Source organism: Ascaphus truei, chromosome 2, assembly GCF_040206685.1.
Source record: "Ascaphus truei isolate aAscTru1 chromosome 2, aAscTru1.hap1, whole genome shotgun sequence".
Classification (NCBI taxonomy): domain Eukaryota; kingdom Metazoa; phylum Chordata; class Amphibia; order Anura; family Ascaphidae; genus Ascaphus; species Ascaphus truei.
In genome coordinates this window covers 323697841-323769269 of record NC_134484.1, presented here as the reverse complement: position 1 = coordinate 323769269, position 71429 = coordinate 323697841, and the positions used below count along the sequence as shown (strand labels likewise).

General features: G+C 43.9%; 3 protein-coding genes and 2 long non-coding RNA genes across 6 annotated transcripts in view; 3 read left to right on the top strand and 2 right to left on the bottom strand.

Annotated features, from left to right (window-relative positions):
• Positions 1-340, bottom strand: part of C2H7orf25 (chromosome 2 C7orf25 homolog) — a 6016-nt gene extending 5676 nt beyond the window's left edge. The window contains exon 1 of the mRNA XM_075586589.1: positions 144-340. The gene's annotated coding sequence lies outside the window, so the exon portion shown is untranslated. The remainder of the gene's footprint in view (positions 1-143) is intronic.
• LOC142487373 (uncharacterized) overlaps positions 1-5172 on the top strand; it is a 5787-nt gene extending 615 nt beyond the window's left edge. Inside the window, exons 2-3 of the long non-coding RNA XR_012799207.1 lie at positions 1820-2477; positions 4149-5172. This is a non-coding gene — a long non-coding RNA (uncharacterized LOC142487373). The remainder of the gene's footprint in view (positions 1-1819; positions 2478-4148) is intronic.
• An 11329-nt stretch (positions 5173-16501) lies between these two features.
• Positions 16502-33010, bottom strand: PSMA2 (proteasome 20S subunit alpha 2). The gene is made up of 8 exons (XM_075586584.1): positions 32858-33010; positions 27945-28021; positions 26999-27131; positions 26646-26768; positions 24368-24449; positions 22799-22872; positions 16866-16923; positions 16502-16778 (listed from the first exon to the last, which is right to left on the bottom strand). The coding sequence occupies exons 1-8, from the start codon at positions 32896-32898 to the stop codon at positions 16662-16664; spliced, it is 705 nt and encodes a 234-aa protein (XP_075442699.1). The 5' UTR covers positions 32899-33010; the 3' UTR covers positions 16502-16661.
• A 427-nt stretch (positions 33011-33437) lies between these two features.
• Positions 33438-44318, top strand: MRPL32 (mitochondrial ribosomal protein L32). 2 transcript variants are annotated; one of them, XM_075586585.1, is made up of 4 exons: positions 33438-33665; positions 36700-36777; positions 36971-37152; positions 43506-44318. In XM_075586585.1, exons 1-4 carry the CDS (start codon positions 33566-33568, stop codon positions 43755-43757), a joined length of 612 nt encoding a protein of 203 aa, XP_075442700.1. In that variant the 5' UTR covers positions 33438-33565; the 3' UTR covers positions 43758-44318. The 2 variants fall into 2 exon arrangements, with proteins under 2 accessions (XP_075442700.1, XP_075442701.1); XM_075586586.1 differs by lacking the exon at positions 36700-36777 and having other exon boundaries at positions 33447-33665.
• An 11747-nt stretch (positions 44319-56065) lies between these two features.
• LOC142488692 (uncharacterized) lies at positions 56066-59884 on the top strand. The gene is made up of 3 exons (XR_012799585.1): positions 56066-56186; positions 57385-57524; positions 58244-59884. It is a non-coding gene; the product is annotated as an uncharacterized LOC142488692 (long non-coding RNA).
• Positions 59885-71429: the final 11545 nt, after the last annotated feature.

Below are 71429 nucleotides of genomic sequence, written 5' to 3'. Positions count from 1 at the left end.
ATCCCTCCAGTAGTCAGTAGCAGAGAGGCCTGCAAAGCATTGCTGAGTGTTGCAGGCCACTACGGCAATCGCAGGGGTTACAATATCAAGCGCACACAGGACTTGGGAGCTGGTGCCTCATAGATATGGAGCCAGGAAGTTACCTCGTATGAAAGAGGCGCTCCCCCAATGTAATTGCTTCTCACCGCGACCCAAGCGCGGCTGCCGGTTTCTGTGACTGAGCAGCGGATCCACCAGGCCAGCAGCAAACCTTGTTCCACCTCCGCAATCCAAGCCGTGCAGACTCCGGCTCCCGCCGCTGGCCACACGGGAATTGTAGTCCATCAGCTGCTCACGCAAGAGGTTCCACACACCGTTACTCAGAAGGTCGAAGACTACGTTTCCCAGGATGCTTTGAGAATGGAGGTTCCGTTATCGCAAGTGACGGTGGTGTTGTTAGGAGGAAGGCAGCTGAGCTTTGGTGTTGGGAAAGCCTATCCTCCCTTCCCCATGGGGAAAAAACACATGTACTGTGTAGTAATGATAATGTGCTGGGCAGACTTATAGAGAAGAGAGAAGCAGGCAGTGGTTGAAATTGCTTTTTTTATTTATTTATTTTTTTAAGTCGTTTATATAACATGGTGGAATAGCTATTCTCAAAGATGTATGCAATGTTTAAAAAAAAAAAAAATATATATATATATATATATATATAATATTTCGCTTAGAAAGTATACTATCGTCACACTTCGACCGCTGACACAAATACGTGTTCTTTTTATTCTTGGAGATTTAGAGAAACATCTGTTTCATAATTTGGGGGGGATTGGGTGGGGGGGGGGGGGGGGCAAAATGAAGAAGATTTATATTTCCCTCCCCCTCCCCCTCCCCCCTTATTTTACATCATGGAAACCAGGGGGAAGGGGTGCTAGGTCCTGCGGAAACAAAATGGGGATTCGAATCTCCTGCATCACGGGCCAATAGGAGGCCGTAATATTTATTGTGACTTTTATTATCCTGTGTTATGCTGAGGATTTAAAACCCAGGAAGTACCAGCAGCAGGGCTGGACTTTGACCTTCTGAGGCCCTAAGCTATGTCAAGTTTAAAGCTGCAGACCAAGCAATATCCTACATGTCTGTTTTTATTTTAATAAATCAGTTCTATACTATGAGAAAATACTGGTAGCATTTAAAAAACAAAACTGAATTACATGTTTAATATATTATAATGTAACAAGCATTCTTTGTTTGTATAGCAACCTTTTACAAAGTCGCATCCCCTTCCTTTTTTGAAACAGGCTCTGGCACACCCATTTTTGAGCCTTACCCTCTCTCTAGCAGAGCACCAGAACTTTGCATCTTTGGTCCTCTTCTGCTGCACTGACCCCCATTTAGTGAACCCCGAGTCGCATCTTCGCTGATTGATCACAGGAGGACGGATAGATCGGCAACTTAGCTAATTACTTATTGTGTGGATTTTATTGATGCACATGTAACCCTTGTGCTCCCCCCCTCCCCCCCATCTCATCTAGGGCTCCTTTGGACAAAACTGCTCTGGCTACTACTCGTTGGGTGGTGCTAGCATACTTGCTGGTTCCAGGAGGGCTGAGTGGCCACGGTGGTAAGGGGCATAGGACAAGTTTGAGGACAATGTTTGTGGTTTGATCTTCGGTGTACAGCGCCTCTAGCTGTGACAGGATCCCAGGCTGTGGGATGTCAGCTCCCATAACTGCACCCTTTAATCCTCCTGCCCAGTAACCGACACCCAGGCAGAGGTCTGGTGAATAAGCAGCTTTTATTGTTATTCTCTTTCTCCACTTCTCCTCTTAATCTCCCACAGTGCAGGACATTCTGGATGGTGCAGGCTCCATCTCTTGGGGCACTTCGTCTGGGTATTGTCTAAGCCAGCCGGCTTAGAATGGCATGCTTGCCCTGTGATGGGGAAGGCTCATAGCCCTCTTACTTCCCTTAAGGAGAAGAGCCAGACTTCATCATTTCCTCACCTCACACCCTCTCCCTATGAAGGGTAGAGCAAGACCTCTGCTTCCTCTCACTTCAGAGGTTAGCTCAAGACTCCTTTGCTTCCTCACCCGTTGGAGGGTGGAGTCAGACTGATTTTAGATCCTCCCCAGAAGAATCTAGAAGGGGCTGCACCCACCTTCAAGGGGCTGTACTCAGGCCATGAGACACCACCTTCCTTCCTTCCTCTTCTTGGAAAAAAAAGGGGGGGTTATCACACAAGCCGGAGGCGAGCCTCTGCAAGACGCGAACAAGTCAGTGGTGGGCATCAACTGGGGAGCGGGGATCACAATACCTGAGTGACCGTACCGGACAACAGCAGGAGAAAAGTTGTGTCCATCAACGGAACAGCCACAAAAATCGAAGGATAAAGTAAACACCAGCAGCTAAAGCCAAAGTGAGTGTACAGAAGCAATAGTGCAGCACCGGGTAGACGCAGGGACTGTGGATGTGAGAGGTCCGTGAAACCAACCCCAGGGGTAAGACTACACTTAACAATCTTCCTTGTATACTCACTCAATTAAGCATCAACTAAGAAACTCCATATAAGCAACATCACCTATACTGCAATTGAAAAAGCTATACCACACATACCTTATATTGGACTAACTAATCAGTCCCAAAATATTGGCGTTCCACATTTGCTCAAGTAAACACATATACCGATATAGCAAGGGAAGAGGGGATACTATTCCAACAGAACAAAAAGAGACTTCCTTTGTCTTTTGGGTTTTATCAAATGCAAACAAGCTAGAATCCATACATTGTATTAGGTATCTATCATTGCATGCTTTTAGAATTGTTATTATTATAAGCACATTTAGTCTCAAACAGCGAAGTCTATACTGGGAATATCTCATTCTCATTTATTCCCCTTTTTTATCTTTTTGCATACCAGAAATAGTGTCTGTTTGGGAACTAAGTTAATGCTTAGGCTGCACTTATAGTCCCAGCGACGCAACATCGCGTCAAAACAAATGCATTGCCGCCGTCACGTGCGCTTATAGTAAGCGCGGTGCGATGGCTTGGTCGCGATTGCTGGAAGTCATCTCAATTTGATTTTGCCAGCGACCGCAGCCTGATGTCACCGTCGCGTTGCCGGCACTATAAGCGTAGCCTTAGGCTTTTTTAATTATTGGTACCATTGCTGTTTAGACTGTGTTCAAGCTTCAACAAGGCTTAGGTACACCAAATTATGCATTTTGTGCATGTCACATTTATAGGAATATTTTATTAAATACATGTTTATATTTTGTATTTGCACAATTTTGTATTTCTGGGACTCATCATTTCATGCGCTAGGGTGTATGTTACCTTTTTTCTACTAATTATACTAGCATTGTTACATACAAAGATGACAGTGTACAGCTAAAATTAAGTGTTTGCACATTAATATTAATATTAAAACATTTTCTTTCATGATTTTTAGAGAGCAAAATCATCGATAAAGTCTTCAAATGATTAACAACAAAGTTTGACAGTTTCGATGCACGATGCTTAGGGTCATATTTGAATGAAAATGTCCATATTTATAGAGTATCTCATTTTTTTCCAGTATCTTCTCTATCATTCAATTTTAAAACTAGTTCACTTATGCGTAAGCCCAGCACTGACCAGCAGTACATTTAACGGTTTGTATCTCAGGAATCGGGGATTCCCTGGAGCTGAAAATCATGGGGTGAAGTAGGGCTGCATGAAATGGCAAGGACGAATCCCCCGAGTGCCCGATATGTAAACCCCAACTAATGCGGCATTCAAGAGGTTATTGGGGATTGGTACAACATTTGGGAAAACACTAGGAAATATTACATTTGTTTGAATGAATGTTTTCAGTGCCACCGTGACTTTCCCCTCTAGCACATAATAGCTATGATCTCCCCTATTCACTAGGTTAATGTACAATGTATGCATAGGAAGCACTGATCATGTGTGCAGTGCTCTATAGACCAGGAGTGTGCAAATGTTTCAGTCTGCGCCCCCCTGCCTGCTCCCCCCCCCCTTTCTCGCACGGTAGAACACAGTCTCTTACGTCTTGTGCCAGTTTGGGCCACCAAAATGAGCGGGGCAACAGTTCTTGTGTCTTGAGGACACCAGGGTGGCCGGTCGGGAATCATGCATAAGTTGGAGCATTTCTAATCTTACTTCCTTAGGGATGAACAGACAGTCTTTAAAGTTCTATAAGCCATCCCGTAGGAACAGTTCAGCACCATTTGACGCCACGCAGCCATATTGAGAAGCTTTACAGGAAAATAGATGCTAGGAGATGTTGTCAGGTGCCGCATGCCGCCTGCTACCCACCGCTCAAGGTAATTTAAGCAGCGGTTCAGCGGACGGGGGAAATTTTAGCAACAGGTTCGCACAAACTGGAGCGAACAGGCAGAATCTCACCACTGCCCCCCCCTCCGCCCCCTTATTACACTTTTATGGGCTTCCCATAAAATTGCTGGGGATATGTTTCATATATTATTTTCTGTAAAATAACTTCCTCAATTATAAATATTGCTATACTATTTTTCAATTAGGACTCATTCAGTCTCCATGTCCACTCACCTTTCTGTGTGGATCCAAACCCATATCAATTTCTAAAGTTAATGTTGCATAGTCTGACCATGTAATATTGCCAATATAAATTTTCCGTATTTTGTTCACATTAATTTGGTCTATAAATATATAATCTATCTTAGAGTAGCTATCGTGTGGATACGAATAATATGTATAATCTTTTCCTGATGGGCTTAATACTCTCCAGGCATGAACTAGTTCCTGTTGATTCAATATTTTATTTATGTATTTATTCTGTTTTTTTACTAACTTTTGTGTGCCCTTGGAGGTATCCAATACCGGTTCAGTGCCACATTAACGTCACCTCCCAAGTACAGAGCCCCTACTCTAAAATATATTGATTATTGATAATACTTTCTCTAAAAATTCTGCCTGACCTACATTGGGGGCTATATATATTTGCTAATGTGACATTCTTCCCCTTTAGCTTACCTTTGATCATGATATATCTGCCTTCTATATCTTTTTTGGTGGTGATTTCTTGTAACGTGAAATTTTTACTAAGCTGGACTCCACTCCATTTTTCTTATTTCTAGATGAGCTATAATAGTTTTGTACAATATCTTTGTTAATCATTATTGGTTCTTTATCTCTTTTAAAATATGCTTCCTGTCTGAACATTACATCATTTTTCATCTTTTTTTAACTCCTCAAGGGCTCGTCTCCTTTTTACCGGTGAGTTTAGTCCCATTACATTCAAAGTGCTTATCCTACATGTCATATTTGTTTTGATGTTTGGTTTGTAATTGATAAACAGTGATCCACCCCAGTTTATTGTTCTTTAATTAAATTCTTTACCCTCTTTGGTACTACCTTTTTCCCGAACAACTCCAGCACACTGTGACTTTGGATATATTTTCTCAGCAACTTGTGACTCTTTAATAATAATAAAAAACAAAATACACATATACATACATATATAACCAACATTTTGGGATCAGTTTCCTGATCCTCCATTAAATGAGAATATTCTCTTGAAATGGGTGACTCTGCTGCCAAAACCGGTAGCAGAGCCACTTGTTCACACCAGTCATGGTGTGTTGGTGTAAGGGGGGAGGTGAGTGTGTCAACCCGGACGGTCCGGCCATCCGTGTTCCACAGAGGGGGTCACTCCAATCTTCTATCTGACCTTCTTTTTTATTTTTGTTATGTGATTTTCTTAGCCCTTTCTTATACATGTTTTCTTATTTTAACACTCATACTATTAGTGAGGCAACATTTTACCAATTACTATCTGTAGTACACCTATTATAATATTACAACACTACAATAGGATTTTTTATTAACCATCATAGAAGTCGTAACATTCCATTTATCATTTCTAACTTTAACCATAAAGGGTCATTCTTGCCACACCTTCCTGTGCAAATCTGACACCTAGCCTGATGGCTGAACAAGAAAATACATAATCAAGTCTCAGTCATTTTAGATATATATACAATTAAGGACTGCGCTTGGGTAAGATAGGCCAGCAAAAAATAGAAAAATAATAAAAAATTAAATTAAATAAAAACCTGTAGATCAATGCATAAACTCTTACTGAGTAATCAATGAAACCTAATTAATTGTGCATAAATGAATACACATGGTGTGCTGTGGACCCTCCTAGATACACACAATAAAGATAGTCCTATGGAGTCCAAAATGTGTCCAATGTGGGGGAATACAACAAAGCACTATCAGGAAACAGGCAGCTTCTTAAAAAGGGCACAACGACCTCCCTCTCCACCTGCATAGAAAAAAAGAAGAAAAAAGCGCCCAATCCTAGTGCATTACTGTGCAAAAAATAAATTTAATTCCCATAAAAGGCTCATAAAATGAACTCACAAACATAGAATATATAAAAGCATGTTATGAGATAATACTCATGCTCCAAAGGATCAGGAAACACTGCTTGTCTGCTGTACTGCTCCGTGACTCCACTGTGTCCGATATGGCCCTCGTTGTTCGCCACCAGCAGGAACTCACGATAACAGGCTCTCCTCGAACTCTTCTCCCCGGAAATACACCAACAGATGATTTTTGGTTCCCAACGGGGACGATGGATGCGGCGGAACAGCGGATGACGTCACACGGTAAGTATGGATACCGAACATCCCCTGATGAAATCAGTTTAGCTGATGAAACGCGTAGGGCAAGGTGTGCAGTGGATCTTCAAATGCTTCTTTCATACCTGCTCGGTATTCTAAACCTGTTCGGTATCCATACTTACCGTGTGATGTCATCCGCTGTTCCGCCGCATCCATTGTCCCCGGTGGGAACCAAAAATCATCTGTTGGTGTATTCTCGGGGAGAGGAGTTCGTTGAGAGCCTGATATCGTGAGTTCCTGCGGTGAACAACGAGGGCCATATCGGACACAGTGGAGTCACGGAGCAGTACAGCAGACAAGCGGCGTTTCCTGATCCTTTGGAGCATGAGTATTATCTCATAACATGCTTTTATATATTCTATGTTTGTGAGTTCATTTTATGAGTTTTTTATGGGAATTAAATTTATTTTTTGCACAGTAATGCACTAGGATTGGGCGCTTTTTTCTTCTTTTTTCCATTTTAGATATATGTTTATAATTACGGTTCTTCATTCGATAACCTAACTTTCTTGGGGTTTTCTCTTGTCTTGTCCGGTCTGTTGTTCGCTGTTGTCATTGATCTTTTTTTTTTTCTTGTCCACGTTACCACATTGTTGCGTTTTCTGCATCGGTGGTGCTAGTTAGTTCTGGGGACCGTGGAGTCCTGCGGTTCTTTACTTGTCTTATGTCCTGGAATATTAAGTCTTTCAAAATAATTAGTGGGCGTTTCTCCGTATCTAAGAACGGAATCTTTCCTTGTTGTATAACAATTCGTTTTGTAGGGAACCCCCATTTATATCTCACATTAGCTTTTTGCAGGTATGTGGTGATTTCTCTAATTTCTCTGTGGTGCAGCAGGGTTAGTGGGAGAAGTCATTATGCAGCTGAATCTTGACTCCCTCATGCTCTGTATTGTTAATGCTTCTGACTTTTTGCACGATTATCTCCTTGTCAGTAATGTTTGCATTTTTATGACTGTGTCTCTTGGGGTGGTCTAATGGTCTGGGTCTAAGAGCTCGGTGTGCCCTGTTCATCCTCCAAATCCATTCCCTTGATTTGCCTGCCACATGGGAGAATAGTTTTTGTAGGTATGGCTCCAGCTCTAGGGGTTCTACTGTTTCTGGTATACCCTGAATTCTTATGTTGGAACGTCTCCCTCTATTATCCCACAACGTCTTGGTAGACCACAGGTGGATCATCAATCTAAAGAAAAGCAAGCTTGTGCAAGTTCAGATACTTCAATTTTTACATACAAGAGAAAATCTAGCGTCACTCCCGACCTCCATGATTCACAAGATTATGAAGGAGGACCGATTTGTTCAGAAGCTTCACAATTCATAGGACTTCTAAATTCGGTCACAGCCCATAGTGCCTTGGTCTACTTTTCACCTTAGATCACTTCAAATAAATTCTTAGTTGTGGGGGACACCTAAATCAAACTCCAGAATTCAGGCAGTGGTTGTTACCAAGCACAAAGCTCAGACTGCACAAGTTGCTGACTGAGGTCCACTATTGTAAAGGCAATTATTTGATACCTCCAGTCTAGACAGTATTGAGCACAGACGCAAGCCTCTCAGGTTGGGGCGCAGTTTGTCAAGATCAGGTGATCAAAGGACTCAGTTCACATCAGGAAAGATATCTGCCAATGTATTGGCCGTTTGAGCGGTGTTCTACGCAATTCAGGGTCTTCAGGGTACGTTGAGGGGTTCCCTGTTAGGATCCTATCCGACGTCACTGCAATAGCATATATAAACAGACAAGAATCCTACACTGAGTAGAGAAAGATTCCATGCATCTCCACAGCCTTCATTTCAGGAGTCAGAAATTCTAAAGTTGACTTTTTCAGCAGACATTCCATTCACCAAGAAGAATGGGATCTAGACCAGAAAAATGTTGGCAAGTTAGTTTGGCAATAGGGTCAACCTCATGGCATCAGCTGTCAACAAGGAAGTACAGATGTGTATCAAGATGGCATGACCCAAAAGCCATAGTAAAGGATGCTCTCTCTTTTACTTGGTATTTCCATCTGTTACATTTCCCCCCTGGCCCCCCATTCCCTCTGCTTCAGCGTGTAATAAAAAAATGAAGACAGGGTGAGGCTAGGTCCATGCTGCAGCCGACGGCTGCGACACTCACCAGCCCCTTACCCCCTCCTTATGAGTCCCTGGTGACTACTCGCTTCCTGGGTCACTGCGTACTGTGTCGTGTCAGCCAGCAGGGGCTACAACCGGATTGTGTTCCCATGTGGCGACACGTCACATGGTACGCCAGGGAGACAAACAGAAAGACTGATGTCGTGACTGTGGGGGAGAGCGGCACAAGGGGTAGAGAGACTGACAGGAGGGAAAGTGGCACGGGGAGCGGGATGGTGGGGGGGAAAGCAAAGTGGCATGGAGGGAGAGGTAGGGTGGGATACCACTTAAGTGGTTGATCATGCATTTGGGGCCACAGCTAGTCCATAAGGCACCTTACAGCAACAGGGGAGAGGAGAGTGGCACAGGGGAGAGGGACGCACCCCCTGTCATGGCCACACCCCGCACCTAAAACAAGCTCCCTACAGACCACCGATCGCGGTGAAGCGCCGTGCATGCGCCGCCAGGACACAAGGTGGGCGTGCAGGCGCGCGCAGCGGGGTCGTAGCCTTAGAGCGTTCCAGGCTTTATCATGTAAAAACCATTTTTTTAGATACACCAGGATAAGAGTGTTCATGACTACCTCACAGTTTCAAACCCAAGTAGTATCAGACTTTTATACCAATCAAGATTAGTCCCTTCATTTTGTCCAAACCTGATTTCTGACAGAGCGACATTGGCACAATCTGGATGTAGTTAGTGTTAGCCCTGTACTTGGAAGCCCCACACTCTTCCCCACAACATTTAAACTGATTGTTAGGAGAGAGCGCGAGGCCTCTGTCTCTCCTACCGTCTCTTCGACTTCTCCTCCTGCATCACCATGACATTACGTTGCCATGACGCTGTAATGTCAGATGAGCAGGAGATGCTGGAGAGAAGGTAAGAGGCACCGAGCCATGTCGAGTTACAAACAGGCCCTGCTGTGCATCCTGCATAACAAATTTATACATTGTAGAAAACCGCTTAGCCATGCAATCTCTTATTTGGATGTTGCGATTCATTATGAATGGTATCCTTTACGACCTGATGAACTGGGACAAACCTGGCTTTGTGATCCCATAAATACAGCTGACCCCAGTTACAACTCGGTGGTTGGGGTCCACAAAATGCGACAAAAATGGCCACTGCGATCAGGGGTTCTGCGTCCTCCGGAGGGGGAGAGCTGGGATAACTCTCAGGCTAGAAGAATGGTGAAAAACCCGGAGCACAACTTGGCCAAGAACTGGTATAGACAAAGACCAAAATTAAAGATTTATTGAATTAAAACATAACAAAAAACGGTCCTGGCAGATCCTCTGACGCGTTTCACGCACTGGGCTCTTTGACAAAGCGGACGCAGATGGAACCTCCATTGGAGCTGTACCCGTGACTACCGAGGTCTTACGGAAGAGGACTCATTGTTTACCTCATTTCCTCCGCACTGCTACGAATGCAGCATGGGCTGATTAAGCTCCCTCCCTCCTCCTCCCCTCGGTTGATCTTCAAGCGACTAATCGTGAGTAATATACTACCTTGTGCTTATATGGTTTAGCCAGTGGCTCCCAGGCTGTGATACAGAGTTTATGTTGATACTTCACTGGGGATTGAGGAGTGGTACTACTCAAATGAGTTACTGACATTATTTATTTATGCTCACTAAGGAACTCCAGCTACCAAGATTGTTTTACATGTTTTTTCATTGAGCTCCGACTCTATTAAGGGCTACCTTTAGCTCTATGGAGACAAAAGAGAGAGCACAGGTTGAGGTATACTAAATGGTAACAAATTATTCAGCTCGGGAGTGTGGGTTCCCGGGCCAATAAACGTAGGGACAATGTGTGCAATAACATAAACACTTACACGGCTTTGTGTAAATGCCGTCACATCAAGATTTCTTTTTTCTTTCTTTCTTCTGGATTTTCCTGGTGCGAAGCTTCTTTTCTTCGGGTCTTGATGATGAATTCTTCAGATGTCCGGCTAACGTCAAATGTGAAGTTCCCCTTCCAAATAAAATGTAAAATGGACAACACAGAATGTTTAGGGACAATACAGATCAATAGATCAATGGTTAATTTCGAATGGTAAAGGGAGTATATAAAAAGCAGAAAGAATGCTGCAAACACTCACACGGGCAGATGTCAGTGCAATCTTGAGGGCGGTATCTCTATTCTCTCCACATCAGAATAGTGTCAATATAAGGGATACTCCTGTTAAAATGAAGGAGATGAGGGTTAGGTGAATAAAGGGATAAAATTACAATACTCACACGGCCACGTGTGAGCTCACACGTGGAATGGTATCTTTTCTTTCAATCCTCAAGGTGAAGTAAAGTATTTCCTCCGTGTGCTTGCACCAAGTCACAAAGATACTTGAAAACGGAGTTCAGACAACATATTAACTTTATTAAAAAACGGGAAAAAAAGCCCTTAGGTCTAACACCAAAGGGGCTGAAAATAAAATCGCCAACCAGTCCTTAGGATATCGTTTGCAGGGCGCGTGGTGCGCAGCTAGCTCAACCCGCGTCCGGGTATGGTGCTTGGCTCCTTTGCCCTGCTCCTTGACGGTGGCCTCACTAGTCCAAAAGGCTTACAGTTTTGAGCAACGCGTTTCACCCTTTCTTGGGCTTCCTCATGCTCCGTAGATGGGGGTGGTCAGTCTCATGATAATATATGCACAAACTTCAACCAATCCCATGCTACCCTCTAAGCAATCTCTCTGCGATCCATGATTTTAAGTGAAAAATGGCTTAAAAGCATTAAAAAGGTCGTTAAGGGGCTCAAAATGTTAAAAACTCAAATCGGTTATTTTCAAATGATATTAAGCATTTTATACAGAATCGAATAAGTGAATATACATATAAACTGTACAAATAAATAAACAAATAAACTACTTGTGAAAACCTGTGTTCCTCAACAAGTGATTAATAATTAAATTACTCATTGATTGTATAAACAGACAAAGTGATATATGTAATATCCAGTGTTGTAATAACACTGGGTCTCCAAGGTGCTCTTAAAAGCAAATATTAGATATAAAAACCCTATTGGTTATAGATGAATTGATTGACATGCAACTTTACATAAACTGAGCTATAGTACCAATTCTAATGTGAACTATATGTGCTTTAAGTAAAAAAACCCTCAATATAGATATGGATCTAATTAATATTATTTAAAACAACTTTTGTACAACAATTTGTGATTTGAAACAAAATGTGGTACAAGTGGAATAATCAATATATATACAAATTCAATATCATTCGAAACATGATAATTCATGTACAGACAAATAATGACGCAATAGAAATCATAAACCCTTAGTGTAAATGCTTTTGAAAAAAGCGTGTGAAAAATGGCTATAAATAAATGGGTGAATACATAGATACGCATAAATAAATTCAGATTGTATAGTATGTCAATTGAATTATAAAAATATCCATAAGATGACATGCTAATGGAATGTTATGGATATTTTTTTATAATTCAATTGACATACTACACAATCTGAATTTATTTATGCGTATCTATGTATTCACCCATTTATTTATAGCCATTTTTCACACGCTTTTTTCAAAAGCATTTACACTAAGGGTTTATGATTTCTATTGCGTCATTATTTGTCTGTACATGAATTATCATGTTTCGAATGATATTGAATTTGTATATATATTGATTATTCCACTTGTTACCACATTTTGTTTCAAATCACAATTTTTTGTATAAAAGTTGTTTTAAATAATATTAATTAGATCCATATCTATATTGAGGGTTTTTTTTACTTAAATCACATATGGTTCACATTAGAATTGTTACTATAGCTCAGTTTATGTAAAGTTGCATGTCAATTCATCTATAACCAATAGGGTTTTTTAAGTGAAACTTCTTTAGTGGCACCTCATTCGAACTGGTGTAAAAATCGATTGTGGAGACAGAAATGAAACGGATGTGATGTCAGTGCTGGCAGTTGAGGCCGGGCTGTGTTCTGGCTCAGCCCGACCCCAACACTGACATGATCCCAACCGCTCAAAAAATCAGATGCGCCGCCGCTCCCCCACACGGCCGCGGCGCCGCTCCAAACAGCCGCAATTCCCCCCACGTGCATTACTAGTGTACAGCGGCTCCCCGGGCTCTGTCCCAGCTGCAACATATGCGGCGGCGATAGCCGCCGGCGCCGCTCCTAACGGCCGCAATTTCCCCCAGGTGGAGATAGGCACGGGCGGCATCCGGGGCTCCTGGGACCAAGCTCGCTCTCTGTCCCAGCCGCGCGCTCTGCTGGGCTGGAGACTCTGCCGGGCTGGAGTGGAGACTCAGACAGAGCCCCCTGCGCATGCGCATCTGGGCTCACTCGCGTACAGGCAGCAAGGGGAGCTGTTCAGCTACCGCCAAGCTCTGCGCTGCCCGCGCCGCAGTCATGGCAATGCTGTCAGACGCCACACATGCGCAGACGCCACACATGCGCAGAAGCGACTGGCAGCGGCGCCGTTCCCCCCACACGCTCCTAACGCCCATTAACAGCGGCGCCATTCCGCCCTCCACTGACGCGGGCGTTCGCGGGCCCCCTGTGTATGCGTGTATGTGTCAGTCAGTGTGTGTGTGTGTCAGTCAGTGTGTGTATGTGTGTCAGTGTGTGTGTGTTAGTCAGTGTGTGTGTATGTGTGTCAGTGTGTATGTGTGTCAGTCAGTGTGTGTATGTGTGTCAGTGTGTATGCGTGTCAGTGTGTGTGTGTGTCAGTGTGTGTATACGTGTCAGTCAGTGTGTGTATGCGTGTCAGTCAGTGTCAGTCAGTGTGTGTGTGTGTATGTCAGTCAGTGTGTATGTCAGTCAGTGTGTGTATGTAGGTGTGTCAGTGTGTGTGTCCTGCTGCAGCCAGGGGCGGGATGTAACATTGCGCACCACACCCCCACCCCCTTCAAAATTCTGCGTACCCCTCCCCCCCGGGGGTGGGGGGACATGCGCCCGACACGGGCATGAGTGACCGCAGGCGAGGTTACCCGTCCATTGTAAACTGACTGACACGCATACACACACTGACTGACACACGCACACACATACACTCTGACTGACACACATACACACGAGGAATTCACACTTAGTGCAAATAGCTAATACAGGGGATGTGTGCCGAGCCCGCGCATTCTAAGTCAAATGTATTTGCGTTTTGTCAATGAAATTGTAGTTTGATTTTTAATTAAAACATCACCAATAAGAATACAATTTCTGTGACAAATGTCAAAGAAGTTTCACTTACTATGCGCGTGCACAGCACACACAGCTTTTTTTAATATCTAATGTTTGCTTTTAAGAGCATCTTGGAGACCCAGTGTTATTACAACACTGGATATTACATATATCACTGTCTGTTTAATAATTAAATTACTCATTCATTGTATAATCACTTGTTGAGGAACACAGGTTTTCACAAGTAGTTTATTTGTGTATTTATTTATTTATCTGTACAGTTTATATGTATATTCACTTATTCGATTCTGTATAAAATGCTTAATATCATTTGAAAATAACTGATTTGAGTTAACATTTTGAGCCCCTTAACGACCTTTTTAATGCTTTTAAGCCCTTTTCCACTCAAAATCATGGATCGCAGGGAGATTGCTTAGAGGGTAGCATGGGATTGGTTGAAGTTTGTGTATATATTACCATGAGACTGACCACCCCCATCTACGGAGCATGAAGCCCAAGAAAGGGTGAAACGCATTGCTCAAAACTGTAAGCCTTTTGGACTAGTGAGGCCAGCGTCACAGAGCAGGGCAAAGGAGCCAAGCACCATACCCGGACACGGGTTGAGCTAGCTGCGCACCACGCGCCCTGCAAACGATATCCTAAGGACTGGTTGCCGATTTTATTTTCAGCCCCTTTGGTGTTAGACCTAAGGGCTTTTTTTCCCGTTTTTTAATAAATTTAATATGTTGTTTGAACTCCGTTTTCAAGTATCTTTGTGACTTGGGGCAAGCACACGGAGGAAATACTTTACTTCACCTTGGGGATTGAAGGAAAAGATACCATTCCACGTGTGAGCTCACACGTGGCCGTGTGAGTATTGTAATTTTATCCCTTTATTCACCTAACCCTCATCTCCTTCATTTTAACAGGAGTATCCCTTATATTGACACTATTCTGATGCGGAGAGGATAGAGATACCGCCCTCAAGATTGCACTCACATCTGCCCGTGTGAGTGTTTGCAGCATTCTTTCTGCTTTTTATATACTCCCTTTACCATTCGAAATTAACCATTGATCTTTTGATCTGTATTGTCCCTAAACATTCTGTGTTGTCCATTTTATTTGGAGGGGAACTTCACATTTGACGTCAGCCGGACATCTGAAGAATTCATCATAAAGACGCGAAGAAAAGAAACTTCGCACCAGGAAAATCCAGAAGAAAAGAAATCTTGATGTGACAGCATTTACACAAAGCCGTGTAAGTGTTTATGTTATTACACACTCCATTGTCCCTACGTTTATTGGCCCGGGAACCCACACTCCCGAGCTGAATAATTTGTTACCATTTAGTATACCTCAACCTGTGCTCCCCCCTTTTTCTCTTTTGTCTCCATATTTCTAAAGATCCTGGATAGATCCTTTTGGGGTTTTTGAGTCACAGGAAGATACTACGAAGATGGGAACCTTGTAGGATTTATAAGGTTGTGTTGTTCTGAAAAGAACAAGTGATTTCCCCTATACATCCCAGTTTTGGGTAGCGCCCGGGTATCCCTCTTTGTTACCTTTAGCTCTGACAAACAGTTCACTGGGATAACTCCCAGACCACTCACGCTGCCCCCATTAGGCTCCGCTCTCTCCTGCCCCTATACCACCCCCGGTCTCCCTGCAGGAGCCTGCTGCCCACGACCTCACCTGAGCCGGCCTGTCCTGCGCTTTGCGGCCTTATCTCACATAGCAGCCCAGCCTGGGTTACCCGGGGGAGGGAGGGGAAGTTAGTAGAACGAGGCAGCGGGTCCGGTGGGAGATAGGAAGTGCCGGGTGTGTGTGTCTTAGCAATAAAGCATTGAATATTTGTATTAAAAACTTGTTACATTGTATTATATATGGAGGGGAATAATACCTTTTAGTGTTTCTCCCTCTACTCACACTGTATATTACCGGGCCGTTATTACATTAATTATATGAGCACTTTCATTAAAAGCCCTAGGCTGATTTTTTTTAATGACATCAATAAAGTTGTTTCCTTTGTATTACAACTACCAATAGTAATAATTATTATAGTCATTTCTCAAAATATTCTGCATAGCACTTTCCCTGGGTCAGTCTTGTGGCAACATATTCCACCATCGCCCCATAATCACACCCTCATTATGATAATGAAATCATAGCCTGCAGGTGTGTGCTGCTGCTGCTCCACCTCAGCCATCTGCCAGCTCAGGTTCTCCTGATTTGTTTGTATTTTTGGATGGGAGTATACAGCCTGAAAGTCTCACACAGAGAGTGCTGCATGGAGGGGACGTATAGATAGGTTATACCTATTAGGCTGTGTCCGTGAACAGGGCATGCAGACAGTGCACTGCTTGTAGAATGAATTGAAACAAATCTGACGGTGGCTGGATCAGTAATGGTAAAAATAAATTGCTTTCTAAGGATCAAATCATCACAGAATACACATATAGTACTGTGAGAAGTACTCTGACGAGTTTCTGGCTCCCCGTCCTTTGTCAGAGATCTCTTTGACAAAGGGCGGGGAGCCCAAAACTTTCTCTCAAAGTTGAGGAAAAAAAAACACCTACCACGTCATCAGTTTATCGTTTATTGTGATTACTCATGTCATTTTAAAAAGATCATACAGGTAGAAATAAGTATGCAAAAAAATCTGCAAAGAAAACATTTTAAATCCTTTAGTGGCAGAAAAAAAACAACTACGTTAGAACCAAACTCCCCACAGTTGGAAGGTCACTTATGCTATTGCAGCTAGGTAATCCTTGACTTCAGCAGGAGTGAGCCTCTTAAATCCCGCTTCATTGCAAATACCAACTTCAATGTTATCTTCTGTCATTTGCCCTTCAAAGCTTTCCTATTAGAGGGCAGAAACAAGCAGATTTAACCAACTGTTTGAATGAAGGCAAATCAAATAAAAACAAACTACTGTTATGATACAAACCTTCAACGTTAAAATTGCTGTGTGAATAGCATCTTCAAGTTCCAGATCTTCGTTGTATCTGAAAGGCAAAAAACCCCACAATAAATCATACATTATCACAAGCACACTAGTTTGCTTCTAAACGTAACTGGTCAAGGCATAGAGCTGCATAGGCCATCAATAAAGTGCACGTCTGAATCCAAAATATATCTTTGTGGGTGTGTAATAGCTCAGAATAAAGTATAAGCATGTCCTCAAAATATGAAATGCCGTCTTCCAGATCTTGCTGTCATGACAGCTTTATTGATGGCACAGTCCTGCTGATTTAAGAAACACACTTTTTTTTTATTCTTAAAGTGTAGTTCTTTCAATTGTGTAATATCTTCACTGCCATAGGCAGTCTAACTAACCTAGTCACAATTTTCTTTAACACCAATTTCTTTACGTTCCCTTAATAAGCACATAAATATATTGTAAGATTTTATAATGTAACCAAGTTACTATTTTTAGAAAAATGTTAATGCAAAGCATTTTATTTTACTTTACAATCAACCTGCTAAAATCGAATCACTGATATTTGTTACATAACCAATTCCGAACTATATATAAAAAAATATGTACCAGAATTCCCCAACTACTGTCTCTGTATGTTCTTCCTACCTACCAATTAGATTGTAAGCTCTTCGGAGCAGGTACTCCACTTCAAAAATGTTACTTTTGTCTGAAGCACTTATTCCCATGACCTGTTATTTGTATTATTTGTTATTTATGATTGTCACGTGTATTACCACTGTAAAAGCGCTATGTACATTAATAGCACTATATAAATAAAGACATACATACGATCGGCTGGTCATATTTCTAAACTCTCCCAGTACTCTTGCATACACACTTGGCATAACCTAAACTACATCTCAACCCCGTTATGGCACGATCCGCTATAAAGCGGATCCGCTTGTAACGTGGTTTGAGCGTGGATCCGAATATTAAAAAAAACTACTTTTTTTTGGCCATACACGAAGTGTTCATTACTTCCTGTTTCCGGCAGGTAGCTCTGGCCTGGCAGTGTACCCGGGATGGCGCTTTGGCGAGTGTGAGCTCGGTGTATACCACAGATATATAAATATATACATACAGTGTGTGAGTGAGGCAGTCTCACCCCGCAGCGCATGGTGCAGGCAGGTCGCACTGCGCTGTGACACTCGCACAGTCTCACTCACTGAAAGGATGTCCCTCTGCAAGTGAGAGCACTCACATGGAGTGATTCGTACTCGCACAGGCACACTCGCACTTCCGTGGAGACAGTCACACGTTGGAGTGATGTTACTCATGAAATCACATTGTGTAAGCAGAATCGCACCTTCAGGGTCTCACTCACATGATCTCCCGACGTTGCGCATAGATTGTGATAATACACGCGGTGGGAAGTTTACATTTGACTGTGTGTGCTCCATGAGATCAAAATCATTATCAAGAATCATTTTTGCAATCACTTTCTAGTTCAACTCGTAGTGCTGTGGCTGCTGGGGGATCGTGTGGGGCTGCCGGCGCCTCACCCCTCATCGGGTGCGCGACGGCCATTTTTTTTAAAATTAGTGCGACCCCGGTTATAGCGAGGTCGGATCGGGTGGCCCCCGAGGACCGCGTTATAGCGGGGTTGAGCTGTATTTCAAAGTTCTCCCTACATACCACTTAGATTGCAACTTCTGGGCAGGGATTTATTTTTCTTTTGTGTTTGAGGCACTTATTCCCATTATGTATTACACCCCATGTTCCTTTGTTGCTACTTCGAAGGCATGGCAGGCACATGTGCAGCGCAGACAGTGGGGCTGTAGCCTAATGCACAGCAGGGAGGAGGCGGGAGCTGTGACAAAGCTGTCGCATGTATAATGGTCTCACATGAATCCTGCTGGTAATCTCCCTTTTAACCCCTTCCTCTTCCCCAATGTCTGAGTGACAGAGACATTTTCATAACTACATTTGGTTTTACTGGGCATCCAAATAAATTATAATAGTTCTCGTGGGCATTTGTTATCGCACAACCAAAATCCCACCTCATATGAACCAAGTCTCGTAGGGTTGCCAGGTGTCACATACGGCACCCAGCTAGCACGCAACCTGCATACGGGACAAGGGTTAATACGGACACTTGCAAGTGCTCCCACTCTTCACCTCCGCAAAGGTCCGTCAAACGGACAATCTCTCTTCTATAGGAGCAATACACAACTCACAAGCTGCCCCACCCTTCTCCTCCACAAAGGTTGATGAGTTATATCTCTCCTCAATCTGTCCCAATATACAACCAGCACAAACAGCACACGACTTAGATATTCAACCAGGGTTAATACACACGGCTACTCTAGGCAACCCACCTTTCTCCTTCGCAAGGAACCTGTGAGTTAATATTAACCCCTACTCAATTGCAAATCATATCTATCCACTGCCACCACCTGAGGGTATGCAAATATGATAAGCGATGTCAGATTAATATTTGCCAGGGCTTTAGGTCCCTGTTTATTATAGAAAAAACTATGCACTTTAACACACCATAATCAGTTGTAGCAAAAGGTGTCCGAATACGTAAAATACTCTCCAGAGTGTGCACCAGTTCATTCAGAGCCCAAAACAGTGCTTAGGTTAAAGAAAAGGTGTTAAAGTAAAATGTAGAACAGCTTCTTAAAATAAAAGAAAAAAACAAACAGAAAATCCGATACCGTACCAAATGCCATGGATTTTCCCTAGAGGCCGCAGGATCACAATTATGAGAAATCAAGAATTTAGTCCTAAATTCGCCTCTGAGCAGAGATTATATTAATCAGATTTCAACAGACTAAAATACAATTCGATCCCATTGAACACAACCTAAAACCATCGCAAATCAGCTGTGCGATTGACAGTTTTACGACCGAGTAAAACACCTCCTACCACATGACGTTTAAACTCCTTTTTCCATATCTAAATTTACTCCTAACTTTACTTCTATAAAACTTACACACACGTGTGACACACATCAATACATTCAGGCAGACGACCATCTTAATCCCCAATCTAGGTGAAAAATCAATATCTGTTCCTTATAATCTTTTAAACATACAGGGTGTGGTGTCAAAACGTGCCCCTCAGTGACACAGTTACAGATTTGTTACTTTATTATGCAAAAAAGTGGACATCAAAGGATATTCTCATTTTTAATAAAGTCCTGCTCATGTTGGATACTCTTAGCCACGTCTCGACATCCATACACCCCATGCAGAGTAATGCTTTTGAAGCTTAGCTGAAAAAAACACATGTTTACAGACCGTTATCACAGGGTCCATATTTTACACCCAAGTCTCCAGACACCGCCCTTACCTCGACAATCAGCCATATACAACCTATCTGGCCCTTTAAATTGAGGGAGAGGAACTGGACCAGATTTCATAAAAATCAGTAACAGGGATGGTTCTATTGAGTTATGTTTCCAGCATAGGTTCTCCGAGAGACTTAAAGTATGAGCAATGAAAGGGTTCTTATAAAATTTGTACATGTCTATGGTGGAAGACGCAGTCTTGTCTTAAAGACGCACAAGCCCATATTTTAGAGATCTACCCAGCGTTTATCAGCTTCTCTGGAGTGCCAGGGAACAGCAGTTCACCAATTTCCTTTGAATGCATCATCTTTACTGACCTACTTACCCTTGGTTTCTTATCTTTCCCAAAATACATACTAAAGAGTTTTCTGAAGTCTACTCAAATTTGAGGGCTAGATATGAGCAGATTATGGAATACATTTAAAAGTTTATTAAGCGTGTGCATCTTCTACCCATCAATGAGATCAGCAGTTTCACACCTGTTCAGATCCGTTTTTTTTTTATATAGCAATATGGAAAATAGCTGAAGCGCTCAAATGCAGGTATATCTCAAAATGATAATAAGCCAGACCACTGTACCAGGGTACTAACAATTGATATAGTACCTATTGTGTCATATAATGGGTACTATCCTCCTGAAGACAGGTGGTGTGTGGTGCAACCCACTCACCATATGTCTCATTGGCAGGTTCCCCTGAAAAATATGCAAATACTCACATCCTGGTAGGGCAGGCAGGCAGGCTGTGCAGCTACTCAATGCAATACAGGGAAAAAGGAGACCAAAAAGCGCACCAGCACAAACGGAGCAGGAAGAAACCAGAACAAAAAAATGATTAAAAGGGCACATTAATGTGGCAAAAGACCCATCCAATGCATTTCGAACGTCGCAGCGTTTCCTTGAAAAAGAACGCTGCGACGTTCGAAATGCATTGGATGGGTCTTTTGCCACATTAAAGTGCCCTTTTAATCATTTTTTTGTTCTGGTTTCTTCCTGCTCCGTTTGTGCTGGTGCGCTTTTTGGTCTCCCTTTTCCCTGTTTTTTTTATATAGCTCTAAACAAATTCAGGTAGTTAGCCACATGTGCGTCATAAGAGTTAGTTAGCTAAATCTCTCTAAAATATTTCCTTGAAAGGTATCTATAGCTTAACTGTTTTACCATGTGTAACGATAGATTCAAATTGTTTTCTTCCGATATTTGAAGTGTTTATTTTTACATTTAAGACTGCCAAAGAAATTCAACTCCAGTATTAAATTAGGAAGCAAAATCAGGGGATTAGTGAGTGTTTACAGTCTTGTGTACAAAGATATTTTATATTCGCTATTCCCAATTGTTAATCCAAAGATGTCAGGGCAAGCTTTAATAGATGCTATCAATGGCTCAATTATGAAATCAACAAGTAGGGGAAACAAGGGGCCCTTTCCTGTGAATACAAGAAGGGATGCAGGCACTCAAATGAGGGTACTTAGCTGCCAGTGATCTGTTTCAAAAGGAGTCCAAGGGTCCCAATGGATGCATAGGTGAGCAGAGACACACGTAAGCAAAGAGGATTTAATGTACCAAATATAAACCAACTTCTCGGCAGCGTGACACCACCGAAACGTTTGTTTATATTTGGCGCATTACATCCTCTTTGCTTAAGATTGTGTGCCTGTATCTCTCTGCTCGCCCCCTGGTCTAGTGACAACCCTAAATTTGGATTATATTGGTAGTTTCCACAGGCATCTTTATCACAGCAGTAGGGGAATCTTTTAAACACCCCACTCCACAGAAGATATTTTTGCAATTCTTCAAACGCTTTTCAGCACTGAGCGCAAGAACCTTGGAAGTAGTTTGGAGAGTTAATCTTATATACCATGTCAACAGTCCTAATATTATTGGCAGCCTGGTACAAAGTCCACTAAATTATTGCAGGAAGATATGGGCAATATCACTGGTAGCATTGCAATACGGCAATAAAATAAATGGCTGGTAACGCGATACTTACATTGTTTATTACGGTGGTATTCCTATCTGCTCGGGTCACAAGCGGTCTTGTCTGAAGCATGTTTGCAGACAGAGCTTCCAGACACTACTCCCTCACTTCCATACAGCAGTAGTAACATGGCCGGAAGCTGGCAGAGAGGAGTGGGGGCGGGTCTGGAAGCTCAGACTTTCACATCCTGCTGCCTCTCAACCCTCACCTCCTCCTCCCCCCATGCCTTCACAATGTGTGCAGGAGAGGGGGCTAATGGTGTGCAAGGAGAAGGGTTTAGCGCTTTTATTGTAAAGATACATTTTCATTTAAAAATGTTTTAATATTAAAATTAAAGTATACTAAAACATATGCCTTTTTTTCTCTTCCATTTACTAAATTTGAAATGCATTTTTATAAGAATATTTCACACGAAATTGGATGGAACAATTTGAATAGATATTTTTGTTTTCCATTAGGTAGTTATCGCTATAAATGACTTATTATGGGAAAATTAGTTCTCGCCCAACCCTAGTTGTTAGGTAGTCAGAATTTTGTGCCAAGAAAAAAAGCATTTTGCTTATAAATACCACATTAACTTAAATTGTAAACTGTTACAAGACCGCAAACAAAAACAAAAAAATTCACTGTACCTTTTCTCAAGGAAAGTTTTCCCATTTACATAATTCTTTCCCATTGCCGTTGCCTTCCATGCAAAGTAAGCCCCCTATAAAAAAAACAAAAAAAGAAGATAAAAGATCATACACAGCCAATTTATTCCTTTAAAATTTGGGAAATGATATAACATCTGTATGACCCTTGAGAAGAAACGTGCAATGTTTGACTAGGAGAGGAACCTGCTTCATTGGCAACTAGTATAAGATTAGACAATGCAATTAGAGAAGAGAATTCTTTCAAAAGAAAAAAATGACACAGTGGCTTTGGCCTCTTGGTTCATAGTACTCCATAGGGTGTTTTTAACATATTAACGGCATCATCACTTAATGCATTAGAGCTGCTGTATTTATAATTGCCGTATGGCAAGTTATGTCTATACATAATGTACGGTAAGCTTATCACTAATCTTAGCTGCTTGAAAAGGGCAAAAGGCTTCAACCATTAATCAGTGGATGCTGGGGAAAATAATGATACATTTTTCTTTGTTAGAGCTAAACTTAAGAGGAAAGTGAGCCAAATAAATGCAAGCGTCTCCTTCATACAAATTCAAAGAGCCGTTTTAGAATCCAGTTAAATTACCTATGTTTCTTGAATTTGAGATAACCACCCCCAAAACACACATTGTTAAAGCTGCAGTTTAAAAATAAAAAATTATATATATATATATATATATATCTATATATAGATATATATATATATATATAAATATATATATCTATATATATATATATATATATATATATATATAGATATATATATTTCCCCCATTCTATATGTGCATCAATACAATCTGCACACTGATAAGCCAAGCTGCAGGTCGATCTGTTCTCCATCGCTTGCTCGGCGCTATTTAATTCAGTTCTTGACAGCATTGTGGGCAATGTAGTCCAGCAATATTATGTGACTGGGCAGTTACTAGATACAATTGGTGCACTTCTAGAGATAGGGCGGGGCTCAAGAGCCAGAGCCTATCAGAAGGGGAAGAGGCTGTCACTTTGGAAATGCTTCCTACATTAGAAACATTACAAATGTCTTACAATTTTTTTTTAAATGGTACAAGTATTTTCTCATAGTACAGAACGGATTTATAAAAAAAACCACACGTAAGATATTGCTTGTACTGGTGCTTTAATATGATGGACAACCTATGTATGTATTCCTGTGTGTGCTCAATATTACTCTAAATGCAATAAATTAGCTTGATGGCATGAGGCGGGTTAAAAATGTCTCGAAAGCGCTACGTAAAACTAGCAGCGCTATACATGAACATGCTATTATTAGATCCTTCAAAACACAGCCTTTTAGTGTCACTTCAGTTTTTCACCTCAGATTAATCCTTCAAGCAATAAAATTATTAATATATAGCATCCTCTGAACGGACAATGCTCTCATTTTAACTCTGTGCCTGTATCAATGATCCAGGACCCTGTCACTCTTGCATAATCTTTCCTCATTCTGGCCAATCCCCACCCACCACTTCAGGAGGAACATATTTTGATAAAGGTACACAAATAAGTAATAATAATGGAATTCTTGTTACTTACAGATGGATCAGATTGAAATAAATATGGTCGCCCCTCATCCCATCCTGCAATTAATAATGAGACTCCAAACGGACGGACACCACTGGAGAAAGAAAGCTAAAGTTAGGAGTTGGGCCACTTGTTACGGTAGCACGCTTATTTTTCTAGTAGCAAAATCTGCTTTTGAGGGCAATCACATGAGCAAATTGCCCAAAACAGTCAGATTCTTCCAAATGTGTTAATATTTAAGGAAAGTATTAGCATCAAGAGATGTTTAAGACAATGAAGTAGCTATGAATCTGTATAAACGAAAGCTGGTCAAAAACAGGCATTACACAAAGTTCAGCAAGTTGTCGTTCGTTGAATTAAGAGAATACATTTGGGTTCAAATGATGTTGGCTGCTGGAGCAGCAAAGGTGACAGGAAAATAAACAAGGGGCCAGTGGTGACAGTAGGTCATCTGTGAAGGACACTGGAGAACATACAAGACAAACTAGACAAAACTAGTAAGCACTAATCTATTCGGGTTTCAAAAAGTTATTAAAATATTTTGTTTAGTTGCCAGTTATTTTTGTTATTGTATTAATTGTTGGACCATTTTGCCAACACACAACGATTTTATGCTTTTTAGCGAATCTTTCAACAAAACTTTGTATGCAGGAAAATCGGCACCGCTTAGTTTGTGCTATTCCAGATAGTAATTTTAATACCATTGTTACGGTAGATTCGGCTGCTCTTAAATAATGGTTAAGCCTGCCATTACCCCTACATGTGAATGATATGATGTATTTATTTATGTATGTACAGTTTATTGTACCAGTGTTATGTTATTTTTAAAGTATTTAAATCATTGATGTTAAGTCCTGTTCAAGCGGGTGGACTTGCAGGGGCTAACGCCCTCTTGCAAAAGGAGCTGTAATCACAGTTTGGTATTGTAGGCCTGGATACTGGTGGAATTAGGACCACTGTTGAGGAACCAGGGAGAGGTCGACCACCTGCCGAGTGGACTTTTTCTGCAAGAAAGCTGGAAATCCTGGGGCTCTCTCTGTATTGTATGACTGTGGAGGGGAATTGTGTGGGCATTGGCCTGTATCTGCCTACATCCTGTAACACGTTAAGGATAGGAATGACCATATTTGAGCATGCCATTTTTTGGCTTCCTGGACCACCATCAACCCCGGTAATCTCATCAACTGGGTCTGGAGCTACGTGCAGAGACAAGGACTATTGATCCAACCCAGACTAGCTGGCATCACCCTGATTGGGACAGGGGTATAAATATTCTTCCCCGGCCATAAAAAAGGTCATTCTGAACCTGATAGCCTTTGTGATGGTGGTGTGCTGAAAGAGCTGACAGTCAGCAGAAGGGAATCGAGGAGACCCAGTGCAGGGGTCTGGAGCATCCAGTGAAGCAGCGGTCTGTGCGTGCAGCGTCGGCCACAGCTGTTTGGAGTTAAGCAATGGCAGGGAATTTAAAACTGCTAGCTAGCGGAGAGCAATACTACCAAGGACAGCAGCACAAGTTGGGAATGCGTATCGGGATTAGCTTCCAAACGGAGATCCCTGCACCAAGGACTTTAGGTTGTTCCCCCAGTTGGGGGCAGGGAGTGTGTGTTATGTACTGGAAATTTGTGGAAACGTATTCCAATAAATTCATTTTTGTTCAACTCTGCAGTGCAGTCTAGTGTATTGATCCCTGGTGTAAATTGTCCCGGTTTCCCGTGCCAACCATCATTAGTTAAACTGAAAGCGGGTCAGTATTAGAATTTAAAAATGTATTTCACAGGTTCCACAAAATAACTGGTCATAAACTACAAGTAAGTAACATTTTGAAAAGCTTTTTGAATCTTACCAAGGAAGCCAATTAAAAGAGTATTAAGCCTTAGGCTGCGTTTATAGTGCCTTGCGACGGCGCTCCGAAACAAATACATTGACTCCGTCGCAAGCGCTTATAGTAAGCGCGACATAGCTACCAAAAATGTTGAAGCCGGGTAAATTAAGATTTTTTTTAGAGACAGTTGCCACATGTGACTGTCTCTAAACCAATCAAATTGTGTGGCCCGCCCCCTTAGTGACGTCACTGGTCTTGTCGCCAGCGACGTCACTAAAAACCTAATTACAACTTTTGCTCATGGCGATGGGTGACGTCATTGGTCGCGCCGCCAGCACTATAAGCGCAGCCTTAGTAGAAAGGACCCATTCATATTCAAGTTTTTTTGAAAAAAGTGATTTTTTGTTTAAAAAAAAAAACAGCAACAAAAAAAACCCCACACAGTATTGAGACAAGACGCGAGTTTACCCAGACTGCGTATATTCCTGCATGACAGAAGCGACTCGCTGTACCAGCTGGGCTGTTGGAATGGGTTCCTGATACACAAGGTAGTACTGCTGGGCTAGTTTCCGGGCTCTTCGAACAAGTACTCTGCCAAACACATTGGAAGGAGATCAGAAAATGAACGCAGTCGTTGAAATTTAAAGCAATGTACCCATATAAAATCCACTCAAAACATTTATTACGCATTCCTTTCATGGAAAACTAGTTTTATAATGTCACATTATTTTTATAGGAACTGTTTTATGGAAACGAATACGTCTGAATAGTTTCTTCATGATTTTGTCAGAAGGAGAGTATCTGACCAGTAGACAATTTACCTGTAATCCGGTCCCATGCCACTGTACACCATGCCTATGTGTTTGGTAATTGGTTCCACTTTATGTACACTTTGCTCATCGTACAGGATAGATTTCTGTTTCTTTTCAGTTGCCAGGACCACACCATTTGCAGCTGAAGCACAACAAGCACCATAAAGTTACAAAAATAAATGCACTAAACAAAAAGAAGCTCTTGCTTGACAAAGCACTACTGCATAATTTAGCCAAAATTATCCCATGGATAGTAAAAACAATTATGTGGTACCTCATGTAATATCCAAAGCCTGCAACCAGGGTAAGGTAGACCATTTCAGCAGGTTCCTACACTACCTATTTTATACGGTCTTGTATTTTCTCCACTACATAGAGAAAAGTGGAAAGAAAACAGTGACAAGGGATGCGTGACATGCATCTAGGGCCTAAGTACTTAAAATTTAGAAGCACTATATGTGCTATGTTTGAGCACCAGTGCAGTAAATACATAGTGCTTCTAAGCTTTAACCATTTACACACAGCATATGTGCAACATCCCATGTGGTTTACTAGATCATCACTTTGTTTTCTCTATGTAGTGGAACCTTGATGTGGTTGCAGGTTTGACATGTATTGGCCAAAAGACATTTTATAATACCGTGGATCTAGATTTTGAACTTGGTGAGTAAGTGAATACACACAAATTGTCATACTATTCTATTTACATTCTTCCATTTCATTTGGCTGAAGAATAAATTAACAAAAATCTATTTACAAATAAAGTTGCAAGTGATGTTCTTAATGGTTAAGCATATATATTAATCCAATAAAAATAAGATCTGCCCTGCAACTTTCCTCCTTTTCACACGGTGACCAAAATGTATTCAATTTTACCATCAATTTATTGTAGGCATTGTCAAAAGCTTTGGCAAATATGTCTATGTACTGATAATTCTTTGATAGAACTACATACCTTTGATTCCAACAGAAGGCGCACCTGCAGCTACTGCTGCTAAAGCATACTCAATCTGAACAAGTTTTCCTGATGGACTAGAGAAAAATAAAACATTAGTATTTGCACTGATACCATTCACACATTAACATTAAATGTTTAGTTGTAATTACAACTAATTATTTAAGAAATTAAAACCAGATTATTGATGCTTTTATTAAGTATGATAATTCTTGGAACAGTCGGTAAACACTAGCCAAAGGTTTAGGATAAGTTTCACAGCTATTTGGTGGAACCTATATCGTAGAGATGCAATAGCTGCATTTGTGTGATTGCAGATTGTGACTTCTGGTTACTGATGAATATTTTTCTCTCCGTTTGGTCCGATGTCTTTCTTCACTGCAAAGATCTGAAGGTAGGATAGGCTATGAACCTCTATTTATTACTACCCATACAAATGTTCAGCAACTCCAGAGCAGCACCTGGTCTCAAAGGCATTTAAAACACAGGCTATACAACGGACTTTTGCATCTCAACTCTGTAATTGTTATATATCTTCAAAAAAGCAATCCCCTCTTTTGACAGAGGTGTCTATGCCAGTGGGTATCCTAAGGCTGCGCTTATAGTGCCAGCTACGGATGACGTCTCCCGTCTCCGTAGCCCAAGCGAATGTTGTAATTTGAGTTTGTGAGACGTCTCTAGCTACAAGGGGAGTGACAGAAGGCAGAGGGGTGGGGACAAGAGCCAGGGGGGAGGCTGAAATGGAGAGTTGTAATTTCTGTTTGTATGCTGAATTTACAGTACTTTTACTTTAAATTACGGGAGAATTTACTATTTTAAAGTTGTTCATATAATGTGTTTCACTTGACAGACAAAAAGGAAGATGAATGCTGCACTCCCCAACAAAGAAAATAATGATAAATACTGGTGCTCCTGGTTCAGTAATCTCTGGGTGGTATTCCAAGTGAAATAGGAAGGAAGAGCCTGGGCACTACGGATTTCTGCTTGTGAAAAAAAGAATTTATTAAGCCAGTATGATGACGTTTCGGCTCCTATGCCATTAGCATTTGAGAAAGGCCATAGGGGCCGAAACGTCATCATACTGGCTTAATAAATCTTTTTTTCACAAGCAGAAATCCGTAGTGCCCAGGCTCTTCCTTCCTATTTCACTTGACAGACAGACATACACACAATCAGAGCCGCCAACAGAAATCATAGGGCCCAGGACAAATGACACACACACACAATCCCCCCCCACACACAATCACACCCCCCCCTCTCCCTGCACTCACACACAGACACATTTCCCCTCTCCCTGCATCAGATCAGAAGCTATCTGATTGGTTACAGCCTGTCACATGAGGAGACCGTCTCTGTAAAAATCAAATTCTACTGACTACAGAGATTCATGTCTCTTCGTCGCCCCTACTATAAGCGCATGCTACAGATTCAATGCATTTGTTTTGAAGCGACGTCGCGTCGCTGTTGCCGGCACTATAGGCGCAGCCTAAATCTAACCACACCAGAGATGGGAGGAGATGGGAGGGGGGGAATTAGGGGTACGCATTCTGACAGCGATGGTCTCTTCGACAAACAAAAACAAACAAAAAAAAAAGCTGTGTGTGCTGTGCACGCGCATAGTAAGTGAAACTTCTTTGACTTTTGTCACAGAAATTGTATTTGTGTTGGTGATGTTTAAATTAAAAATCAAAATACAATTTTTGACAAAACGCAAATAAATTTGACTTAGAATGCGCGTGCTCTGCACACATCCCCTGTATTAGCTATTTGCACTAAGTGTGAATTCCTCGTGTGTGCCGGTGACTGAGTGTGCGGTTGACTGAGCGTGACTGCGACTGCGTGTGACTGCGACTGCGTGTGACTGCGGGTGAGTGTGCGGGTGACTGCATGTGCGGGTGAGTGTGCGGGTGACTGCGTGTGCGGGTGAGTGTGCGTGTGACTGTGAGTGTGCGGGTGAGTGTGCGGGTGACTGTGAGTGTGCGGGTGACTGTGTGTGCGGGTGACTGTGAGTATGCGGGTGACTGCGTGTGACTGAGTGTGCGGGTGACTGTGAGTGTGCGGGTGACTGTGAGTGTGACTGCGTGTGAGTGTGCGCGAGTGTGCGGGTGCGTGTGACTGTGCGGGTGACTGTGCGTGTGACTGAGATGTGTTTTACAAATAGTCTCACCCTTTATATTCTGCATGAATACACCATGTTTGTAAAATTAGTACCATTATTATAGTGTCCTTTGCTCAAATAACTGTGCTCTCTCCTGCAGTCAAGCACAGCACCACTGAGGTTGTATTAGTACTGTGACCACTGCATTTTACAATCTGATATATTGCTGACTTTGTATAGATCAGATATTTCCAGTACACAGAAGAATGTTATATTCCATTTGGGTTGACAGTTGAGATTTGTCATACAGATACCTTGCTATTTCCTTATCCCTGAGTATTTACTAGCACTGAGATTTCCAGTGTTTAGTGTGTCCTGTTTGACAGTCTTTCATTGTTCTGCTGAAGGCTCATGCCAGTCTGGATGGTTCCTTCAGTGCATATTAGCAGAGAGCACAGGACACCAGGAGCTGCATGCAGCTATATCTCACCATCAGAAGCAGCATCTGACACTGACTGTACCTTATTTATCTGACACTGACTGTACCTTATTCACACACACACACACACACACACACACACACACACACACACACACACACACACACACACACACACACACACGCTGCAAGGGCAGGGAATGCACATCCACTTCTGCCCTGTCCTGCTACTCGCTGCACACACACAGAATCACTAGGACTGTGATGTTTTCAATGTGATGTCCCTCTCCCCAGCCTATTCTTCCTTTTGATATCTTTTAATGTGGACATCATTGCCAGGTCCGATCTCCCTCCTCCCTCCTCCCTCCTCCCTCCTCCCTCCTCCCTCCTCCCTCCTCCCTCCTCCCTCCTCCCTCCTCCCTCGGCAATTCAGCATGTCAGCGACACACTGCTCTGCTTCCTCTCGGTTACCCTTCATGATCCCTGGGCTCCTCTCCTCTGGCAGCGCTCAGTCAGCGGGACACAGGGAAGGGGAGGGAGGTGAGAGGCTGAGCAGCGGCTCACTGAGTCTGATTTAAAATCCCCGCGCTTGCTACACCTTTCACTCTAGCACCGGAAGCTCTGCGGCAGCCATCTTGCTATACCCATGGCAGCTGACGTGTGGGGGTAACAGCGGCCGTTAGGAGCGGCGCCGGCGGCTATCGCCGCCGCCGCCGCATGTCACAGCGGGTGTGTGTGGGGGGGAGCGGTGGCTGTTAGGAGCGGCGCCGGCGGCGGCCGCAGGTCACAGTAGATGCGGGGGGAGGGGAGGGGGGGGAGCCATGTCGTCACATCCGTTTCACATTTCCCCTCCAACTCTCCCGTTTTACTCCATCAGAATAGGTGCCACTAAAGAAGTTTCACTTCAAAAAACCTGTGGATTGTTCATGTTAACTCCTCCCACTTATTTTAGAGTGTGGTACAATTCCCCTTTTGAATAGAGTAGACAAACCTTCCTCTGGCAATTAAATATTGAAAGTGAAAGCTGGAAAAGCTGTGTCACGCCTTAACCTGTGTGAACACTGAACATGCAGTGCTTTGCTGAATATATATATATATATATATATATATATATATATATATATATATATATATATATAATAAACCGTGAACAATAAGCTTTGGTCACTGACCAATCAGTGAGCAGTGCCAGCACAAGGCCAGAAAAATTAGGTGACCAGAAATTGCCCATCCCTGCGCAGGTAAAAGGGAAAAAATTAAATAAAAATACCAATACAATAAAGTTTAAACATTTCATGTATTGTGGGCCACTTTGAAATCAACAGTGTGACATGGGAGGCGCGGACTTCACATACCTTTCCTCGGCACTGCGTGCGTCATGCGACGTGCACGTCATCATAGCAATGAGCGTCAAATGATGCTGTGGGGGTCACGCGTCATTTGACACTGGATATTGGGTAAGGGGGATGCGAGCATAGGGGCTGGCAGACAGGGGCAGCACAGAAAGTTTGCGCGCCGCTCGTCTAAAAAATGAAAATTAACATTGCCCTCCCCATTTAATCCCTCCCACGCAAGTACTAATTTAGAAGTTCTCCCACTACTGGAGGTAGACTAAAACCTTTCACAACCAGTAACAAACCATCTATTCAAGCTACATCATTTATTTATAGATACAGCAAAGAGGGCGGTTATTGGATTGAAACCTAATTAAATATGCGCAGAAACAGCCCATGATCTCGCCGAAAATTGTGTTTTTCAGAAAACTCCCACTACATAGGTGGTCCCACCGTAGAAACATATAAAAAAAAAAAAAGAAAAACTAAAGAAGTGGTGGGTCTTATTTTCTGAGCGGTTTTCCTTTTTTTTTTTTTGTCTTCCAGACACAGGGGATCATGGGTGGTGGAAGTAGGGGTACATGCCGCCCCCCTGGGTGTATGCATTTTGGCAAAGTATGTTACTGATTTCGTATGTAGAGACGAGGCGGCCCCCCCAATAAATAGTTCCCGCACTCGTGCCTGGGAATCCTAACCCCACAGCATCACAAGGCCTCACGCACCATGACGGAGGCTCCCTAAACGAAAGCAGAGATATAGATGGCCCTCTGCGCAGCCCCGCCTCCCCCCCCCCGGGAGCCAAACGGTTATTATACTGCGCCCCCGTCCCGTTTCCCTGACATCTCCCTCGCACCCGGCTCCCGCCTGCGGAGCGCGCAACGGTGCTGCACGGTGACTGTGCAAAGTGACCGGGCGCGGCGCAGGAAGGAGATGGAAAGCGGGGCGGCGCCGAGAAAGGGGTGCTGCCCTGTGTCGGGTAAAAAGACATCAAAGGAGCCTGTGGTACCGGAGCTGCAGGGCCGCCTCTGGGTATCAGGCTCACCTAAATGTAGTCAGTGAAAAACTGTAGCCGCGTTCCGCCATCTTCCTGCTGCTGCTTCCGCTCCTCCTCTTTGTGCGCACGAGCGCGGTTACGTCACGGGCACGCGCTCCCTGTCCACCGGCAGCCGATTAATGGTGGAAAGGACAGGATGACGGCTAGGGTAAACGCTTTGCGTAATGACGTTGCGGGCGTAATGACGTTGCGGTAGACTGGAGCGTACAGTCCGAAGAACTACAAATCCCATGAACACGGAGTGCTCGCAGGCCGCCCCATTCCATGTGACGACGCAGCAGCGTCTAGCTTTATTCAGAATGACTTTTAAGCTCGTATTAAAATACATGTCTTTGTACACAATTTTCCTTTTACCAAACTAAATTAACCGTGTGTGTAATAAATAATTGTAATAGAACTCGGTGACAACATGTAATTAAGTACAGGAGGCAGAACATCAGTGCTCTACATCGCGCTGCGATATACTTCTTGCCCTTCCACTGTCACCCCCTCGCGCATGTGCTAGAGTGATGTGCAGAGCTGGTCTCGTGATGTCTATTACTGCGCTGATTGGCTTGGGTTGCTACCTTGGTTGGCGGCAACGGCGGCCATGTTGTGACTGGCATGCTATGCGCCTACTGTAGGGCGTGCATGAGCCCGAGACTTTAGTGACCTCGGGCGGCGGAAGGTGACGGACCTGAGGAGGTCGGTGTAAAGATGGCGCTGCCCAGGAGGGTTCTGAGTCTGGTGGTTAGATGCTGCTTGCGCGCTGAACAGAGTGTCCTTAGTGCTCTGGGACTGCAGTCCATGTCTCCGGGTGAGGAACTACACATACATAGTTTTATAAATATATTCATGCACGCAACACAGCCCAAGGGGCTCATTTTATATATATATCAAATAAAAAGATCACTTGTGAGCACATTCACGTGTCTTAGGCCTCGGGCATGGTGAGCGCCCCGTGCTGAGGCGCGCTTACGCTCGGCAGTGAGCCCCTGCAGCCGCAATGAGAGCGGCTTTAGCAGGGGCTCGCGCATGCGTAGGTCTTACCAAATTTTCAGTTTTTCGCGCTCACTGGGGCGCATGTCCGGTCACGTGAGCGGTTCGCCCTCATCCGTGACGTCACTGGCCCGCCCCCGGACGGCACGCGAACTAAGGCCAGGGAAAGCACCCGCTTTCTATCAGCGCGCCTCTGCACGGCTGCAGTCACCATGGACTCAGCCTAAGGCCCCAGTACCTCCGCTGCACGCGCGCCCGCGAGACTGGCGGCGCGTGCAGCCGATTCCCCGGTCTGCAGGGAGGTGCAGACCAAAAGACGGGGGCGCGGCCGTGACGTCACCCGGCAGGTACGCCCTCATTGGCTGAACCACTGGGGGGCGTGGCTTAGCGTTCCGTTGCGACTCCTGATCACAATTCTCTTGCAAGGAGGAGTCACTGTCGGCAGAGCACAGCGCCCCCCCTTCGCAGCGGGCCCGGTCCCATTGTGCAGCGGCTATTGTCCCTGCAGCGTCCCCAACAGCGGGCGCTGCAGTAGCGGGGACCGGGCCTTCGGCAGGTCTGCAACCCTGCCTTACACCATTATCCCCAGCATACAGGGCTTCCACTGCAGCAAGGGATTCTGGGAAATTACATGCAAATGAGCACCCAATGTGCCACCTTTTGTCTGAAAAAACATTGTTACATGGAGCCCATATAAGCGAATGCTCGCTGTTAACACAGCTTTAAAGCACAGCATGGAAATCAGATGCAAATATAATATAGGGATAGGGAGAGAGAATGAAGATATGTCCGCATCAGCTTATGACGAATAGAATAAAAAAAGTACTGACACAGAGGTGCAATATAGGGCTAACATGAGGTAGCAATAAAGAAAAAAGAGAACCCTACAGAATGCACTCACTGTGTGAATGTATATGGTAGTATTAATATAAAACCCTTTTATTAAGTTATTTAAAACAAGAGACATAACATAAAACACAGACAGAGCTCAGTTTTAGCACATCCAGTGAAACTCATACACGGTACAGTGCCTAAATATATATGTATAAATATCTATTAAGTAAAATGGTCTTTTAGTTTTTTAAATTTTTGGCCAAAATTGTTGTAAGCCCCTGAGCCAACTGCACGGCAGACCACAATTCAGGGGTCCCTAATGCTAATATAAATTCTTAATAACTTGTGTAATAACAGGAAGAATGATTTATAGTAAATCTGTCAATATTAGTTGCAAAGTTCTAAGTCTGATTGAAGCCTTTATTAACCTGTACATTACCAGGAAAAGCACTCTGTATTAGAGTTGTCACAACCATCCTGGGAGCATATATATTTAGGCACTGTACCGTGTATGAGTTTCACTGGATGTGCTAAAACTGAGCTCTGTCTGTGTTTTATGATATGTCTCTTGTTTTAAATATATATTGCCATGCTCAGTAGCACTCCTCTGTGACACTCATTTGCTTATATATATGTTGTGGTTATTTTGGGGGTTCAATAGGAGCTTGTTAGGTGTCCAGTACCTTTTATTAAGTGTTTAAAAATATTTTGGAAAGAACGACCAGGCATATAATTCTACAACCTGTCTCTGTACAACCGCTAGCCGCTCAGACTCTTAATAGTTCGAGTGTCACTATAGCAGACACATGAATCACGATATGCCTTAGTATCTCCCTGTCTTAATAAGATCAGAGTAATTGCCCATTGCATTGTTATTCTAAAATATAAAGTTAGGTAACACCCACCAAAAACACAAGAGGCACAAAAGTCGTTCCAAAGCTATAGCTTTGGCATGACTTTTGTGCCTCTTGTGTTATTGGCGGGTGTTATAAATTCACCTAGCTTTATATTTTAGAATAACTGTTATATTCTGGCCTGTATTAGATTTAGCAAGTATGGACTAACTGAATCTTATACTAATCCAATGGGCAATTACTCTGATCTTATTAAGACAGGGAGATACTAAGGCATATTGTGATTCATGTGTCTGCTATAGTGACACTCGAACTATTAAGTTAAGGGAGTCTGAACGGCTAGCGGTTGTGCAGGGACAGGTTGTCAATTTATATGCCTGCTCCTTCTTTCCAAAATATTTTTAAACACTTAATAAAAGGATTTTAAATTAATACTACCATATACATTCACACAGTGAGTGCATTCTGTAGAGTTCTTTTTCTTCTTTATTGGAATCGGATGCAAAGCCAGAGAAAACATTCACAGACATGTTTCAACCTTAATGGGTATCATCAGTGTGAAGTTGGTTGTACTCCTGGCTTTGCATTTTCAAGATTGTAGAGTTTACCGTTACATTTTAACTTATGGTGGGTGAAAAAGGCAACAAGAAACCTCCACCGTGGGCTCCATGTAACAATGGTTTTTCAGACAAAAGGTGACACATTGTGTGCTCGTTTGCATGTCATTTCCCAGAATCCCTTGCTGCAGTGAAAGCACTGTATGCTGGGGATAATGGTGAAAGGCAGGGTTGCAGATCTGTCTAAGACATGTGAATGTGCTCACAAGTGATCTTTTTATTTACTATATGCAACATGGTGGAGGTTTTTTGTTGCTGCCTTTTTCACCCACCATAACTTATAACGTATACACACACACACGTCAACTCTCACTAGTTGTCTATGAGTCCCATAACTTGGAGTCAGTCTGAAGGATTTTTTTTAGCATCAGCAGTCATAGACTTGGAGTCAGCACTTTTACGTTGAAATACAATTCATTGTGGTTCATAAACCTCAAAATCTTGCTGATTTCAGTGCTGAGAGGTTGACAACTATGCAGACACATTATCACTAGTGTCAACATTTCTCAGTGGTTGAAGTGTGATGGTCTCAATCTCCTCCTTTCAGATATCAAGAATGGTGTCCGCTGCCCATTTTTCAGGGGATACAAAGACCTGGGAGAAAGCAAAAGAAAAAAATGCCTATGTGCTTAAACGTTACATTTATATATACGTTGGTTAATATTTTTTGATACCAGTAAAAAAAACAGTTGCAGATCATACTTGTGAAATATGGATTTCTCTATACTTTATTGCAGTTCTTTGTCAGACTGTCAAAAAGTAATAATAGGGCACAGTTTCATTTACTATACTCTACACTTAACCTATATTCTGTACAGATCCAGCCTTCGCAATCCAGGCTCCACCCCTCCTTTCTTACCCAATAATGGATTCGGATGAATCGGACAATGTGCCAAGCTTTCTGGACAACATCTTTTGGATGGCGGCACCTAAAACGAGACGAACAATTGAAGTTAATCGCTGCCGAAGAAGGCACCCTGATAGACTTATAAAAGTGAAGGTAAAATGTGTGTGTTCTTTTAGTAACTGAAGATTGACAATTGCATGAAGAAATTGAGGTCAAACCCGCTTTCTAAAGTTCCTCAACAATGCTTAATTTGACAGCCATTGTATTTTGTAGCATACTCTATAAAGGGGACCAAATATATTCTGCTCTTTTTCTTATCCCAGGACAAAAATGACAACTCTTCTACTATAGGCGTGAAGTCCACCTGGTGCTATAGGTAACAGTTTGAGTTCACAAATACAGTACAGTACTGGGATTTGCTAGGAGAATCTTAAGAAGGAATGGTAGATGTAATTGTCCACCTTGGGACAAGTGACCCACTCGGAAAAGAAGGTAGCACAAGAGAAGATGTGAATGACACCTTGGCAGCTAGCAGCCTTAATGGACTTTTGTAAGTTAGTGCCATTCTCCAGGACAGTGGATATACAGTATTATTTTTCTTGGAACCTGGAAATTCAACACGTGTGTAGGAAACATTTCAGAGTTGTTCAGTGGCCACTGGGTTAATCTTCTGGGGGCATAGTAGTTCCCTGTTTTTAGCGTGAGTATTGAGGTGAGTAAAGTGGTGCACATCTGGAAGGACGGACCTATGCTCTTGCTTAGGAGATAAACGGGAGAGGGGATAGCAAGATTAGTGACATGAGTTGACCTGAACATAAAATGGTAGTGACTATAGTGAGTCAGGGGTCTCCAAACCTGTCCTCAAGAGCCGCACACAGGCCAGCTTTTATGGATATCCCTGTTTCAGCACAGGTGGCTCAATCAGTGCTTCAGTGCTTGACTGGGCCACTGATTGAGCCACATGTGCTGAAACAGGGATATCCATGAAAGCCGGCCTGTGTGCGGCTCTTGAGGACAGGTTTGGAGACCCCCTGGACTATACCATAATCGTGGTACGAAGTACAATGCTATGAAACGCCAAAGAGAAGATAGACCTGGTTCTCTTATTATTACCTTATACGACATCAACAGCTTTTCAATTGGGTTTCTCCGCAAAGTACAATGGTGAACAGTTAAAAAAAAAATTAAAAGTTTGCAAATTGGGGTGAATACCTGATCATAGGCAAGAAATGTAACATGGCATTAAAGATGGTCAGCATCAGGTCTTCTTTTATAGGGAGAGATATTACTAGTGGGATTGCGATGGCAGTCATGCCATTGTACATACTGTGACAAACGCCCCTCTTTTGTAGCGCTGACGTCTGTCTGGGTTCTTCCCGACACAGTCTTCTAGGGTTATTTATACAACAAACAGGAACATGCAAAGTATTACGTTGCTTAACTCAGGCTTCTGCCTGCTTTATTTTCATCCCAGTAAGGCACTGCAGCTTTAACATGTGTTGGCAGGAGGCACTCAGACATTTAACCTTCAGCGGTTTACTCATATCAGTGTTATAGCATTTCACACAGTGTCACTTTTCAGAACCAAACCAAATCAAATAAACCAAATCCTATCCCATTCAGGGATCTAACTACACATCAGAATCAGCCTCTAACTGCTGCTGGGCCAACTAACCTGGTTCCCCAGTTTAAAAGAAGGCCCTCTCATTTAGGGTCACTAGATAAAGCATAGTCTTTTAGATACAGCAATAAAGATTTGTTTGTCTTATCTGTTCGTGGTGGGAACTCGGTCCCAAGTGTCCAGGCAAATCCTCTGGTACTGTTATACTTGAAGGGGCCGTCCAGCCCGAACTGGATTCCGGGGAGCAGCGACACCCCCAGGCTCTAAGGAGAGAGACTGAAAAGCAAACCTCTCTGCTCTAAATACCTGTTCTAGTGATTAGGAGAGCAGGTGAGGGAGAACTAGACCCATTGTAATCTGTGGTCTGGATTTTCCATCCAGCAGCCTGAGTTAATGTGAAGCTGTGGAATGGATCATTAACTATTCCTGCACTTTCTGACCTAAAATGGGGCAGAAAGCTGCCTAACATCTTTGGACTATGTCACATATCCCCCTCCCCAGCTCACACCTACTGGGGTGAGCGGCCATGGACCCCACTGGGGTGAGCGTCCTACCTGAAATACTTGAGCTAACTCCTCAGTACAATATTAAACATTCACAACACGAATATGAACTTTTTTTTTTTTTTCCCGCGGCAATTATGGACAATAGTTTTCATCATAAGAGACTATGCTTGGCAAACATATTTTGTTGCTCTATATTAGGGAACTATTTTGAAAAATAAATGTCTAGCACACATTCTTATAACCCAGGATATGCTAAATATACTCACAAAATCAGACACTTTCTATTACCTCCCTGGGTTTTTTTCTTTTCTACTCTAGAATATGAACCTCATTATACAGTATATTTACCAACCAAAAGGGCCATCAACCCTGTATAGTAATTTGTAGTTTAGCTACATTTTCAACACAGAGAACCAATATAACATTGCAATAGTTACAAAATGCTTATTCTAGAGGCCTAATATAGCATAACTACACTAGCTTATTTGCAAAGTTAAGTGTCCGTGACATAGTCCACACGTGTAATAAAAAAAAATATCGGTCAGTTCCCCAAATATTTTTTCTTTTTCTTTGACTTCCAGTCCATTACATCCTCTGACTTTATTTCAACACCCGCTGTAGCCTGCAAATGACTGGACTGTTTCTTCAGCCACTGACGAGACACTCGGACTGGATTCTTCTTGGCTCCACACTGTGGTCCAGAGTGGCGAGATCTGGAACTATTCAGGCGCAGCGTTGACCTTAGTCGCTTTTTCTTGTCAATCTTTGAACCTTCTAGGCTCTTCTTACTGAGATGTCTCCTCTCATCAGAAATCTTTGATATTCCCTTTTCGGGCCATTACCAGGCCTTTGGGTTTTGGAGACCTAATTGCCTCTGTATAAGAGTAGTCCATATTAACAATGTCATCAGGATTTTTCATCAAGTTTGTGTTTTCAGGAACTGCCAACCACTTGGCTAAAACATCTTCTGTGGTGGCCTGGGTGTGTTCACTAGTTTGATAATCATCTGGACAACATACATGAAATTGAGGATCTGGATTTTTGAATCCCAGATCAGGGAGAATATTCTCGGTATTCTCAGGAAGGTGCCCGTCTGTTTCTGGAATAACAGCAGCACAATCAAAGTCAATTCTTTCTCCTTCCTCTTTGTTATCAGTGAGGGCATTGAGTTTACTTTCCCTAGTCTCCTTTTGTGACCGTGTCTCTTTTAGCCTTGGAATCTCTTTCTCCAACTTCATCTTTATAGCAAATCGTAATATTGCAACAGCATTGAAGATACACGTATAGGAACGTACAGCTTGCTTGGTTAGGAGGTAGGATTGATAGCCCGACTGAACCACTTTAGCAGCTTCTCCCATGTCCTGGTAGCGTCTTTGTTGCTGTCCTTCTTTATTTCTTTTTCCACTCAGTGCGGCTGCTAATTCAACTTTTTTGGAGTTGAGTTGCGACTCCATGTCCGTCATCTGTTTCAGAGCAAGGTTTAACTCTGTTTCATTTTCTCTATTCTTGGCCTGCAGCTGCAGGTGCTCCTTCCGGGTCTTTTCCAGCTACAGCTGCAGCCGGGCCCCCTCATTTGCCGTGTGGTCCAGCTGCTTGTAGATATCGGCCATCTCGCTTTCATAGCGCAATGTCAGGCAGACCACCTGACGGACGAACATCTCCTCCCTCTTGGCGCACTGCATCTCTCGCTCAGCCATCTGCTTCTGCAGCTCTTCAACCTGACCCTGCCAGACCTCCCTCAGGGTCTTCACCTCTTCCTGGTGCTTGCTCTGGGTTTGCATCAGCGCCTCCATTTTTTGGAGCTCTGCAGTTTGTGTCGCCTGGATCGCCGCTGATTCTGTATTCTGCAGTGCTTCCTGCATTTCTAACTTTTCCTGGATCAATTGCTTCTCCACTTTTCCTGCTTGTTGAAGCTTCTTATCACCTTCACTGATCTGGTCAGTCAAGTCTGAATTTTTCTGTGTTAGACTAACATTCTCTCTCTTTAAAGTCTCTAAATTACTCAGGTATTCTCATAGGTTTCCTTCAATGTACACAGCTCTGTGCTGCGAGTGTAGACCTCATGGCGTGAGAGTTACAGCTCTGCTTTAAGCGCGCTAGCCTCTTGCCGAGAAACCCCCAACTCTGTGATGAAGTTTTGCACATCTTTCTGGGACATCTCATAGCATAGTTTCCAGTCAGTTCTTGTTTTCTTTGATTCGCTTGGCTCTCTGCCTATGGTGGTAGCAGTAGCCTTTGTCATCTCTAGGCGTGTCGTCATTCCTGGGACGATTGCGCCAGGCACTATGGGCTGTTGCTCATCTCGGCGCCTTTCTGACGCATGTCCTAACAGCGCAGGTTCAAGTGGCTCGGTCACTTCCCCTGTGACTTGAGGAACAGTTTTCTTTTTCTTCTTCTTTCTTTTTGCTTTATTAGCTCCAGAGATATCAGTGGTACTGGGCACACACTCACTGGTATCAGCTTCCACATCTTGCTTGCACTCACAGGGCGTTGCTTGCTTTTGCAGCTGTTTGTCTTTGAAAATTTTGGGGCACACATCTTCCATGTGACCTACTTCACGACAGGCCCAGCATACTAAATTCCTCTGTGGGTACGGCTCTCCTCCAGGGTCGTGATCATAGTATGGCCTGAAGGGACACTGTTTTGTATGGTTACGTACAGTACACAACAAACATTTCACGTCGGCCATTTTAGAAACCCGGCAGGGACAATTTGCTAGCTGCAATTTCACTCACTTCAGCAACTTACATACAGCACTTGCTAGCTGCAAATTCACTCACTTCAGCAAAAGGCATTAGCTTTACAAACGGCACTTGCTAGATGCAATTTTTTTTTTTTTCTTCAGCAAAACATTTTGGTTTTCTGTTTGGGTTCAGGGTGCTATTGCATCCACACTTCGCAGATTCTCTGTGTATGCTAGAAGCACAACTGATATACACAGTGGGACAGACTTCACTCATAGCATCTGTACTTTAGTTCAGCTGGGCGGCCATTTTAAACCCCCGCATTTATTTGCAAACCCACAGACTTTTTAGTGTCGACCCGCATTCTCCACCATATGTGACAAACGCCCCTATTTTGTAGCGCTGACGTCTGTCTGGGTTCTTCCCGACACAGTCTTCTAGGGTTATTTATACAACAAACAGGAACATGCAAAGTATTACGTTGCTTAACTCAGGCTTCTGCCTGCTTTATTTTCATCCAAGTAAGGCACTGCAGCTTTAACATGTGTAGGCAGGAGGCACTCAGACATTTAACCTTCAGCGGTTTACTCATATCAGTGTTATAGCATTTCACACACTGTCACTTTTCAGAACCAAACCAAATCAAATAAACCAAATCCTATCCCATTCAGGGATCTAACTACACATCAGAATCAGCCTCTAACTGCTGCTGGGCCAACTAACCTGGTTCCCCAGTTTAAAAGAAGGCCCTCTCATTTAGGGTCACTAGATAAAGCATAGTCTTTTAGATACAGCAATAAAGATTTGTTTGTCTTATCTGTTCGTGGTGGGAACTCGGTCCCAAGTGTCCAGGCAAATCCTCTGGAACTGTGATACTTGAAGGGGCCGTCCAGCCCGAACTGGATTCCGGGGAGCAGCGACACCCCCAGCCCCCAGGCTCTAAGGAGAGAGACTGAAAAGCAAACCTCTCTGCTCTAAATACCTGTTCTAGTGATTAGGAGAGCAGGGAAGGGAGAACTAGACCCATTGTAATCTGTGGTCTGGATTTTCCATCCAGCAGCCTGAGTTAATGTGAAGCTGTGGAATGAATCATTAATTATTCCTGCACTTTCTGACCTAAAATGGGGCAGAAAGCTGCCTAACATCTTTGGACTATGTCACAATACCATTCCTAAAACTTCACCTATTCAGTGACGTGAAAAGCAAAACTCTAATGTGCTCTGATAACAGGTTAAAACAGGGGTCTCAAGGTCAGTCCTTAAGGGCCACCAACAGGCTAGGTTTTATGGATATCCGCTTCAGCACAGGTGGCTCAGTCTTTGTTGGTGGCCCTTGAGGACTGAGTTGGAGACCCCTGGATTAAACTAAAAATGTAACTATAATTTGCTGGGGTGCGCAAACTTTTCCCCCTGTGCCCCCCCTGCTTGCTCTCCCTCCCAGCTCACGTCCCCCTCTTACCTTGTCTCAGGCGACAAATAACGCCGCGGGGGTCATGTGACGTGCGCTGCCATGTTGCCCGAAGCAGTCGGAGACAACTTAGAGGCTTTGCGCCTCCCCCGGCATTTACTTTAAATAAAAATGTATGCGTGCCCCCCAGTTTGCGCACTTCTGTAACAAGTGATACTTTATTGTCTTCACAAAACAGCCTAACATCTCTCTCCATCTTAATATTTGTATTTATATTTCTTTTTTAAGAACAACATTGACGTGTGCCCTGAATGTGGACACCTGAAACTGAAACACATTTTATGCGGCTTCTGCTACGAGAAGGTTCGCCATGAGACCTACCTCATCAGACAGGAGATAAAGGCACAGGAAGGAGGGCCCCACAGGGCCCCCCGAGTGGAGTCTGTAGTTCTCTACCAAGGGGAAAAGCCCCGTCAAGAAGATGAAGGGAAGAGGATCATTGAAAGAAACCGTAAGCGCCCATCATGGTTCGCTTATTGATGCCAGTTTCTGGTGCCCGTTGTTGTTGAGTCCGCTACACGGCTACTAAATGAACTTGGCAAGAGAACCTGTACATTTGTTTTGTTAAACAGATGAAAGAAAGCATCCACTAAAAAAAAAACAATGAATGCATTGCTTGTTTTCAGTTCATTTTTTTTTCTCCCATAGCGACCTGTAAAGTGTTGTCATAATGAAGTTTAATTCTACATTATTTGTGACTTTTGTAATATTACACTGTAAAGATCGTTTTGTAATGGTCACGTACCATTAGAAAATAAAATGTATCAAGCCATGTAGTAAATATCTTGTTTTGTACAAGCTTTTCTCCTTCGTCTTGAAACAATTCACATGCAAGTCAGAAATAGATATTTTTCAACTTTTTAAAACTATTGTGCTCATTCTAAAAGGCAAGATATTGGCCTATATTTGCTTAGTTCATTCAGCACTTTCCGACACTGGAAAAGACATGTTATAGCCCATTTACTTAGTTAATATTGCCCAATGTCTGCTTCTCTTTTACTCTTCACAAGCTTCTTGAAATTAAAACATGTATTGATTATATTTTATTGCACTGTGTATTTGGTGTTGAGCATGGGGGTGTATTGTTGGCACAAGCAATCTATTTGTACTTGTGCTCAGGGAGGTAAAGTAACTCGCACTCAAGCTTATACTGTACATTACTCCTCCCTTGAGATTAGTAGATTTGTTTGGCCAAAATTCAAACATTCCACTAAAATCGTTTTGTTTTTTTAATTTTTTTTAATAAATATTCCAAATTTGTTGGAGTTATAAAAGAGCTGCCACAATTTTTTTTTTTTTTTTTAAATGAGACAATTGGCTAATTTGTGTGGCAGAATAACAAAAGAAGTGAAAATTAGAGAATATCCCAAATGTTTTATAAAAAAGCAAACAATATTTACAATTTAAAAAAATAAAAAAATTTCCAGGGTAAGAAACCTGACACCTGAATTTTGACACATTTTCCCATCTCTTCTCCTGCCTTGTACAGTATACATGATGACATGGTAAGTTTGTTGACAATGCCTTTTTGTAACATTTCACACATGATGCCAAGTTAAAGATCAACAAAATTGGGCAAAAAAAGCATTGGAAATATTTTAGGATCTATTTAAAAACTGCTACCTACCGCTGCCATCTGTAAGTGGAACCAATATGATGTGGCTCTAAGGAGTCTTAACACCAGCAAGTATCACTTGGCAGCTCATTGACACGTGGGCTGCATTTATTTCGTGGTGCATGGATTTCTTTCAGTAGAACCATTCAAACAGCTGTGATCTGAGTTATGATTGACAGATCTCAATCCTTTAATGTCTTTCATATTATTTCTGGGGTTTCTCGCTCATCTTTTGGGACCACAGAACTGTACAGTAGCTAATAAAACAAAAGTGATATTGATGACTCCCCTCTCCATTGGGCTTCCTGCAATCTCTAACTTCTTCTTTGGCTTTAAACAATAGACTGCAGCCAGTACCCACAAAGATGGTCACTATGTACCTCTGGTTTGCATTAAAAACTGTTCTCTTGCTCCGATTTCTCCATTTGCCCCTTTCAGCTCTATGAACATCACCTTTTCTCAATTCTACTTGTCTTCACCTCCATCTACTCATTTCTGCAGAGTTCTGCATTCCATTAGCCTACCACAGGGCTGGTCAATTCCAGTCCTCAAGGGTCACCAAGAGGTCAGGTTTTCAGGATATTCCTACTTCAGCACAGGTGGTGCAGTCCTAATGACTGGGCCACTGATTCAGCCAACTGTGCTGAAGCAGGGATATCTTGAAAATCGGACCTGTTGATGGCCCTTGAGGACTGGAGATGGCCACCCTACCAGCTCTTGACTCAACTTTGTGCTTCTTCTCTTCACTGCTCCTCTAAAGGCCCGACAACCGTGTCATAAACTACAACTTTGCCATATCCTCTGTTCTACAATACATGCCCCTCTTGTCTGCCATTCTTGCCCTTGTAATCCCAGAATTTGGCTAAGCTGCCATTGTAGCTATGCTCCTTTTTGAAGCAAATCTCGTAATCTTGCTGACTTCCTTCACTACAAATTTATCCTATCATCTTTTAACTATGCTTTCGCTCAGACGAAACTGCTATTTTGATTCAATAATCAACACTCACAAGTCTTAATTCACACCACCTCTTCTCTGTTTTGAACTCTACTCACTACTACAACTATCTGTTACCTGTTTTTCTTCCATTTCACCTTAGGACTTTGACTATTTCAAGATTAATTCCATTTGCCATGACATCCCCTCTGCATCTTCCTCGTGTTCTACACCTCTTCCTAACTTTCCTGCCTTCCTTTTCTCTTTTTCCTCTGTCACAGAGGAGAAAGTGTCACTGTTTCTCTCCTCTACCAGTTGCCCTCTGGACCCCATTCCATCTCATCTTTACTACAAAATCTCTGGGACATAACTCCTGTGTTGCCCTAAAAGCATCCCCCTGAGAGAGGCTCACAATATGCCTTCACTGCTCCTGTCCACTAAAACAGTGTGGGGTTAACATCATGAGGACAATACACAACTTCAAAGACCACCTGGAGATCATCAGCCCATCCCCCCTGCATGTCTGCTATGATGGTCTGTGTGCTGTGCAGCTGATTTCACTCTATCACAGAATCTCTGGGACATAACTGAGTCGCCCCAAAGGCGGCAGCCAAAGGGTGTTAGCCGTTTTCTGCTGTTGCAGCTACTCTGTTGTCGGTCTTCGGTAAAATATTTCAGATGTATATTGAGCATTTCCATCTTCGCATATTACCCTGCTCTCACAGGTCTATTTCTGCAAAATCCCACTTTCATCTTCCCCAACACTCCTTCTCTAATACTCCTTCAAATAAGCAGCTATCAGAAGCACACCAATCTTTTCATCCTCCTGGACATTGTATCCTTCTTTGGGGCAGGGCCCTCCTCGGAATGGGACATTTGGCCACGATCAACTCACTTCCGACGCTCCACCGCCAGGACATCTCACTACAGCTCGTATTGCCACCGGTCACCTCGTCTCCATCTTTAAATGTTCTCCTTGTGCGTCCGCCCCAGCCACCATCTTTTATCTACCTACCTTTCTATCGCCCTGTGCCTCTAAACTCCCTGAAAGCCTTGTATTCCCTCGCTTGCCCAATTTTCTTAACATTATTCTATCCTTGACTCTCTACAATCTGGCCTCCACACTGCTCACTTGACTGAAACCTCTCTCGACAAAATAGTGAATCATCTTCATACTGCTAAAGACCAAGGTAATTGCACCCTGCTTATATTACTCAATGTCTCTGAAGCTTTTGATACTGTTGACCACCCTCTTCTCCGTACTCTTGGTACCTGTAGCAGTGCTCTATCCTGGATCTCCTCTTACTTCTCCCATCGTAATTTCAGTGTCTTGTTCGTTAACACCTCTTCATCTTCTGTCAATCTCTCTGTGTGTGTACCCCTGGGATCTGAGACTTATTTTCTGTCTAACACATGCCCTCATCCTCTCCCTTCTTGACTATTGTACCCTTCTACTGTCCAGTCTAACTGCCTCTCACCAGTCTCCCTTAGAATCTATCCTAAATTCTGCTGCTAGAATCACATCACTTTCTCCTAAATCTGTCTCCATTTCTCTCCTGCCGAAATCTCTCTCCTATTAAATCCTCTATTACTTACAAAATGCTCCTTATCTCTTTTAAGGCCACACACATCTCATATGAATTTACCATGACCCCTTACATACACACTTACAATAACACCTACTGTTTCTCTCAGTTCTCCCTACTTACCACTTAGATTGTAAGCTCTTAAGGGGCAGGAACTCCTTTACTTAATGTCTACTTTCATGTCTGAAGCACTTTTTCTCGTTATGTCTCCTGTGGATGGCACTATACAAATAAAGATATAAATACAAACATACAAGAGTCAGCTTCTTTTAGCAATTGTGCTCTCACACAAACCTTTTTTTTTTTTTACAATTTTTTTTCATAACTGTAAATATGTTGTTTACATTTTGGATAATTTGAATTACACATTTTGATTTCCATTACAATGGCGAATGAGAATAAAGGCAACATATATTCTGTATAGTCCGGTGCGGCTGTTAGAGCTGTTTTCAGGTCGAAATTCACATGGAAGTCCAAGGGGATTTCCAACCGAAAATATCCTGAACGGCTGTATCAGGCTATAAAGAATTACTGTGTGTTTATCTGAGTCAAAAACTAAAAGAGAATATTACTAAATAGGAGTCAGCAAAACTCTGCTTCATTCCTTTTTCAGTACATCACAAAAGTGAAAATTTCTCGGGATATGTGGTAGGATAATTTGAAACAATAAAAGTTTTATGTTGAGGCAATCAGATCTATAACTGGGTCGGAGGACTGTGTCCCTCCCACACGCACTTACCCATAGTTTATTAAATATGTACAGTACAGCTTCTGTACCTGGTATTTTAGAAAAATTCAAATGAGCAGCAACGTAATTGCCAGCGACTTTTTAGTGAAGGGGCCACAGTATTCTAACTAAATTAGTTACGAAACAGCTGTCTCTGAGTATGTTTACTAATGCACTATTTTAGCATAAGCTTATAGGGTTCCATGATAAAATGGATAAGAAGTAAAGAGTGACACACTGTGCTCATTTGCATGTCATTACCCAGAATCCTTGGCTGCAGTGGAAGCATTGTTTGCTATGCGATAATGAGAAAAGACAGGGTTGCAGACCTGTCTGAGACATGTAAATGTACTCGCAAGTGTTATTTTTAGTTTTTATTTGGGGAGTTTTTGGTACTTTTCTTATCCACCATAACTTTTTTAATGTCCGATTAAATATTTTCAGAACAGAGCACCTCATGAAGGTTCTTCACCTCTTCAGGATGGTAAGCAGGCTTGTTTATCCAGACTGCTCCTCCATTGGAGTTTATGGTTTGTCCAACTGAGGAGTGATGTGGTGAATTTTCACGATTCTTTGATGATAAGATTGCCCGTATCCGTGCTGCTATTCATCCCCAGATGGATCCCGTGATCCGCCACACCAGCAGGCATAGCTTGTCTTGGAAGAGTTCAGCATCATCTAATCCCTGATTTCCTCGCAATCACAGCTGGGATGACCTGAACTACTTGTGACTTGGATCCCTGTCCATCATGGCTCCCGAAAGAGACCATTGATGCAGTTTCTCCGTGGTTGGTAGAAGATCCTTCACAGCAGGAGATGTGCTGTTGGCCTTGAAAAATTTGCTGGTTATCCCGTGTTGAAGAAAATGGATCTAGATGTTGATGTTCTAGGCAACTATCATCCAATCTTCAACGTTCCGAAGTAGGGAAAGTGTTGGAGAGGGTCGTTTTTACCCGACTGGAAGATTGTCTGGAAAGGGCTGGCTTCTTTGATCCCTCGCAGTATGGATTTAGAGCTGGTCATGGAGCCTAGTTGGCCCTTGTCTGTGTGGGGGATGATTAATTGATGGCCGTGGAGAAGGCCTTTATTTTTGTTGGACTTCTTAGTGGCCTTCGACACGATTGATCATGGGGTTCTGATACACCACCACCTGAGGTACTGGTATCTGTGGAACCAGATTACAATGGATTGACTTGTTCCTGCAGGTCCAGACTCAGCAGGTGGCTATTGGTTCTCATATGTCACCAGTGGGGCCTGTCCCCTTTTGGAGTCACTCAAGGGTCGGTGCTGTCACCGCTCCTGTTCAATATGTATGTAAGACCGCTGCAACAAGGGTAGGTGGAACTCGCTCTACTGAGTATGAATGGTCAAAGATCCAGACAGGTGCACTAGGGCAAAGAATCATATACAGAAGAGAGAACACCGGCGGTAGTAGGACCACTTCTCTCCTCGGTTGTTTCTAACTACATGTAGGTACCTTCCCCCCACACAGACATTGAGTGCATGCTATAGGGACTTATCCATCAGGTAGTGGCTTTACTCCGCCGGTGTTCTCTCTTTCTTCTGTAAGACCGCTGGGCGATATCATTCGGAAACATAGTCTGAAGTGCCACCAGTATGCTGACACCGTGATCTATGTTTATTTCCAGGGCAGCCAAGGGACTGCTGTTATTACATTGACGGCTTGCTTAGATTAGGTGGCAGCATGGATGGAGATGAATTGGCTGAAGCGCAATCCTGACAAGATGGAACTAATGATTAAAGGTTCGGCAAGATGCCTGAGTATGGAATAGGGGCTTTGCGAGCTATCCCTAATCAATGGTGTACAGCTGCTGCGCATGTCCTAGGTTCGTAACCTCTGCATCCTCTTTGACCTGTTTCAACATGCGAGCCCAAGGGGCCTCAGTTGTTAAGACTGGAGTTTTTCTATCTGAGATTGCTTCAGGGTTTGTGTCCACTCCTATCATCTATGAACCGTGATTCATTTGTTTCAACGTGGTTGGGCTACGGGAATGCCTTATATGCAAGACTACCAGTGTGACTGATGGGGAAGCATTAGCTTGTGCAGAACGCTGCAGCTCGGACGCTGATACATGATGTTTGCTTTGAGCATAATACTCCCATCCTGTGCAATCGGCACTTCCTTACAGTGATCTTAAGTTAAGTTGGCCGTTATGGCATTTCAAACTTTGCAAGGCCAAGACCCTGCCTATTTGCAGTTTGTTTTGATGCCTTGGAGGGATACTGGCTATGATCTCAGGTCCTCAAGGGGGGGGGAGGGGTCCGCTTTTCTGTACCTAGGGTACTTCTCCCTGGGTGGGTGGGCCTACTTGTACTTGTGTGTAACTTCAGAGGCCTGGAATTCGCTACCGCCAGAGCTCTGGCGTATACCGACTTTACCACTGTTTCTGGCATGGTGTAAGACTTATTTCTTTCTCTTGGCTTTTCCTATCTAAAAAAATTAACTGTTCATAATTTTAGTTTGTTCTTAAACATATTGTAAAGTATTGTGGTACCCCCCTAAGTGAAGGCTTGTATTTACTTAAAAAATAAAATGTTGATGATGATGAAGGAGTCTGTTCTGTCTCCTTTTTCAGGTCACTTCCTGGTTCCCCCTGTTGTCTTGGCAGCCCACCTTTCTCTCCTTTGTGACTTGGGCAGCCCCTTCTTCCCTTGTCACTTGGTGCAGCCCTAGCCCCCTGTGACGGTAGGGGGTAGCCAAGCTATCAAATAAAGGTTTAAGCCAGTTTGGTTATCCCTGATCTGTGTGTTGGGTTTATAGAGTGTCAGCTCTTGAGCCCAGGGTTTGTATATGCATAACCTGTAATGTGTGCAATAAAATATTTTATGTGTTTTTACCTTTCCAGGAGTGCCAGCAAGCAGAGATTGTTGTGTTATGGGTTTCAAGTGGGGTTTTGTGGAGAAAATTTTGTCAGAATGTGCCTAGCTAGCCAGGGCCCAGAGTTGCTGGTTCCCCTAAAAATGTACCCAGGAATCAGGCATAATCCCTGGATACATGTAGGCACATGTCCAGGCAATATCTCTCCTTGAAAACGCTTTCACGACTCACCACTAGGGGTTCCCTGCTTCATCACAGACCAGAAAGGTAAAAGGGACATAGGGATGTGAGGTGTCCCTGAAACAGTCAAGGGGCCCCTAAGTTAATGGGGATACCTAGTAAATGCCCAAGTCACCCAGAATCGGTCTAGGGGTTCTGAGTGGCTCCATCATACATAAGGTTGTGGGGGTATTCTTAGAATCCGTACTAAGCCTATGCAATAGTGTGTAGGGAATATGGCTAATGAAAAATAACGTGCAGCCTTTTACTCAATTTCCCATACCAGGCAGACTAAGGTTTTTAAAGTGTATATTATTAACAAAGTGCGTTAAGTACATATATGAGTGAGCACAGTAAAATGAGGCACAGGGATGAAAAGTGTCCCTGTAGCTGCAGGGATCCCTAGATAACATAGTGGTACCCCTGTTATGTATTAGTGCCAAGTGCCAATAGTTAGTGCCAAGGTGTCCCAGAACCTGTATTGGGTTTGTGGGTTACGGAAGTCCCCTGTAAAGTATAGAAAAACCTGACCTGTTTTGGGGCGTTTGGGGTTCCCTGTGTCGTAGACACTCCAGATTTTGGGAGTGTAAGTTTTAGGTGGGATATTGCGGCAAAAATGTATTCCTTTTGTTCGCATGAGTTCGAGGGGCCCAGCTACTGTTGGTTCCCTGATTCTCCCCAGTGTGCAGGCACTATTTGTGGGATTGCGGGGTGAATAACATTGGGGCTGCACAGTGTCTCCCAGGCTCCTGATTTTCGAGCCCAGTTATCCCCAACTAATTTCCCACACGTGTATATAAGGTTCCCCAAGGTTTATACTTTATTAAAGTATGGTACTGTCAGACTCTGCGAAGCCTTCCATGCAGATAGCCATGTCCCTTTCTCTGACATCATCAACCAGATGAGCTCTGCTCTGATTGGCTGCTGAGAATATTCTCACGCTTCTGATAGGGATGTAGAAGTTTGTGAATGAAACTCAAGACGTATTATAAACCCCTACACAAATTAGATTTTGAGTTCTCTCAAAGGTCTCTAAGATTCTAAGCAAGTTTTGTCTAAGCAAGTTAATCCAGACCTCTGAAATGAGGGGAGTGGTGGCGGCTGGAACTGCAGGCTGATTTCAGTTCTAAGACATGGCAGGCTAAATCTCAGACAGAGGAAAATACTTAGGTAGGTTTCCCTGCACCTAGGCGAGTTTAGTTGTGTTACCCCAGTCCCAAGTAAGTGTGTCTTTTTGCCTGTATTTTGTGTAACATTGTGTCTGCCTTTTCCTGTGAATAAATTGATAATTAATTTCATTATCTTGTAACCACAGTAACAAACAACTCTGTAAAACAACAACCTGTAGATTTACTTTGATATCAGGGTGACAGTGATAAATATTCAGTACTCAATAGGTTTTTGATTGTTTTTTTCACAATGCCACTGCATAAAGCATTAGTACGGCTATACCTTGAATATGGAGTACAGTTTTGGGCACCACTCCATAAAAACAACATTATCGAACTAGAAAAAGTGCAGAGAAATGCCACAAAATGAATAGAGGGGATGGAAAATCTGATTTATGAGAAGATGCTAGCTACATTAGATTTCGTTACATTAGAAAAGAGGGAATATGGTAACTAAACACACATATTCAGGGTCAATACAAGGAGCTTTCAAAAGAACTATCCCAAGTATGTATTTGGGGGGTAGGGGGTTTTTTTTGGTATGTATTTGGGGGTGGGTGTTTTTTTTGGTATGTATTTTGTGGGGGGGGATTGAGTGAGAGGAGAGATGGGGTGTAAGAGGGGGTGAGGGAGTGAGTGAAGAAAAGGGAGTAAGAGTGAGATGCAGGGGAGAGAAATACACGTGAGGCGGGGAGGGATTGAGTGAGAGTGTGGTAATTGATGGATGGGGGAGGGTGAGAGGGGTTGAGTGAGACAGAGGGGAGAGAAATACATGGGAAGAGGAGGGGAAATAGAGGGGGCTTGCAAGACAATATACAGATACAATAGATATCTTCAAGAAAAGGTTGGACATCTTTTTAGAAAGGAAAGGACTACAGGGATATACCAAATAAGTAAACATTGGAAAGATGCTGATCCAGGGAGAAATCTGATTGCCATTATCGGAGTCAGGAAGAAATTCATTTTTTCACCTTATGAGTCATTGGATAATGTTTCACTGGGGTTTTGTGTTTTCCTTCCTCATGATTAATACTGTATATCGTATATACTGTAAATACAAATATAGGATAAGTATCTGTTGTCTAAATTTAAGACAGGTTGAACTCGATGGACATATGTATTTTGTCAATCTATTATGTAACTATGTATTTATGTTCATACATCACGGCCTTGAGAATAATATGTGTAACGGGTATTCCCTCTAGTCTGACCCCCCCAATCTCATATTGGCCCCTGTGTTCTAACCAGTCCCCATTACATGGTCGTGTCTGGTAGTGCACCTGTTGGCAGCAGGACTCCTGAGTCTCCCGCATGATGTTATTCGGGGATTGTCACGCCAGACAGGTAGCTGAGGTAGTGTGTGCGAGTCCTACCTATATCCAGTGCAGCGCCTCCACCTCATCACCTTCTAGTGATAATCTTAGATATTTAACCCATTATGCCTTCAATCAATGCTAAGTGACATAGTCGAATAGTAATGATGGGCAAAACTTACTAGTAGCCAAATAATTTTAAGGAACAGAAATATAGATATGTATCCTTTGAGGTAAGTAACATGAAACAGGGGATGGGGTTTAGAACATTACAGTAGATTGCACCTATCACACTCAGTGGACTCCCAAGTGGATTATATATATCTACAGTATTTAGGTGTTAGTGGTTGATTCTAAGTCTTATTTGAAAAGGGGTGTGAGAATTATTTATGAAATTGTTAATGCTTGAAAATACTCAGATATGATTGGTTTGCACAGATTGACCATACTGATATCTGACCATAGGACTCGAAATAGGTTTAGAAATATACAACCATTTCCTGAGCTGAATTATTATGTAAGACAGATATTACAGACAGACAGCTTTGCGCACTTGATAACAAAATAGGAGCCATACAGAGGCTTTTTGAATAGGCCGGATAGGCCCAAACTGTCACCCATTTATTTTTGTGTAAAGATGCTGAATTAAAACATTTTTTTAAATTTATTGACCTATCAGTGAGTGCTGCGCTAGTCATACAACTATTTAATATTTTGCATTGAACAATGATTTATCCTTAGATACATGTATCTTGTTTTCAAGGCATTGTCACTTTCTGTTTGTTAAATTCTACATTTGCCTTGTGATTTTGGATGAACTAGTATAGCTGTTATATTACTGGCCCTTGGGCACATTCTTTGCATCATTTCTTTAAGTGTGAAGCCTTTTTTTTGGACTGTTACTGCTATATCCTGCATCTTTACACTGCCCAGCAGCAGTTTATACATCGTACGTGTGTATTGTGTATACATGGAGAATTTGTGCAACTTGTCTCTAGGTCTGACACAAAGAGCTGACACTCTAACTATCACGGAACAGGAGATTAATAGGATTCTCTTTAAAACCTCACCAGAGGAAGCATTTGGGCCTGATAGGCCACAAGACCATTTGCAGGAGCTGGAAAGGCTCAAAAAGAAGGAAATTGAGCTGTTCGCTCCTCGGCAGCACGTTATCTGAATATTACAGGCAGAGATTATTAATCATGGATTCCGCATCAACAACAGACCCACAATTGGCGCAGATAAGCCTGCTTTCTGTGAGAGGTGGTGCCAGGTCCTTAAAGCTGCAGTTCAGTCAATATCCTGCATGTATGTTTTTTTTAATAAATCAGTTCTGTAGTAAGAAAAAATACTTTTAGCATTTTCTGTTTTTAAAAAAACAACTTTGAAAGACCAATTTTCTTGTATTCTATTTTAACAGCCATTTGCTAAGGCACTGCCCCTTCATGTCCTGTCACAAGCCCTGGCACACCCCTTTGTCAGCCCTGCCCTCCCTCTAGCACATGTCAATGCAGGAGTGCTCATGAATATTCATGAGCTTCCACTGAGAGACAGAAGCAGAAGAAAAACAGATCCCTTCACTAATTATGTCACCAAATTTCACCTATCAATACATGGAGAACGAATTGACCTGCAGCTATACAGTTCTTTAGGTAATTAGAGATTGCACACATGAAACTATTGAAGTAAAAAAATAAATAAAAAAAAAAAAAAAGACTAAACTGCAGCTTTAATAGGGCCTCTTTGGACTTGAATATTTTGGTTATTGAGGAGGTGGGGGAACAACTTAGCCACACAAGGAAGGATATACTCAAAGTGGAAATCCTCATTGAACAGTCTAGCGCTGGTACGGACGTTGTACAATCATTGGATAGTCTTAAGACCAAGCTGGAAAAAATTAAAAGTGATCTTATTCACTTTAAGAAGTTGAAATTCAATAAAGTTGTTAATGACTATAAAGATGGAAGAGTATACCCGTGGCTGAAGCAAGACCCCAAACAACGCAAGAACCAAAGAGGGAGAGCACCCCAGGGAGTCCAAGAAGCCCACACCAGTGACTCTGAAGCCCATTCCTCAACAGAACGTCAGAGAGGCCAAAGTCCGGCCCCTTTTTTAGGCCAATCCAAGGACAAGGAGAAAGGAAAATTAGACGCGGGGGCCAGGGGAAAGGGAAGATCACCCTATCCCCTATGTACAACGGAGCAGAAATGAGTATGGACACCTTGGTTGTTAATCTGTCTGATTACACTCTTAATCAATGTAAAATGTCTGTCTTAGCTAGGGGGCCCTCATATGTACCTACTACATTGTTTAATGATTTTGATTTGGAGGTTGACCTATTTAAATTCGAACGTGTATTAAACCTTAAATCATTTTTTTCTAACAGGTCTACAGAATCGGTGCATTCCAATATCCAACCAGGGACAGGTAATCCTCCTATGAACAACAAGGGACAGTTAATTTGGCCACTGACCAGCAAGGGACAGATAATTCGGCTTCTTATCAAGGTACCAAAATGTGCAAGCTCAAATCCACTTTTGTCCCGCCATTTAAAAATCAATCAGTCAGCACATATATACGACTGGTTAAGGCGGACATTGCAAGGTACAAAAAAACCAAACATAGGGCTACATACAATATGTCTGTTCAGGAAAAGGAAGCATTAAAAATGTTGACTAATAACAATGACATTATTATTAAGCGTGCGGACAAGGGGGGTGCCCTAGTAGTGCAGAATTACTCAGATTATAAGGCTGAAACCATCAGACAACTGAGTGACATTAACTGCTACATTAAATTGGATATGGACCCTACATTTAACTATGCGAGAGAAATTAAGGAAATTATCCAAATGGGGGTTAATAACTGGTGGATAACAGAGCCTGAATCTGAGTTTCTAACTATGTTGCATCCTAAATGCCCTATTTTCTATACCTTGCCCAAAATACACAAGAATTTAAACAATCCCCCGGGGCGGCCTATTATAGCTGCTATTAATTCATTAAATCAACCCCTTGCAAAATTTGTAGACACATTTCTACAACCTATAGCACAGACAGCCAAGTCATACATCAAAGACACGTTTGATTTCCTTGACAAATTAAAAAAACTCACCTGGTGATGGGACTAATCATATTCTGGTTAGTTTAGATGTGTCTAGCCTTTATACAATAATCCCCCATGTTGAAGGTCTTGAGATAATCAAGGCCGCCCTCATTCGCCATTATAGTGATACTGTTCCAATTGAATACATTATGCTCATTTTACATTTCATTCTCTATAAAAATTATTTTAGATTTGAGAGTGATTTCTTCCTGCAGATTAAGGGGACAGCAATGGGCAGTAATATGGCCCCTGCTTACGCCAACATATACATGACACATTTCGAAGAGCAGTACATCTACAAATCAGACTTTTTTGTGCATATTAAAAGCTATTACTGATATATTGATGATGTTTTTCATATGGACAGGTACGGAGGATCAGCTGTTATCTTTTTTTGAGTATCTTAATGGTCTCCATTCACCGGTCCGCCTCTCTAATACATGGAGTACACAGCAACTCTCTTTTTTAGATGTCCTCATTACACAGACTAATGGGGAGTTACATACTGATCTTTTTAGAAAGGATACAGACAGAAATGCCATTTTAAGGGCAGATAGCCATCATCCTCCTTCTCTTATTGATGCATTACCTTTTTCACAGAAAGTCCGGGTCTGCAAAATCACGAGCAGGAAGAATCATATTGAACCAGCTATTGGGGAACTACGTAGTAGATTCCTGGCTAGGGGATATCTTCCTGCGTATATCCTCCTGCTGTGTTAGACCGGGCACTAGATAAAGAGGTAAGTGCTACCAAAAATAAAAACCAGGACAGGCTTGTATTTACCACTACACACAGTCAAGCTGGTGGTTTTATTAAATCTATCATTCTTAAACACTGGCATATTCTGCAAAATGATGATATATTATCTGAAAGTTGCTGTGTACCACCAATGGTGGCATTCAAAAGAGGGAGGAATCTGGCGGATAGCCTGATACATGCAGATAATGAGGGTAACTACAGAACTCCTCATTTTCTGGAGTGTGGCAGTCCGGGTAACTTTAGATGCATGAGCTGCTCGGTCTGTAACAGTCTGACTACCGGTAGTCAATTCAGTCACCCCCAAAGCGGGAGGATCATAAAAATCAAAAATAGAATCACATGTAGATCTGAATATGTAGTGTACATAATAAAGTGTCGATGTGGTCTTCTTTATGTGGGTAAGACCATAAGAATGTTAAAAACAAGGTTCATTGAACATAAAGTGTAATTCGAAAAGGTACGGATCCCTCTATTCTTGTGCAACACTGTGTGGAACACAATCATAATGTTGCCTCTTTACACATCATGGGTATTGAGACAGTAGCACCTAGACAAGGCACTCCAGATAGGGAGACTTTCTTATTGAGACGTGAAGCATTCTGGATACATGCTTTAAATACCAGCAACTGTATGGGTCTTAATGAGCAACAGAATTTAAAATGCTTCCTTAATAGAAGGTAATTTTTTGTCTTTCTACAGGCATATTTGATCTTGCACCATCCATGGACTCTGCACTTACCTATTGGGAAGATTATCCTTTTTGTGTGTTTTTTCCCTTCTTTTTTTCCCCTCCCTTGGCGGTAATGAAGTTGCCTGTAAATGCATTTTTTATGCATCAGGTTCATGCCGGGGGTCTCTGGTGCTGATATTAATGGATATCAGCTCCGGGACACACGTATTTTATTTTCATCGCAGCTTCACCCCACCTTCTTGCCAACTTTTGTGGCGGGACAATTTGGAGAAGAAACAGCAATTTTAAAGTGGCGATCAGCCGCAATAACCTGATCAGGGCTTATAGAATTGAGCGTGTTTGAAAAACTGGCGATCAGTGCCGAAAAGTGGCTTATCAACGCGCGTCTGCCGATTTTATTTATTTATTTATTTTCCGGCAAATTTCCGGTTATTTTTGCTCTAATCGCCAGCTTCTCTGGGCTTACTGAATCGCTGTAGTAACAGGGGCTAGGATGGTATTAGAGCTGTTTTTTATCTGAAGCTCTGTCATTGGCAGCTTTAGCAATTTAGCTCTGTTCCCAAATACCATTGTTACAGTCTTGTCAGTGTTTAAAATCAGTTTATTTTGGGAAATCCAGTTTCAAGTCTCAAAAAATCAGATTGAAGTATGTTTTCAAGGTCAGAGAGGCGAGGGCTGCGTGCATATAGGATAAGATCTAAGGCCTCTCACAATAACCCGTTAGGAATATTAATTCCTCATCTATCCGACATAAGTATAAAATATACTCTACCAAGACCCCTAATACAGAGTTACCCACCTTATACGGGAGCAGCTGCCAGACGAGTATAGTAAATGTATCTTATTTCTTTTACCACTGGAGGGCAGCGTGGAGTTGCAAGGAGTGGCGCCCGTAAGGACGACGTGCCAGTTAGACGGAAGGAGAAGCGCACACACTTTTATGTGAAACGGATATTTTTGGGGAGGGATTTTGTAGTCTGAGTGAGAAAATTGATATTTTGTCACAATGGAAAAATGGAAAAATTAACCATTTAAATATGCACAGATTTTATCCCACTTTTGGAAATTAGGGATGTTGTCTAAAAGTTTGAGAATGCATAAAGTGCCACCCATGGGCTTTAATGAAGCAGCATTTGTGGGATAAAGGGAACAGCATTCTGTATAAAGGTATTTTGGGCTTGATATAAATACAATAAAACTAATATTAAGTAAATTGAGAATGGAAAAATCTTCAACACAAACGTACAGAATGTGATATTCTGAGAGATCTTACAGATGTTATCAAATCCCACAATGAATATATAGAAAATGTCTGTATAGAACGAGTCAAACAAGAATATGCCAATAAAACGTTTAATTGGGAGATACAGGGGCCACAATTCAGGTCATTTAGCTGAAAGAAGGGAAGCCGGTCAGCCGGTAGAGGAGGTCAGCCGGTCAGCCAGTAGAGCAGATCAGCCGGTCAGCCAGAAGAGCAGGTCAGCCGGTCAGCCAGTAGAGCAGATCAGAAGGTCAGCCAGAAGAGCAGGTCAGCCGGTCAGCACTGAGATCAGCATTACTTATATCCCCTAAACGTTGTCCCCTGCATGTAATGCGCAGAACATCCTGCACTGCATATACTATACATGAGATACTTAACCCTTTCTTTTCGCTCGACTCTAATCTGAATGATTTGCTAATTGGTTTGTAATTAGAGAGATATTTGTAGCAGAATCCCATGTATGTTCTTTTTACCTTTTTAGATACCGTTTTGTGTAATAAAAGATATGAGATCAGAGGGGCTTCCTGTTTGCACTCGTGTTTTGGCAGAAGTGTACAGTATATGTGACCCTATAAATCTCCCTCACACCCGGCTTGGCAGTGTGACACTAGTGCAGCGACCTGGGGAAGAATCACTGAGCTATTAGCAATAGATACAACGGATAGAAAAGACACTACACATAGGTTGGATTAAAGAGAGTATTTTATTTAAATAATTAATCTCTTTGCTGGTAGGGGCCTGCAGCACATTGCAGAGCGATATAGTAACACGCAGAGCAATGCACTGCAGGCCCCTCCGGCAGCAAAGGAGTGAAGACCAATGCAGGATGTATAAAGATCTCACTGATAATTCATGCACAAAGGGCAGTTTGTTGCTGTGATCCAGAGGAAGGCGAAACATAACCCCTGCTGTGCAATGGGGGAAAAAAATTCCTTCCTGACCCCATTAAATGGCGATCGGATGGTCCCTGGATCACTGCGCAGTGAGATCAGATGGAGCAGTACAGATCAGCGTTGTTACACACAGGGGCACACTCAGTATATAGAGATGCGGGTGATGGGGCCCTTGTGCCCCTGTGTATAACTCACCTACTCCCCCATCCCCCTGCATATCTATCCCATTCACCCCTTTTCCTCCCGCATACCTTGCAGGGCCGGCCGGCCATTAGGCAGTCGCCTAGCGCGCAAAGGTCCTAGGGGCGCATTAATAATCATTATTTTTTTTCTTATTTCTAATTTATTTATCTTTTTTTTAAAATTATTATTCTTTTTTTTATCCAGTATTTTGGCGCCCTTTTATTTTTATTTTGCGTCGCGCTGGGGTGCAGTCGCACCCCCTGCAGCCCCGATAGCTACGCCACTGTTTATTTTATTATTTTATTTATCTTATTATTTTTTATACAACTGGGGCACAAATTTTAAGTTTCGCCTAGGGCGCATGAAACCCGTGCTCCGGCCCTGCTCCTTGTTCTCTCTCACCCTCTCACGCCCAATATCCCTATCTCCGTCTAGTACCTGCCCCTCCCACAGCCTTCCTGATCTTATCTGCCTCTCCTGCGATCAAACCAACTTCTCAGGGCCCCTAGAATACCCCTGTATCTACGCCCTGGCTCCTCTGCTACCTGCTCCCGGCTTCTTCTCCGCCTAAAAAAGGTGAAGCAGCAGATCTGTCCGCACCTCTCGTATTCTCCTACCTGCTCCTGGGGTCTTCTCCTCCGCCTAAAAAAGGTGAAACAGCAGATCCGGCCACACCTGTCGTATGCTCCTTGGTCATCGTACACCACGTCTGCCTCATCGGCCGCCTTGTAGCCCACCTCATTGTTCCACTTGATGCCCGCTTTGTCGTATGCCTCGTCGTCCGCCTCGTAGCCCGCATCGTCGTCTGGTGGCACAAAGGGCACCACCTTCGTGCGTGTCCTGACCTGCAGGAGACATGAAGTGTTTGTAACCAGGGACAGTGATACTCTGTATCGCAAGAGCTCCTGTGCCACTTATACCCCATCCCCAATACCACGTTATACCGCCCTCCACAGGGCAAATACCCGTTATACCCACCTCCCCAGGCCCAGTACCCAGTACCCAGTTATACAACCCTCCCAAGGCCCAGTACCCTGTTATACGCCCCTCCCCAGGCCAAGTACCCGTTATACCCACCTCACCAGGCCCAGTAACCGTTATACCCACCTCACCAGGCCCAGTACCCATTATATACCTCTCCCCTGAAGGTCATGTTTCTATTTATCAAAAATACATTGAGTTACCTCTGGTTTTCAGCCATGTCCTGGGGGAGTTATCACAGAGACACAGAAATGTCGCTGAGTTTGGTGAGTAACTCCCTTAACCTCTCAGCAGTTGAATTCCCCCTTGGCGCTTAGCACGTTAAAAACAAGCGTTGCTATTTCTCTGCATGAAGTTGCAGGTAATTGGAAGAGTTACACAGTGACGGCTATTTCATCACTCACCTTCTTCCCCCGAAACGGTCTTTTCTCTCTTATTTCCGGCTTCACATCGGATATCCATATCCATTCTTGGCCTCTGATCTGTATGCAAGACAATGCTTTAAGACAGGGTTGCGCAACCTTTTTCCTATGCTACCCTCTCCACCCTCCCCACCTTGTCTCCGACGTTCTGATGTAACGACGTCATGTGATATCACGTTGCTATGGCAATGCCACATTATGTGATGCCACGTTGCTGTCGCCAGAAGCCGCCGGAGACAAGGAAAGGGAACTTACAGAGGCCTTGCGCGCGATCTCCGGCATTTAATTTAAATGCTGTGGGGAAGAGCGAGGGGCCACTGTAAGCGCCGAGCCCCTCCTCCCAAGAAAATGTCGCGCCCCTCGATTTGCGCACCCCTGCTTTAAGAAATATTCTGGGACCCTCCAACTCCTGCATCGGACCCTTCCTCATATTGACTGACCTTGTAGTGCTCTGCACTGACTTGCACTGACCTGCTATGATGCCTCTCAAAATACCATGCTAACTCATTCTGAACATAGATGTGTCCTTTCTACATGTTACTCAGCTTGTATGGGCCACAGACAGCTTTCCCGGGGTCCAGGACTAGTTTCCACCGGGGACACTCACCCATGGGTCGGCGACCTTGCGACAACCCACCCCCCCAACCTGTTTTCTCTTGCACTGCCATAGACAACAACATTTCGGCCTGCTGGCCTTTCTCAGGTAAAGTGGCTAAACACACTAAAGCCAGTAAAGAAAGGCCAGGAGCCAAAACATTGTAGTCTGTGGCACAATAAATTATCTTTTTTTATTCAAATCCGTGTGCCCTTTTCCATCAATCATATTGTATACATTGGACGAAATGCCGGTCTTCCCTGAGACTAAGGGGCACCGGTAAAAGTATCACTACTTCTTGTTTTTTTTTGGTGTGCAGCAAATCCCCATCATTTTTGCGTTCTCTTGCTCTGCCCCAATCTGACACACCTCCTTGCTCTCTCACCCCCCTCTTAGACTCCCCCGTCACCCTTTCCTTCCCCAAAGGTTGTCCTTTAATCAGATCTTACCCAAATTGTCTCCATCTCCCTTGGAAATGTTCTGTCTTTAAGCTGTGCGGCTCCTCTTGATCCGAACTTTCTTAGCTGACCCCTTTAGGTTTCAGCTCCGAGGGTCTAAAAAATAAGCGACTCCGAAAAGATGTGAAATATGCGCACGGGTCCTATTGGGGCACTGAGGGGGAGACTTAAATACTAGTAAATATAATCTACTGTGCTAACAAATATAATTTATTAAACTAAGAAATATAACTTATTAAACTAAGAAATATAATTTATTAAACTAAGAAATATAACTTATTAAACTAAGAAATATAATCTATTAAACTAAATAAATATCTATTAAACTAAATAAATATCTATTCAACTAAATAAATATAATCTATTTAAAAACAATACAATAAAAAGCTGGAGAAATGATACGTCAACCTAGCCACAGATGTGATGCCAATGAGCGTTGAACTCCTTGCAGATCCACCGTCAGCTGGTTGTGGCAGAAAGTGGTGACATGCAGTAGAACAGAGTGGTTGAGCTGTAACCACGGCAGTCAGGTCAGAAATCAACACAATATTTTTTGAAATTTAGAATGAGAATGTTCTGTATGTCACATTCTGGGCTCAGACCCTTAGCAGCTTGTGATAATAGAAGATATCCACATACTGGGATGAAATAAGAGACATGAAGGTCATTTTATACTGGGTCCCATAACCTGCTTTATATGAAGTATCATTTTACACTAGTAGAGATGTTACATTTTGAAAAATAGCGCTTCTGGCGACAATGTTCATTTTCTCTACAAATGATAAATGAAAAAGTTGGATAAAACGTTATATGTGTGTGTGCGCGCGCAATATATATATATATATATACACAGTGCTCGACAAATAATGTTAACCTGTCGCCCGTTGCGAGTGGATTTAGGCAGCTGGCGACCCGTGCTGCAGCTCAATGAATTCCCCTGCTCGTGCCAATTTTTTTTTTTTTTTTAAATAAATAAATAAATAATCCCCCTCCCTGATTGGGTTAAAAAAAAAGTTAAAAAAAATGGCGGCAAATCCTGTGGTCCCGGCGTGCGTGCACAGGGCAAGCAGAGTGTCCTGCCATTTGCGCTGCCTGTTCCCCCCAGCAACCCAGAATCCCCCGCATCCCTCCCCCCCCCCACGTGGGACGGAGGGGGAAGCCCAAACCAAGCCCCGCGCGCAACCCAGCCCCCCCCCTCCGCTCCCCAAGTGGGACGGAGGGGGAAGCCCAAACCAAGCCCCGCGCGCAACCCAGCCCCCCCCCCCTCCGCTCCCCACGTGGGACGGAGGGGGAGCCCAAACCAAGCCCCGCGCGCAACCCAGCCCCCCCCCCTCCGCTCCCCACGTGGGACGGAGGGGGAAGCCCAAAACAAGCGCCGCGCGCGATCCAGCCCCCACACCCTCCCCCCTCCGCTCCCCACGTGGGACGGAGGGGGAAGCCCAAAACAAGCGCGCGATCCAGCCCCCCTGCACCCTCCGCTCCCCACGTGGGACGGAGGGGGAAGGGCAAACCCAGCTTCCCCCGTGCGCGCCTCCTGCTGGGACCTGCTCCTGCTCCTGCTGGGACCTGCTCCTGCTGGGACCTGCTCCTGCTGGGACCTGCTGCTGCTGCTGCTGGGACCTGCTGCTGCTGGGACCTGCTCCTGCTGGGACCTGCTGCTGCTGCTGCTGCTGGGACCTGCTGCTGCTGCTGCTGGGACCTGCTGCTGCTGCTGGGACCTGCTGCTGCTCCTGCTGGGACCTGCTGCTGCTGCTGCTGGGACCTGCTGCTGCTGCTGCTGCTGGGACCTGCTGCTGCTGCTGCTGCTGAGGCCCACGCTGCGCTGTGTGTCCCATGTCTTGGAGAGGGCCCACTGCCGTGCGGAGACCCCACTGCTGCCACGTGTGACCCGGTGAGTGTGTGAGTGACAGACTGAGTGTCTGTGAGTGTGCCTGTGTGCCTGTGTGTCTGTCAGTGTGCCTGTGTGTCTGTGAGTGTGCCTGTGTGTCTGTGAGTGTGCCTGTCAGTGTGCCTGTGTGTCTGTGAGTGTGCCTGTGTGTCTGTCAGTGTGCCTGTGTGTCTGTGAGTGTGCCTGTGTGTCTGTGAGTGTGCCTGTCAGTGTGCCTGTGTGCCTGTGTGTGTGTGTGTCTGTCAGTGTGCCTGTGTGTCTGTGAGTGTGTCTGTGAGTGTGCCTGTGTGTCTGTCAGTGTGCCTGTGTGTCTGTGAGTGTGCCTGTGAGTGTGCCTGTGTGCCTGTGTGTCTGTGAGTGTGCCTGTGTGTCTGTGAGTGTGCCTGTGTGTCTGTGAGTGTGCCTGTGTGTCTATGAGTGTGCCTGTGTGTCTGTCAGTGTGCCTGTGTGTCTGTGAGTGTGCCTGTGTGTCTGTGAGTGTGCCTGTCAGTGTGCCTGTGTGTGTGTGTGTCTGTCAGTGTGCCTGTGTGTCTGTGAGAGTGTCTGTGAGTGTGCCTGTGTGCATGTGTGTCTGTGAGTGTGCCTGTGTGTCTGTGAGTGTGCCTGTGTGTCTGTGAGTGTGCCTGTGTGCCTGTGTGTCTGTGAGTGTGCCTGTGTGTCTGTGAGTGTGCCTGTGTGTCTGTGAGTGTGCCTGTGTGTCTGTGAGTGTGCCTGTGTGTCTGTCAGTGTGCCTGTGTGTCTGTGAGTGTGCCTGTGTGTCTGTCAGTGTGCCTGTGTGTCTGTCAGTGTGCCTGTGTGTCTGTGAGTGTGCCTGTGTGTCTGTGAGTGTGCCTGTGTGTCTGTGAGTGTGCCTGTGTGTCTGTGAGTGTGCCTGTGAGTGTGCCTGTGTGCCTGTGTGTCTGTGAGTGTGCCTGTGTGTCTGTGAGTGTGCCTGTGTGTCTGTGAGTGTGCCTGTGTGTCTGTGAGTGTGCCTGTGTGTCTGTGAGTGTGCCTGTGTGTCTGTGAGTGTGCCTGTGAGTGTGCCTGTGAGTGTGCCTGTGTGTCTGTGAGTGTGCCTGTCAGTGTGCCTGTGTGTGTGTGTGTCTGTCAGTGTGCCTGTGTGTCTGTGAGTGTGCCTGTGAGTGTGCCTGTGTGTCTGTGAGTGTGCCTGTGTGTCTGTGAGTGTGCCTGTGTGTCTGTCAGTGTGCCTGTGTGTCTGTGAGTGTGTCTGTGAGTGTGCCTGTGTGTCTGTGAGTGTGTCTGTGAGTGTGCCTGTGTGCCTGTGTGTCTGTCAGTGTGCCTGTGTGTCTGTCAGTGTGCCTGTGTGCCTGTGAGTGTGCCTGTGAGTGTGCCTGTGTGCCTGTGTGTCTGTGAGTGTGCCTGTGTGTCTGTGAGTGTGCCTGTGTGTCTGTGAGTGTGCCTGTGTGTCTGTGAGTGTGCCTGTGTGTCTGTCAGTGTGCCTGTGTGTCTGTGAGTGTGCCTGTGTGTCTGTGGGTGTGCCTGTGAGTGTGCCTGTGTGCCTGTGTGTCTGTGAGTGTGCCTGTGTGTCTGTGAGTGTGCCTGTGAGTGTGCCTGTGTGCCTGTGTGTCTGTGAGTGTGCCTGTGTGTCTGTGAGTGTGCCTGTGTGTCTGTGAGTGTGTCTGTGTGTCTGTGAGTGTGTCTGTGTGTCTGTGAGTGTGCCTGTGTGTCCTGTCTGTCTGTGTGTCTGTGTGTGTGCCTGTCTGTGTGCCTGTCTGTGTGTGTGTGTCTGTGTGTGTGTGTGTGTGTGAGTGAGTGTCTCTGAGTGTGTGTCTGTGAGTTTTCTGCGTGAGTGTGTCTCTGCGTGAGTGTCTGCGTGAGTGTGTCTCTGCGTGTCTGTGAGAGTGAGTGTGTGTCTGTGAGTGTCACCCTCTCCCTATGTCGCCCTCGCCTTCTCCCTGTCGCCCTCGCCCTCTCTCTGTCTTTGTCTCTCATTCTCTCTGTGTGTGTTCTGTGTCTCTCTTTTTCTGTGTGTCTCTCTTTTTCTGTGTGTGTCTCTCTTTTTCTGTGTGTGTCTCTCTTTTTCTGTGTGTGTCTCTTTTTCTGTGTGTGCCTCTCTTTTTCTCTGTGTGTCTCTCTCTGTGTGTCTCTCTCTGTGTGTCTCTCTCTGTCTGTCTCTCTCTGTGTGTCTCTCTCTGTGTGTCTCTCTCTGTGTGTCTCTCTCTGTGTGTCTCTCTCTGTGTGTCTCTCTCTGTCTGTCTCTCTCTGTCTGTCTCTCTCTGTCTGTCTCTCTCTCTGTCTGTCTCTCTCTGTCTGTCTCTCTCTATCTGTCTCTCTCTATCTGTCTCTCTGGCCGAGTCCATAGAAGGACAGGCCGCGCTGAGCCGTGCGGACGCTCCGCGCTGAGCCCCTGCATACTCAATGAGGATGCCTTTAGAGGGGGCTCACGCGAGCGTCCGCAGGCGTGCTGAGGCGCTGGAGTTTTCAGCCGACAGCCAAGCTGTTTTTCAGAGCACTGTCGGCTGAAAACATCCAATCAGCGCGGAGCAGCGTCAACGTCACGGCGCCTTGACGTCTCTTTATCTGTCTCTCTCTGTCTCTCTCTGTCTCTCTCTCTGTCTCTCTCTCTGTCTCTCTCCCACTCTCTCTCTCTGTCTCTCCCACTCTCTCTCTCTGTCTCTCCCACTCTCTCTCTCTCTCTGTCTCTCCCACTCTCTCTCTCTGTCTCTCCCACTCTTTCTCTCTGTCTCTCCACTCTCTCTCTCTGTCTCTCCCACTCTCTCTCTCTGTCTCTCCCACTCTCTCTCTCTGTCTCTCCACTCTCTCTCTCTGTCTCTCCCACTCTCTCTCTCTGTCTCTCCACTCTCTCTCTCTGTCTCTCCACTCTCTCTCTCTGTCTCTCCCACTCTCTCTCTGTCTCTCCACTCTCTCTCTCTGTCTCTCCCACTCTCTCTCCTGTCTCTCTGTCTCTCCACTCTCTCTCTGTCTCTCCCACTCTCTCTCTCTGTCTCTCTGTCTCTCCCACTCTCTCTCTCTCTGTCTCTCCCACTCTCTCTCTCTGTCTCTCCCACTCTCTCTCTCTGTCTATCCCACTCTCTCTCTCTGTCTCTCCCCACTCTCTCTCTCTGTCTCTCCCACTCTCTCTCTCTGTCTCTCCCACTCTCTCTCTCTGTCTCTCCCACTCTCTCTCTCTGTCTCTCCCACTCTCTCTCTCTGTCTCTCCCACTCTCTCTCTGTCTCTCCCACTCTCTCTCTCTCTGTCACTCTCTCTCTCTGTCACTCTCTCTCTCCCACTCTCTCCCTCTCTCACTCTCTCCCTCTCTCTCCCCACTCCCTCTCTCTCCCACTCTCTCTCCCACTCTCTCTCCCACTCTCTCTCCCACTCTCTCTCTCTCTCTCTCTCTCCCACTCCCTCTCTCTCCCACTCCCTCTCTCTCCCACTCTCTCTCTCTCCCACTCTCTCTCTCTCCCACTCTCTCTCTCTCCCACTCTCTCTCTCTCCCACTCTCTCTCTCTCCCACTATCTCTCTCCCACTCTCTCTCTCTCCCACTCTCTCTCTCCCCCACTCTCTCTCTCTCCCACTCTCTCTCTCTCTCCACTCTCTCTCTCTCCCACTCTCTCTCTCTCCCACTCTCTCTCTCTCCCACTCACTCTCTCTCCCACTCTCTCTCTCTGTCTCTCCCACTCTCTCTCTCTCTGTCTCTCCCACTCTCTCTCTCTGTCTCTCCCACTCTCTCTCTCTGTCTCTCCCACTCTCTCTCTCTGTCTCTCCCACTCTCTCTCTCTGTCACTCTCTCTCTCTGTCACTCTCTCTCTCTGTCACTCTCTCGCTCTGTCACTCTCTCTCTCCCACTCTCTCCCTCTCCCACTCTCTCCCTCTCCCACTCTCTCCCACTCCCTCTCTCTCCCACTCTCTCTCCCACTCTCTCTCTCTCCCACTCTCTCTCTCTCTCTCCCACTCCCTCTCTCTCCCACTCCCTCTCTCTCCCACTCCCTCTCTCTCCCACTCTCTCTCTCTCCCACTCTCTCTCTTCTTCTTCCCACTCTCTCTCTCTCCCACTCTCTCTCTCCCACTCTCTCTCTCTCCCACTCTCTCTCTCTCCCACTCTCTCTCTCTCCCACTCTCTCTCTCTCCCACTCTCTCTCTCTCTCCCACTCTCTCTCTCTCCCACTCTCTCTCTCTCCCACTCTCTCTCTCTCCCACTCTCTCTCTCTCCCACTCACTCTCTCTCCCACTCTCTCTCTCCCACTCTCTCTCTCTCCCACTCTCTCTCTCTCCCACTCTCTCTCTCTCCAACTCTCTCTCTCTCTCCCACTCTCTCTCTCACTCTCACTCTCTCCCACACTCTCTCTCTCTCTCCCCCACACACTCTCGCTCTCTCCCCCACACACTCTCGCTCTCTCCCCCACACACTCTCACACTATGGATCTGGATATCTTAACTGCCCTATACTACACTGAAATAACCTATACTGCTTACTTCCAGATCTGACTCAAGCTTCACACGGAAGACATCGAACCCCCCCTAACCCAGAAGACAGGTAACGAACACCTCCCCTCCAATGTATAACATTGCGGGAATGAGGGTACCTGGACTTTGAGGGTCTGCGGATCAGGTAAGATCCCAGACGGGATTGCTGCTTTAAATATTGTGAAGCGGGGGCATCCAGACACTAGTTAAGGGGTGCAGGAAACTAGTCATCCACATCTGGCTTTTTTTTTCTAGATTTGACATTTATACACACACACACACACACACACACACACACACACACACACACACACACACACACACACACACACACACACACACACACACACACACACACACACACACACACACACACACACACACACACACACACACCAAGGACTAATTGTAGTATAATGTAATACAATAAATAAACTAATATCAAAAACGAATGTTCTTACTAGGAATTTATTCAATTTATGGCTTTTTTTAAAATGCGTGGCTGGGGGCGGGACTAGAGGCGGGGTTGGGGGCGGGACTAGGGGCGGGACTAGGTGGCGAGTAGATTTTTTGGTTCGGTGAGTAGATTTTTGGGTGATTTGTCAAGCACTGTATATACATATACTATATATATGTAGAGGTATCAGTACCGTGTTAGCCGAGCTTCAATAATCAAAAAATAAATAGATGATACCGTTCTGTGGCTAACGAAATGCTTTTATTTGTGTGAGCTTTCGAGATACACTGATCTCTTCTTCCGGCGATGTTACAATGAATGAAGCAAGCAAAAGGTATACTTAAAAACAGTGTCTCTTGGAATGTTATCTGTGCTGGTCCTTCCCCCGGTGTGGATGTGTTTTATGGCTAGAGGTGTCAAAAGGTTCCTGAAAGCAAGTGATGAAAGAGTGTGTATCAGTGTGAATGAAAATGGTGTGGGTGGGTGTGGAAATGTGAGAGTTTGTAGCACAACTAAAAGTGTGTGTGGATACTTTGTGGTCCCTATTGGTGTATAGGGATGGAAAAACAGTATTTGTATGTGTAAGAGACAGCTGTGTGTGCATACATATAGCACAGTATGTTAAATTACACCGCGGGGTCATGTGACGTCACCCTCGTCAAATGCCGCTGCAGGTCACGTGACGCCGCATCAAGGTAAGGGGGGGGGGAGCGAGCACCAGCAGAGGGAAGGCAGGGGGGCGAGCTGCAAAAGTTTGTGCTCCCCTGGTATAACCAATAAATAATATAGCTGATATAGCAATTTGGTTGTGGCTAGAGAGAGATTATAATGGCAGTGAGAATTAGTGGCCAGAATTAATAACAGTGCAATTACTAAAAAGTAGCTGTAATAAAATAATAATAAACACTATGCCTAAACACAATAAAAGTCCAGAAACCTAGCTCTAATAGCTATGTTATAACGCAATCATAAAAGGATCCAATTCGGGCATCCTCTGGAGTCCTGGCAGCTCTCTTCGGGGAAACAACCACCTCCTCGGTAGATATCTAAACAAAAAAAAAAGAAGAGAAAGCGCCCGCTCCATGTGTAAATTCGGTTTAACAATTTCATTTCCTGGACAAGATAAAATAACAAACTCACAAACGCCCGTTTGGTAAAAGCATTGTATGAGACAGGCTCATGCTCCGTGGTAATCCGGTGGTCAATCCGCAGCTCCAGACTTTGGACGATGACCGGGAACTCGATAGGCTGCGCCCCTCGCAGTGTGGTCCTCCGGCAATCTGTAGTATGCAGTTGTGATTCCACTCTGTAATTCCGGTGTCTCGTCTTGGTCGCGTACCAACTTCCCTTCCGGCGTCAAGACGGATAGTGTGGCAATAGCAACGAGAAGAAAGTACTGAGGTGGGGTTGGATCCCCCTCGGTTATTTCTTGTTTTATTAATAAATAATTTACTATATTTTAATCTCTGGTGCGCATTGTGTGCATTTTTCTTCTTGTCTGCACAGTGCTTCAGATGCTGCATCTGAAAAAATGCCGGTGGATCGGGATGTAAGGTAGGGAAGTGACGTCCGCGCCGGAACGTTATTGCCACGCCTCCAAATATTCATTGCCACACCCCCAAATCGCGCCCGCTGCATACCCTGCAA

Excerpts from the sequence above, each read along its gene's own strand:
- MRPL32 (XM_075586585.1), top strand. The coding sequence starts at position 33,566 with ATGGCGCTGCCCAGGAGGGTTCTGAGTCTGGTGGTTAGATGCTGCTTG. Across the intron at positions 36,778-36,970 it reads CAAAAGAAAAAAATGCCTAT|ATCCAGCCTTCGCAATCCAG; the intron begins GTGCTTAAACGT and ends TATTCTGTACAG. Across the intron at positions 37,153-43,505 it reads ATAGACTTATAAAAGTGAAG|AACAACATTGACGTGTGCCC; the intron begins GTAAAATGTGTG and ends TTCTTTTTTAAG.
- PSMA2 (XM_075586584.1), bottom strand. The coding sequence starts at position 32,898 with ATGGCGGAACGCGGCTACAGTTTTTCACTGACTACATTTAG. Across the intron at positions 28,022-32,857 it reads TTTTCACTGACTACATTTAG|TCCATCAGGAAAACTTGTTC; the intron begins GTGAGCCTGATA and ends ATTTTTCTCTAG. Across the intron at positions 24,450-26,645 it reads CAGGAATATACGCAGTCTGG|TGGTGTCCGTCCGTTTGGAG; the intron begins GTAAACTCGCGT and ends TTCTTTCTCCAG.